The following is a 72,089-nucleotide window of genomic DNA, read 5'->3' as shown; positions in this document are numbered from 1 at the left end:
ACCTGCATCCCCTGCATTGGGATCATGGTGTCTTAGCCACTGGACCAGCAGGACAGTTCCCCGTTGTAGATTTGTAGTTGTTGTTGTTGTTGTTAATGATGTCGATTCAGAATGGTGTGAGGTGATATATAATTGTAGTTTTGATTTGTGTTCCTTTATTAGGTCGAGGTAGTTTCTGCTATGTTCAGTTTTTGGAGAGTTTCTATCACATACACTTGTTGAATTATGTCAAAGACCTTTCACCATCTTTCGAGGTGATCATATAGTTTTACTCCTTTAATATGCATTGATATATAGCTACTGAATAATGTTGCCATATCCGGGATAAACCTCCCACTTAATAATGCTATTCGATCATTTTAAATTGTTGGTGGAATTTTTTGCTCATATTTTTCTATGGATGTTTGCCTCTATTCATCTATGTGATTTTGGTCTGTAACTTTCCTTTTCTGTTATCTTGGTGTTGTTATCAGGGTGATGTTGACCTTGTAGAATGAGTTTGTGGATTTTCCTTCCACTCTAGAATTGTTGAAGTTTCAGAAGTGCTTGTGTTAGCAGTTCTCTGACTGGTTCATAAAACTTCCATTTGAAGCCATCTGGCTTTAATTTTGTCACCTGGAAATTTTTCATCACAATTTCAATATCAGTGCTTGTAATTACTCTGTTCATGTTTCCTGTTTCTTCTTAGTTGAATTTCTGAGCATTTGTCCATGGATTTCAGATTCTAAATTTTATTGACTTATAGTTGTTAGGTGTAGTCTCTTATGATTTTTTGTTATTTCTGTGGTATCATTTATAATGTCATTCTTTGGCATGTCAAATTTGATTAATTTGAGTGTTTGTCCTAATTTTCTTGATAAGTCCAGACCATGATTTATCTATTTTGTTTATCCTTTCCTAGAGATCCCTTTTATTGATACTCATTTTGGCTATTTTTCCCATCACTTATTTTCTTTAAATTCTGCTCTGGTTTTTTATCATACTTTCCTCTTCTATTCACTGTGGTATATGTTGTCTACTTTTTTCTTCTTTCTCTAAATGCTTTAGATTTAAGGTTACATTGATTACTTGAGATGTGTAGTAATTATCAACTTCGCTCTTTTACTGCTTTAGCATGTTCCATAACGTATGGATAATCATGTTTTTAATATTATTTGCTTCTAAATTTTTTCTTTTAGTTTCTCTCTGATTTCATTAGTGATCTGTTGGTCATGTGGAGTGTATTTGTTAACATGTATGGATTCGGATTTTCACAGTCCCAGCCCCCAAAGTCTGGTATGTAAATCACAGTGTTGTTGTTAAAAAAAAAAAAAAATGGATACAATAACAATTATCTTAAACTTATCAAGGCCTGATTTGAGATCCAGTTTGTGATTTAACCTGGAGACATTTCATTTTCACTGTAAGAAAGGAAAAATGTGTATTCTGCTGTTTGGGGTGAAATATACTATCAATTAACTTTATCAGGTCTCTTGTGCTATTGGACGTTTGTGTTTCTTTTTAAACTTCATTTTTAAATTGAAGTATAATTTCTTTCCAACGTTGTGTGGCTTCTGCAGTACAACAGTGTGCATTAGGCTATAGTAGACCAATGTCCGTTTTTTTGTTGCTAATTTTCGGTTATTACTTACTCAATTTTTCAGGTCCTTCAGAAATATTTCTTATCTTTTCTGTATTCCATTTCTCAAATGTTTTACCACCATTAAAACCATGACATCCAAGTTGTTGTTTTTTTTTTTTCAGTAATTCTGCTCCTTTTTTCCTTCATTATGTTTTGAGCTTTTACCATGTTCCTTTACCCACAACATATTTCTCTGTCTTTACATTTCCCTGCTTACTGTGTTAATGGTCTTTTCTTCCCAGACTGCTGGGTAATAGTTGTTACTCCTAGTCTTCACTCCAAGTCAATAAAGTTTGTTGAGTAGCTAGTGTGGGATTTGGAGTAGGAGAGGCTGACAAATAAGTTCTTGACTCTACAGCTGAGTCTTTCCTCTCTAATGGTGGGACCATGTCTGTTCGTGTCATTTGCTGGTATATATGGGTTCATGCAATATGTGAACCATGAACTTTCTGATGTTCAACGTTTTAGAAAAGGCAGAGAAACCAGAGATCAAATTGCCAATATCTTCTGGAACATGGAAAAAGCAAAAGAGTTCCAGAAAAACACCTATTTCTGCTTTATGGACTATGCCAAAATCTTTGACTGTGTGGATCACAATAAACTGTGGAAAATTCTGAAAAAGATGGGAATACCAGACCACGTGACCTTCCTCTTGAGAAATCTGCATGCAGGCCAGGAAGCAACAGTTAGAACTGGACATGGAACAACAGACTGGTTCCAAATAGGAAAAGGAGTACGTCAAGGCTGTATATTGTCACCCTGCTTATTTAACTTATATGCAGAGTACATCATGACAAACGCTGGACTGGAAAAAATACAAGCTGGAATCAAGATTGCCGGGAGAAATATCAATAACATCAGATATGCAGATGACACCACCCTTATGGCAGAAAGTGAAGAGGAACTAAAAAGTAACTTGATGAAAGCAAAAAGGAGAGTGAAAAAGCTGGCTTAAAGCTCAACATTCAGAAAACGAAGATCATGGCATCTGGTCCCATCACCTCATGGGAAATAGATGGGAAAACAATGGAAACAGTGTTAGACTTTATTTTGGGGGGCTCCAAAATCACTGCAGATGGTGACTGCAGCCATGAAATTAAAAGACATTTACTCCTTGGAAGAAAAGTTATGACCAACCTAGGAAGTATATTCAAAAACAGAGGCATTACTTTGCCGAATAAGGTCCGTCTAGTCAAGGCTATGGTTTTTCCAGTGGTCATGTATATATGTGAAGTTGGATTGTGAAGAAAGCTGAGTGCCGAAGAATTGATGTTTTTGAACTCTGGTGTTGGAGAAGACTCTTGACTGTTCTTGGACTGCAAGGAGATCCAACCAGTCCATTCTGAAGGAGAACAACCCTTGGATTTCTTTCAAAGGAATGATGCGAAAGCTGAAACTCCAGTACTTTGGCCACATCATGCGAAGAGTTGCCTCATTGGAAAAGACTTTGATGCTGGGAGGGATTGGGGGCATAAGAAGAAGGGGGCGACCGAGTATGAGGAGGCTGAAGGCATTTCTGACTCGATGGACGTGAGTCTGAGTGAACTCTGGGAGTTTGCGATGGACAGGGAAGCCTGGTGGGCTGTGATTCATGAAGTCGCAAAGAGTCAGACACAGCTGAGTGACTGAACTGAATTGAACTGAAGGGATCATGGAAAAAGCAAGAGCATTTCAGGAAAAACATCTAGTCCTCCTTTACTGACTATGCCAAACCATTGAATGTGTGGATCACAATAAACTGCGGAAAATTCTTCAAGAGATGGGAATAACAGATTATCTGCCCTGCCTCTTGAGAAACCTATAAGCAGGTCAGGAAACAACAGTCAGAACAGGACATGGAAAAACACACTGCCTCCAAATAGGGAAAGGAGTATATTAAGGCTGCATATTGTTACCCTGCTTATTTAACTTCTATGCAGATTGCACCATAAGAAAAACTCGGGTGGAAGAAGCACAAGATGGAATCAAGATTGCTGGGAGAAATATCAAGAACTTTAGATATGCAGATGATACCACCCTAATGGCAGAAAGTGAAGAGGAACTGAAAAGCCTCTTGATGAAAGTGAAAGTGGAGAGTGAAAACGTTGGCTTAAAGCTCAACATTCAGAAAACGAAGATCATGGCACCTGGTCCCATCACTTCATGGGAAATAGATGGGGAAACAGTGTCAGATTTTATTTTGGGGGGGCTCCAAAATCACTATGCATGATGATTGTAGCTATGAAATTAAAAGACGCTTACTCCTTGGAAGAAAAGTTATGACAAGCCTAGATAGCACATTAAAAAGCAGACACATTACTTTGCCAACAAAGATCTGTCTCGTGAAGGCTATGGTTTTTCCAGTGGTTATGTATGAATGTGATAGTTGGACTGTGAAGAAAGCTGAGTGCCGAAGAATTGATGCTTTTGAACTGTGGTGTTGGAGAAGGCTCTTGAGAGTTTCATGGACTGCGAGGAGATCCAACCAGTCCATGCTGAAGAAGATCAACCCTGGGAAATGATGGAGGGAATGATGCTAAAGCTGAAACTCCAGTACTTTGGCCACCTCATGTGAAGAGTTGCCTCATTGGAAAAGACTCTGATGCTGGGAGGGATTGGAGGCAGGAAAAGAAGTGGAAAACAGAGGATGAGGTGGCTGGATGGCATCACTGGCTTGATGGACGCGAGTCTGAGTGAACTCTGCGAGTTGGTGATGGACAGGGAGACCTGGTGTGCTGCGATTCATAGGGTCACAAAGAATTGGACACTACTGAGCGACTGAAATGAACTGAACTGAACTGAACTGATGGGATCAATCTGACATTAATCAGTCTCTCTGCTTAGGATTTGGTTAGTGTTTCTGTCTTGCTTGTTGTGTGGTGTTAAGCATCAGCCCTGGGTTGAGCAGGCACTTGGGTGGAATTGGGAAAAGGGGCATCATTCTCAGTCCGTAACTGCTTCCGAGCTGACAAGGGGCATTGTCTTCCAACTGGTGAAGCAATGTATTCTCCTAATTCTCATATTGAGGATATCTGATCCTGGGGCTCCAAATAGTAGCTGGAAAATGCTGTAGCAGGAGTAGGAGTTTAAGCATCCATTTGTAACTTGAAAGCTCTTGTGTGACTAGAAACAAATCCAGTTACACAGTCACAGATGCAGGGCAAAATAGTCATTAAAACAAGTTAAAATCAAAATCAAAATCAGTTTATGTCCATAGTTAAAGTGCAATATGTTGCACCAGTCCGTTTTAGGGTTGTTAGATGCCATCAGATAAAGCAGAGGCATCCCATATGATTGCTGTCGAAGGTATTCACAGATGTGGAGTAAGTCTTTTCCTTAAAGTGAAGATGTCCTCCAAGGTAAGTCTTCCATGATGAAAAGAGGAGTGCTTTGCAGACTCTGTACTCAGACCAACTGTGGAATGCAGAGTAGGAGTGAGCCCACGACAGGAAGGCATTGTCTTGTGAATCAAATGACAGACTCAGGACTTTTGGAGTCAGCAGAAGTAGGCTCACATAGATTATCAGGCCCATCTGAAAAATACAACGTAAGAGCATAGAAGTAAAACAGAAATAATTTTATGTTAATTCACTTTGTTTTGGTCATGGTGCCACCTACTATCTCGAGTGTGATGTACATCACGAATCAGTTCCTGGCACTTTGACAGCTATAGGAGAATAAACCTGGTAAAGGCCTTCTCAGAGGGGCTCGAGAGATGGACGCACAGATCCCAATGTTTTTATGAGGGCCTCAGTTCCTGGCTCAAATAGAGGTTTTCTTGACTCAGAAGTTGGGCCAGGAGTCATCTCCCGGAGTTCTTTTAATGCCTGTTGAAAAGCTGAGAGCTGAGTTACATAATTCCAAGGCTTCAGGGTCTATAACAATGTCTGTGCATAAAAAAAGTATTTCCATAAATACATTCAAAGGCGGACAGTCCCTCCTTTTGGGGGGCAGTTTGAGCCCTCATTAAGTCTATTGGTAGGATTTAAATCCAATTGTCCTGCATCTCTTGAATTAATTTGTGCAGATATCTTTTGATAAAGTCATTAGCTTTTTCAACCTTTCCTGAGTATTGGGGTCTCCAGGACACCAGTGTAAGTAATAATCCATTCTTAGAACTTTTGATCCTCCCTGATATGCATGTGGTCCCATTACTTCATGAGAAATAGATAGGGAAACAGTGGAAACACTGACATATTTTATTTTGGGGGGCTCCAAAATTACTGCTTATGTTGACTGCAGCCATGAATTTAAAAGACACTTACTCCTTGGAAGGAAAGTTATGACCAACCTAGAAAGCATATTACAATCCAAGAAGAAGATATAACAATTATAAATATATATGCACCCAATATAGGAGCACCACAATATGTAAGACAAATGCTAACAAGTATGAAAGGGGAAATCAACAATAACACAATAATAGTGGGAGACTTTAATACCCCACTCACACCTATGGACAGATCAACTAAACAGAAAATTAACAAAGAAACACAAACTTTAAATGATACATTAGATCAGTTAGACCTAATAGTTATCTATAGGACATTTCACCCCAAAACAATGAATTTCACCTTTTTTTCAAGTGCTCATGGAACCTTCTCCAGGATAGATCACATCCTGGCCCATAAATCTAAACTTGATAAATTCAAAAAAATCAAAATCATTCCAAGCATCTTTTCTGACCATAATGCATTAAGATTAGATCTCAATTACAGGAGAAAAACTATTAAAAATTCCAACATATGGAGGTTGAACAACACACTTCTGAATAACCAACAAATCATAGAAGAAATCAAAAAAGAAATCAAAATATGCATAGAAACTAATGAAAATGAAAACACAACAACCCAAAACCTGTGGGACACTATAAAAGCAGTGCTAAGAGGAAAGTTCATAGCAATACAGGCATACCTCAAGAAACAAGAAAAAAGTCAAATAAATAACCTAACTCTACAACTAAAGCAACCAGAAAAGGAAGAATTGGAGAACCCCAGAGTTAGTAGACAGAAAGAAATCTTAAAAATTAGAGCAGAAATAAATGCAAAAGAAACAAAAGAGACCATAGCAAAAATCAACAAAGCCAAAAGCTGGTTCTTTGAAAGGATAAATAAAATTGACAAACCATTAGCCAGACTCATCAAGAAGCAAAGAGAGAAAAATCAAATCAATAAAATTAGAAATGAAAATGGAGAGATCACAACAGACAACACAGAAACAAAGGATCATAAGAGACTACTATCAGCAGTTGTATGCCAATAAAATGGACAACGTGGAAGAAATGGACAGATTCTTAGAAAAGTACAATTTTCCAAAACTGAACCAGGAAGAAATAGAAAATCTTAACAGACCCATCACAAGCACGGAAATTGAAACTGTAATCAGAAATCTTCCAGCAAACAAAAGCCCAGGTCCGGACGGCTTCACAGCTGAATTCTACCAAAAATTTCGAGAAGAGCTAACACCTATCCTCCTCAAACTCTTCCAGAAAACTGCAAAGGAAGGTAAACATCCAAACTCATTCTATGAGGCCACCATCACCCTAATACCAAAACCTGACAAAGATGTCACAAAAAAAGAAAACTACAGGCCAATATCACTGATGAACATAGATGCAAAAATCCTCAACAAAATTCTAGCAATCAGAATTCAACAACACATTGAAAAGATCATATACCATGACCAAGTGGGCTTTATCCCAGGGATTCAAGGATTCTTCAATATCCGCAAATCAATCAACGTAATTCACCACATTAACAAATTGAAAAATAAAAACCATATGATTATCTCAATAGATGCAGAGAAGACCTTTGACAAAATTCAACATCCATTTATGATAAAAACTCTCCAGAAAGCAGGAATGGAAGGAACATACCTCAACATAATAAAAGCTATATATGACAAACCAACAGCAAACATTATCCTCAATGGTGAAAAATTGAAAGCATTTCCCCTAAAGTCAGGAACAAGACAAGGGTGTCCACTTTCACTGCTACTATTCAACATAGTTCTGGAAGTTTTGGCCACAGCAATCAGAGCAGAAAAAGAAATAAAAGGAATCCAAATTGGAAACGAAGAAGTAAAACTCTCACTGTTTGCAGATGACATGATCCTCTACATAGAAAACCCTAAAGACTCCACCAGAAAATTACTAGAGCTAATCAATGAATATAGTAAAGTTGCAGGATATAAAATCAACACACAGAAATCCCTTGCATTCCTATACACGAATAATGAGAAAGTAGAAGAAGAAATTAAGGAAACAATTCCATTCACCATTGCAACGAAAAGAATAAAATACTTAGGAATATATCTGCCTAAAGAAACTAAAGACCTATATATAGAAAACTATAAAACACTGATGAAAGAAATCAAAGAGGACACTAATAGATGGAGAAATATACCATGTTCATGGATCGGAAGAATCAATATAGTGAAAATGAGTATACTACCCAAAGCAATTTACAAATTCAATGCAATCCCTATCAAGCTACCAGCCACATTTTTCACAGAACTAGAACAAATAATTTCAAGATTTGTATGGAAATACAAAAAAACCTCGAATAGCCGAAGCAATCTTGAGAAAGAAGAATGGAACTGGAGGGATCAACTTTCCTGACTTCAGGCTCTACTACAAAGCCACAGTCATCAAGACAGTATGGTACTGGCACAAAGACAGACATATAGATCAATGGAACAGAATAGAAAGCCCAGAGATAAATCCACACACATATGGACACCTTATCTTTGACAAAGGAGGCAAGAATATAAAATGGAGTAAAGACAATCTCTTTAACAAGTGGTGCTGGGAAAACTGGTCAACCACTTGTAAAATAATGAAACTAGATCACTTTCTAACACCACACACATAAATAAACTCAAAATGGATTAAAGATCTAAATGTAAGATCAGAAGCTATAAAACTCCCAGAGGAGAACATAGGCAAAACACTCTCCGACATAAATCACAGCAGGATCCTCTATGATCCGCCTCCCAGAATTCTGGAAATAAAAGCAAAAATTAACAAATGGGATCTAATTAAAATTAAAAGCTTCTGCACAACAAAGGAAAATATAAGCAAGGTGAAAAGACAGCCTTCTGAATGGGAGAACATAATACCAAATGAAGCAACTGACAAACAACTAATCTCAAAAATATACAAACAACTTCTGCAGCTCAATTCCAGAAAAATAAACGACCCAATCAAAAAATGGGCCAAAGAACTAAATAGACATTTCTCCAAATAATACACACGGATGGCTAACAAACACATGAAAAGATGCTCAACATCACTCATTATCAGAGAAATGCAAATCAAAACCACAATGATGTACCACTACACACCAGTCAGAATGGCTGCGATCCAAAAATCTGCAAGCAATAAACGCTGAAGAGGGTGTGGAGAAAAGGGAACCCTCCTACACTGTTGGTGGGAATGCAAACTAGTACAGCCACTATGGAGAACAGTGTGGAGATTCCTTAAACAATTGCAAATAGAACTACCTTATGACCCAGCAATCCCACTGCTGGGCATACACACCGAGGAAACCAGAATTGAAAGAGACACATGTACCCCAATGTTCATCGCAGCACTGTTTATAATAGCCAGGACATGGAAACAACCCAGATGTCCATCAGCAGATGAATGGATAAGAAAGCTGTGGTACATACACACAATGGAGTATTACTCAGCCGTTAAAAAGAAGTCATTTGAATCAGTTCTGATGAGATCGATGAAACTGGAGCCGATTATACAGATTGAAGTAAGCCAGAAACAAAAATATCAATACAGTATACTAACAAATATATATGGAATTTAGGAAGATGGCAATGACGACCCTGTATGTAAGACAGGAAAAAAAACACAGATGTGTATAACGGACTTTTGGACTCAGAGGGAGAGGGAGAGGGTGGGATGATTTGGGAGAATGGCAATCTAACATGTATACTATCATGTAAGAATTGAATCGCCAGTCTATGTCTGACGCAGGGTGCAGCATGCTTGGGGCTGGTGCATGGGGATGACCCAGAGAGATGTTGTGGGGAGGGAGGTGGGAGGGGGGGTTCATGTTTGGGAACGCATGCAAGAATTAAAGATTTTAAAATTTTAAAAATTAAAAAAAAAAAAAACAGAAAATGTAAAAAAAAAATAAAAAAAAAAAAAAAAGAAAGAAAAGCAGAGACATTTGCCAACTAAGGTCCATCTAGTCAGGCTATGTTTTTTCCAGTGGTCATGTATGGATGTGAGAGTTGGGCTGTGAAGAAAGCTGAGAGCCAAAGAATTGATGCTTTTGAACTCCAACTGTGTTGGAGAAGACTCTTGAGAGTCCTTTGGACTGCAAAGAGATCCAACCAGTCCACTCTAAAGGAGATCAGCCCTAGGTGTTCTTTGGAAGGAATGATGCTAAAGCTGAAACTCTGGTACTTTGGCCACCTAATGCGAAGTGTTGACTCACTGGAAAATACTCTGATGCTGGGAGGGATTGGGGACAGGAGAAAAAGAGGATGAAAGAGGATGAGATAGTTGGATGGATCACAGACTCGATGGACGTGAGTTTGAGTGAAATACGGGAGATGGTGACGGATAGGGAGGCCTGGCATGCTGCAATTCATGGGGTCGCAAAGAGAGGGACATGACTGAGCTACTGGACTGAGCTGAACTGAACTGAGTTACAGAAGCTTTAAAGGCGAAGGCATTGTCACCCTACAGGCTCCATGGCAGCCCAAAACTGGGTTTAATTTCATGGATTAAAATCTTTATATCCTCCTTAGCCTGTTCACTACGACAGGGAAAAGGCTCAAACCATCCAGTAAAAGTGTCTACCCAAACATGAAAGCAAGAATATCCATTAGCTTTTGCTTTACGAGTAAAATAACGTTCCCAGTCCTATCCAGAATATTTCCCACTTCGTTGCTATTCAGATTTTGCTAGCTTTGCAGTCTTTGGGTATTTTTCTGACAAACCTCACACCTTTTGATAATATTCTTTGAAATTTTCATTACATTTTTTCCTTCAAACAAACAGCAAGCCATTTGATAAGTACTCTGCACCCAAATGAAAACTTTGATGTAAACCCTTAAGAATTTTCCACTGAGCATTTTCACGAATTATTAATCATTCATCCTTGGACTGTAACCATCCCTTATCAGTAATCTTTGCTCCTCTTTTGTCATATCTTTACAATTCTTCCGCAAAATATTGTGGTTTTTCCTGTTCAACAGGACCTGTCCAGGTCAAAGGCATCTGTAGTGAAGAGGTTTTATAAAGCACTGCTTTTCTGGCTTGACAGTCAGCCAACTGATTACCTTGGGTTACTTTATTCCCATCCCTGCTGTGACCTTTGCAATGCATACCAGATACTTCTTTAGGACAATATATAGCAGTTAAAAGTGTCTCAATCTCTCTGAAATACTTAATACATTCTCCTGTTGCTGTTTTAAACTGTCTTTCTTTCCATATTGCAGCATGAGCATGTAAAGTCAAATAAGCATACGTAGAATCAGTGCAAATATTCACTCGCTGTCCCTTACTTAACTCAAGAGATCAGGTCAGAGCCACAAGATCTGCAAACTGAGCACTGGTTCCCTGGGGAAGAGATTTTGCTTCCAAAACCTGATCAGCAGTTACCACGCTATAGCTTGCTTTATGCTTTCCATCCTGAACAAAACAACTGCCATCTGTAAATATTTCCATGTCAGGATTATCTAATGGGCTATCCATCAGATCCACCTGAGGTGCATAATTTAAAGTTAGGAATTGGGAGCAATCATGATCAGGTGTTTCATTTTCCTTCCTAGGTAGGAAAGTGGCAGGATTTAAATTTCCATAAACTTTATGCTTAGTTACTGGTCCTTCTAACAACAATGACTGATATGTAAGAAGCCTCCCATCTATAATCCAAATATTAACCTTAGAATTTAAGATTCCACTCACATCATGAAAAGTCAGTACAGTAAGGTTTCATCCATTAATTATTTTTAAAGTTTCATGTGCTAATAAAGCTGCTGCCCCAATTACTTTTAGGCAGTGGGGCCACCATGCAAAATTGCACCTAATTATCTGGTTAGATAAGCGATAGTTTGCTGGTGAGTCCCTCTGGGTTGTGTCAAAACTCCCAAGGCCACAGCATTTATTTCAGTGACAAAAAATTAAATTCTGACCCTGTAGATAAGCTCAGAGCTGGAGCTTGCAGGAGAGCAGTCTGGAGAACCTTGAAAGCCTTTTGAGTATCTGGAGACCAAACCAGTTTGTTTGTTCGGCCCTGCTGAGTTTCAGATATAAGTTTATGTAAGGGTCAGGCAAGTTACACATAATCTGGAATCCAAATGTGACAGCAACCTGTGATTTGCAAAATCCTCTCAATTGTCTAAAAGTCATAGTAGAGGATGACTTCAGAGAAGGCAATGGCAACCCACTCCAGTACTCTTGCCTGGAAAATCCCATGGACAGAGGAACCTGGTAGGCTGAAGTCCATAGTGTCGCTAAGAGTCAGACACGACTGAGCGACTTCACTTTCACTTTTCAATTTCATGCATTTGAGAAGGAAACAGCAACCCACTCCAGTGTTCTTGCCTGGAGAATCCCAGGGATGGGATGGGGACCTCATCTATGGGGTCACACAGAGTCGGACACGACTGAAGTGACTTAGCAGCAACAGCAGCAGCAGAGGATGATTTAGTATAGGTTTAATTCTCTCAGGGCCCATGGCCCTAGTCCCTTCTGATATTATTAGGCCCAGATATCTAACTGATTGTTGACAAAGCTGAGCCTTTTCTCTTGATGCCTTGTAACCATAGACTGCCAGAAATGATAAGAAATCTTCTGAGCCTTGTGAACAAGCTTTCTCTGTCTCAGCACAATGCAAAATGTCATCTACATATAGTAACACCACTACTTCAGAGCTATTAAAGTTTTATAGATCCTGTGACAAACTGTGTCCAAATAAGTGAGGACTGTCACAAAATCCCCAGGGCAAAACTCTTCAGGTTACCTGAGAAACCGGCAGCGTAGGATCCTCAAAGGCAAATAGAAATTGACTTTCCTCCACCAAAGGCACAGAATAGAAGTCATGTTTCAAATCAATGACAGAGAAATATTGGGCTCGTTCAGGAATTTCAGACAATAGAGTATAAGGATTAGGAACCATGGGCTGTAAAAGAACTACAGCCTCATTTATTATTCATAAATCTTAAACTAGTCGCAATTTACTATTTGATTTCTTTTACTCAAAATAGGAGTGTTGCATGTATTGTTACAGAAACGTAATAGTCCCTGCTCCTTTAAATTTTTGATGATGGGCTTTAACCCTTCCTTAACCTCAGGTTTCAGTTAATACTGCTACTTATGGGAAAATAAGTGTGGGTCTTTGAGTTTGATAACTACAGGAACAGCATTTTGTGCTCAACCTACAGATTTTCCATCAGCCCATACTCTAATACTTACATTTTGTTCAAATAAAGGGAGAGAAAGGGAGGGCAACATATTCATGAAAACAGAGGGATGGACCTTGCTCAGTATATCCATCCCCAAAAGGGATGAGGGAGATTCTGGCCTGATCAGAAACTCATGTGAAAATAGTACAGAATCCAAGTTACAAGATAAAGAATAACTGAAATAATATATTTTGGCTCATCTGGAAAGTCTCATTATAGAAGGGATCAGGAAGAAAGTGGGCCAGGGACTTCAGTAAGCACAGAGTAAGTTGCCCCAGTATCCAAATGGATATTGATTGATTGCCCCCCACCCACCCCCACACACACACAATTATTAATAACCAGCGTTTCTCAGGTGTAATTAGGATGGGAGCTTGTGTGGGGATGCCTGGGCACATTCAGTCCTGATTGCCTGAGAGTTTTGACCCCAGACACCTACGCCTCTTGGGGCAGTCTCTCTTCCAGTTTGATCCTTGCAGACTGGACATGGAGCCGTGGGCGGCTTAGATGCCTGAGGGCACTTCTGCTTGAGATGCCCCTCCTTTGCACAGTAATAGCCAGCCCATCCCTTTTCACATGGGTCTCTCTGGGCGTTTTTCTCAGGCTGTTTAAGAATGGCTTTCATAGCCGTTGTGAAGGCTTCTGCCTCTTCCTGTGTCTTTTTTTTCTTTTGTTTCCTCATATTCCCTACAATAACAGACTGTCTGAACCAGTTGTAACAGAGTATCAAAAACACTGATTTGGCCCATATATCCATTTTAATAGCTTACAGAGGATATCTGGAGCTGACTGAGTAAGAAATCCATCCTTTAATATCATTTTTCGCTTGTTCCTTACAGAACAAGTCTAATTATAAAACATATTATACTTAAGAAACCTTCCACCTGGTCACGCTCACCATCCTCCAATGGATACCATGGTCATGCAATATCACATAGGAAGACTAGGTGTGTCTTCTTTAAGTCCCAGGGATCAAATCTATCCCACATTTTCAAGATACAGTTCAAAGAAGTGAGTCTGAAATTGTTAGCTCCCACCTGGAAGGGAGAAAAAAAGCAACCAGTGCCATGTTCCTTCTGAAGGCATCCCTCCCTGCACTAGATATGGGTGTATACGGATCTTACACCAAAGTTTTTCTTTCCTGACAGGACTTAATCTGTCCCAAACTGACGCTGGTGCTATACACATCCTTCCCAGTTCTACTATCAAGACGGGGCAGGGACGTACCAGAAGTAGACCTGATGGCATCCCTACTTGATATCCACCTTCTCATCATTAGAACCTTGCTTGCCTCTGATGCCACCTGGGGTGCAATCAGAGTAACCTTCTGGAATGCCTCCCTAGCTAAGACAGCTGGGGGAAACATTCATCACCTGAGTGCCTGTGCACAACCCTAAGTATAATCCTGACCACAATAAGACTGTTAAGAATATAAAACTGAGATATTCCTTCCAAGCATCACCACACCAGTATAAGAGGCTTTTTTGGTCCACTAAGAGCCAGTGTTACCCAAGGGGGAAATGAAAAAATTTGCAATTCCAATCTGAGTAACCTTTAAACTCAGAAATGCTCTGGAAGCTAGAGCTCCATCTACTTTCTGAACTTTCGATTCATAGCGAGGCTAGGTGCTTCCCTGACTACCAAGTTTGGAACTTAAGCCACAGAACACAGTAACAGTATAGATCACAAGCCCCTTGAAAGTCTGTGATGTGACACATTAGGTTAGTACTTCTAATTCCAAAGGAATTATGAAAGGGTCAAACAGACTGAAAAGTTTGACCGAGAAAGGAGAGTTCGGTCCACACACTATGCCCATTTCTGGTTAGTTCCCAAAGGAGACATTGGGTACCTCTTGGAATTGGCAGGCCATTATAAACCCCCAGTAGGTTTCTGCCATATGCCATATGAGATCACTCAGGAATGGCAGACCAGGGCTCTTCACTTGTTTCAAGTAGGGCATTTCATTCATTCACACAAGCACATTGTAGAATTAGTAAAGTACAGCAGAAAATGTGTTCACTAGGAGAACAAAGAACTAGAGCTTCAGGCCTCCTTACGTTGTCCTGAAGGATACCTGACGAGTCACCAAGATGAAAGGTTGTTAATGAATGAAAAGTTTCCAGGCTTCCTGGCATCCTGAGGAGAAGAATTTAGTCTGGGGCCAGAGAAAAATTTTGATCACTCAGAGCTTTGTGTAAGAAAGTTTTATTAAGAAAGTTGTATAAAAGAGACAGAGAAAGCTTCTGACATCAGCATCAGAAGGGAACAGAAGCGTACCCACGTGTTAGTCTCCAGCGGGATGTTATATATTCACTAACAGTCTGTAAATGAAAGAAAGGAATGCCTTACAACACAGAAGGGCTTGGATAATCTTGGCATCAGAAGTTTCATCCCAGGCCATAAAATGATTAATTTGAATCTTGTAGAAGGACAGATTACCATACAAATAATTTCATTTACATAGATTAGGGAAATAATATCTGAGTATAACATACTGGTTTGTCAGGTAGGTTCTGAGCCATTAGATGGAACCGACTTAAGGACAGAGTTTGGGGTAAATGCAGAGTACATTGGCATAGCTTAAGAGAAACCTTTCCATTCAAAAAATATATTGGTTTCCTCAAGGTTTGAGAATAGTTAACTTCAGGTGAAACCAGGTGTTATTATGGCAACACTATATTTTAAGAGAAAACTCCTTTTGTATTTTTATAGATAAATACAAACTCGTTTTAAGTTTGAATAAAGAAGGGAAAAAAAAAGTCTCTTGTGTGTTTCCACCTGCCACTTAAGAGAGATAAATATGTCTGACAGTTGCAGGATATTTCTTCCTTTTGGAGACCCCTGGCCTTCTGGCCTGTTATCCTCTAAATTGCTAACACCCAGGAAGATCAAGCCAAACTTATGCTCAGAGAACAATGATACCATAGTGAAAGACTGATGAGATTAAAAAAGTAACAAAGATAAATTGGAGAAAAAATATACCACAAGCAATAAACACTACAGAGAAGACAATAGTTTCACAAAGAGAAACAGTCAAGTAAATCTCAGGGCAAAAAACAGCACCAAAGCAGAGTGTTCACTGAGTAAGAAAGAAAGCAAATCTGACAAGAAGATCTGATAGAGCCCTCAGAGGAAAACAGAAAATCTCAGTTAATATAGAAATATATACCTGTTTAAAAAAAAAAATATGATGAGATGCAACAGCAAGAAAAGCACAGAAAATGGGAAATCAAAGTAAAATTAAAAATAACCATCAATTCAGTTCATTTCAGTTTAGCTACTCAGTGGTGCCTGATCCCATGAATTGCAGCTAGCCAGGCCTCCCTGTCCATCACGAACTCCCAGAGTTCACTTGGACCAACTCCCAGAGTTCATTTGGACTAACATCCATTGAGTCAGTGATGCCATCCAGCCATTTCATCCTCTATCGCCCCCTTCTCCTCCTGCTCCCAATCCCTCCCAGCATCAGTCTTTTCCAGTGAGTCAACTCTTTGCATGAGGTGGCCAAAGTACAGGTACCAAAAAAAAAAAAAAAAAAAAAAAAAAGTTAAAATAATCTTTAAAGACCAAATCAATATTTAGTAACAAAAAAGCCTACAACTTGAAAAATAGTGCACGAACAATACAACAAGTCAATGCATCAAAAGAATAATGCCTATTTCCTAGTGTCTCATCTGTCAGTGTCCTACTCCAAATATGAGCCAAAGGACAACTACACCTCTTTGAGTAGCTCATCAAAGATGGATAGAACTGGACTCTGAATCTCTCTAAGGACAGCTCATACACAAAATTGTTATAATTCCTTTGGGTTCTTACAGCTGCCTGAGCCCGGACATTTTCTTTCGTTTGACCTCTACTCATTTTATGATGTATTCCACAGATACAGGGGCTGTGTCATTGATCGTGTGTATTTAATCTTCAGCATGCACAGCTGGTTGGAATGTTCCCAATCTTCTTGCTTAATGGCTCTGTCCATGGGTCTTAGGTGTAACTTTCATCCTTCCTCACATTGGTCACCAAAGGAGTCTGCCCAGAGACACTTGTGGAGCACTGGGGTTTGCCTTTGTGAGCACAGGAGGTGGTACAGCGAATTGGAGTGTTGGAACCCTGGTGATGCCAATTATGAATAGGAGCCAGCAGCCAAGGGCAGAAGAGATTTGGCCTTAATGGGATCCTTTCCTAGCCTGTGTTTGTGGGGGCATGAGTGGTATTTCTTGGTGGTCTTTATTGCATTGTAGTAGGTTTTAACAGGTGAGATGAGGAGGGGTTACAAAGGCATCTCTATGTCCTGAGTGTGACAGAGCAGTAAGGCCCTGCCTCCTTGGCAGTTTGGGAATTTTCAAAAGGAATCCCCTGTTACACAACTACTCATACCTGCTCCATCAGGACATCTCCTCTTAGTCAAGAGTAGTCCTCTCCCAGGATGTCTTTGTAAATCTCACGTTCCAGAGTCCAGATCTCATGCATACTGATTGAGCTGCGTTGTAGTTTGGTCCATACATAGCCATGACAGACATTGTGTAACTCTCGCTCTATACGAATTATACCCCATCAGATATTTTATCTTGCTTCATTTCAGTCCAAAGTAATTTACCCTTAGTGAAGGGTCTTGTCTCATTCTGGAAACCTCTACCCTACTTCTCCATCTCCCTCTCCAAGGCACAAGTTTTGTCTTGCTTCCTCTTATCTTCCTTCTTCCATATTAATTCACTTTCACCCAGGTATGTCTGAAACCCACATGAGACACTCTGGTGACCAGGGTCTTCTGCCAGTATTTATACGATGCTCTGCGAGAATTTTGTGCATGTAGAAGTATTTTTTGTAGTCCATTCATTGAGAGAGTTGCATTTCACATCCTCCTACATTTCTGCCTTCTAGGAGCTTCTCAGTTTTTCCTGGCAAGCTCTATTATTCCTTTTCCTGACAGCAAAACATGAAACATTAGTGGACCTGGATTAATCTGTTTGATGGGTGGTGGCATACATACACACGTAATTGGTACTACTCTGATTTCCAACATGCAATCAAGTACATTGGTTGTTGTTTTTCTTTCCCCCTTGAATATTTCTCTTAATGAGGAATTGTCATCAGCATGAAGAAATGCAAAACTTTCCACATAAAATATAACATAATTAGGCTCAAAAAGTCAGCACTTAAATATATCTAGCTTCCCCCCCCCCCAACATTCCTGACATTTTCCCAGAGTATAGGTGTCTGATTGTAGATCTTGAATCTTAACTTCATTCAGCGGTATAAAAGGTCAGAGACTGCCATGGGCAAAATTCAGTTCTTGTAGAGCAAGATGGCAAGTTCAGAGAAAATTACCAGTTGGTACTTGACTACCTGAAAAAGAGAGAAAATGATAATAGCAACAAAGACCAAAAAATAAAATAATAAACAAACAAAGAAACAAACGCAGCTGTGTGTAGTTAATGATTTAATCATAAGACATACGCATGCGTTGATGTTGGGTCATAGAAAAAGCAAGGGGATACCATACAATCATCTATATTTGCTTAATTGTCTCTGCTAATGAATTGGATACACACAAAGCAAAATAATAATAATAATATTAAAAAAAAAATTCTTAGAGATAAGAATACCAGAATTTCTTAGCTGTATCCAAGAAAACATGTGCACTAGAAAAGGTGCAACGGTTAGAATTGGACACGGGAAAATGAACTCATTCAAAATCGGGAAACTAAGCAGTCAAAGCTATATATTGTTGCCCTGCTTATTTAACTTCTGAGTAGAGAACATGAAGAAAAAATAAAATCCCAGATGAAGCTCAAGGTAGAAAAAAAAAAATTATGTGAGAGATATGAATAACAATTATCCCGAAGACAGCACACAAATGACAGAAGAACACTAGGAACTAATGCACCTCTTGATGAAGGTATTATCTGTTTCAAGTATAAACATCTGAAATGATATAGTCCTATATAAAAGATGAATTCTCAGTTTCACATATTAAAATCTAGAAGCAGATTTCAGGATGTGAAAAATAAAATTCTCTATTATTCACATATACAAATCTGGGGACAGTTTTTCCAATTTGAAATACAGAATTCTCTGTACATCCTACATGAAAGTATGGACCCAAAATTTTCTCCATAAAATGTAGAATTTCTCATGTTAGATTTATGAAAATCTAGATGCAGATTCTTTGACAGGAAATACAAAAGTGCATTTTTCACATATCAAACCATGGTCACAGGTTTTCTCACATGAAATGTGGACTTTTTTTCATATTTCTCATATGAAAATCTTTGTGGTATCTTTCCTTCTTGAAATACTGTATATTATTCAACATTTGAAAACCTTTCATTAATTTTCCTACAGGAAATATTGAATTTGCCCACAGATTTTCATTCTTGAGCTATGAAATTCTCTATATTTCCATCAAGAAAGTTTGAATGAAGGTCTTCTGATATGAGACTTGAAATTCTGTGTATTTCACATTTGAAATCTTGGGAGAAATGTTCTCATATGAAATATGAAATCTCAATTATCCATATTTAATTTTTTTTCCAGATTTGTTCACATGAAATAGAGAATTTTCAACGATTCAAATATTAAGATCTCAGCTAAACAGTCAAACATCAAACAGCTATATTTCATATATTTCCTGAATAACATATAGAGTTCTCTGCATTTCTTTGATGAATGTCTGGGTGAAGATTTCCCTACATGAGATAGTGAATTAATATATTTTAACATGTAAAATCAAAACATTCATGATTATAGAGTGGAAGTGATAAATAGATTCAGGGGATTCTATTTGTTAGACAGAATACCTGAAGAGCTATGTGTGGAGGTTTGTGACAGGAAGCAGTGATCAAAACCATTCCCATGGAAAAAGAAATGCAAAATTTCAGAGTGACAAGGCCTTACAAAGAGCTGAGAAAAGGAAGGAAGCTAAATGAAAAGGGGAAAAAACAATCTATACACATTTAAATGCAGAGACCCAAAGAATAACAAGAAGAAATAAAACCTTCCTCAGTTATCACTGTCAAAGAATAAAGGAAATAAATAGAATGGGAAAGCCTACTGATCTCTTCAAGAAAATCAGGGATACCAAGGAAAATTTTCATGTTAAGAAGGGCACAATAAAGGAGAAAAATGGTACAGACCTAACAGAAGCCAAAGCTATTAAGAAGAGTTAGCAAGAATACACAGATAAATTATACACAAAAGATCTTCATGACCCAGTGAAGCATGATGGTGTGATCACTCACCTAGGGCCGAACGTTCTGGAATGAGTAGTCAAGTGGGACTTAGGAAGCATACCTATAAACAAAGCTTATGGAGGTTATGGAATTCAGTTGAACTATTTCAAATTGTAAAAGATGATGCTATGAATGGGCTGCCCTCCATATGCCAGCAGATTTGGAACTCAGCTATGGCCAGATGACTGGAAATGATTAGTTTTCATTGCAAATGATTTTTTAAAAAAGTCAATCAAAGAATGTTCAAACTACTGCTTAACTGCACAAATCTCACACACTCGCAAAGTACTGCTCAAAATTCCCAAACCAAGCCTCAACAGTGTGAACCATGAGTTTCCAGGTGTTGAAGTTGGATTTAGAAAGGGCAGAAGAACACTAGATCAAATTGCCAATACCCATTGGGCCATCAAAAAGTAAGAGAATAGCAGGAAATCATGTACTTTTATTTGACTATGTCAAAGACTTTGATTGCATAGATCACAAAAAAACATGGAAAATTCTTCAAAACCTGGGACTACTAGAGCATGTTACATGCCTCCCAAGAAATCTGTATGCGGGTCAAGAATCAACAGTCAGAAAAGGACATGGAATGACAGACTGGTTCAGAGTTGGGAAAGGAATATATTAGGGTTGTATATTATCACCCTTTTTATTAAACTTATATATGGAGTTCAGTATACAAAATTCCACAAGGGATGAAACAGCGTTTGCAATCAACGTTCCTGGCAGAAATATCACTAATCTCACATAGTCAGATGACATGATTCATACGGCAGAACATGAAAAGAACTACAGAGCCTCTTGAGGAAAGTGAAAGAGGAGAGTGAAAAAGGTGACTGAAAGCTGAACATTCAAATGAAAATCATGGCATCTGGTCCCCACATCACTTCATGGGGTAAATATGGGTAAACAATGTAAACAATGAAAACCTATTGCAGGGGGTGGGGTGGGGGGTCAAAATCACTGCAGATGATGACTCTGGTCATGAAATTAAAATATGCTTTCTCCTTAAAAGGAAAATTATGACCAGGTTAGACAGCATATTATAAAGCATACCAAGGTCAGTCTAGTCAAAGCTATGTACAGAGGTGAGAATTGCATTATAAAGAAAATTGACCTCCAAAGAATCGATGCTATTGAAATGTGGTGTTGGAGAAAACTGTTGAGATTCCGTTGGACTGCAAGGAAATGAAAGGAATCAATTCTAAAATAAATCGGACCTGTATATTGATTGGAAAGGCTGATGCTGAAACTGGAACTTGAATATTTTGGCCACCTAATGTGAAGAACTGACTCACTGGTATAGAGCCTAATGCTGAGAAAGATTGAAATTTGGAGGAGAAGGCGAAGACAGAAGATGAAATGCTTGAATGGCATCACTGACTCAATGAGCACAGGTTTGAGCAGCCTCTATGAGTTGGTGAATGAAAGGGAAGCCTGGCATCCTGCAATCCATGGGGTCAGAAAGAATCGGGCAGGACAGAGTGATTTAACAGAACTCACCTGAAGTACTTAGGTTCTCAGTGAAAGGAAAGTGGTAAAAAATTATCTCACCCATCAGCTGATAATGCTCACATTTCCTAATTCTCCCTAAGAATTTTCACTGTTTCCTCGGAGATTCAGCCTGGATAAGCATTTTTTCTGTTATATGGGTAAATATCCCGTAGGAAATAATGGAAGGGGCATAATTTACAGAAAGTGGTAGAATAAAGTAAGCACATCAGGAAGGCAGCATGACCTTGTCAGAAACATAAAGTACTCTCCTTTAATCATTCCCACTGATTTTCTTCTAAGCCTTCAGGATAAGACCTGACCAATCCTGAGGACTGGTCTTTGCAAAGGGCAGTGACCAAGGCTTTGCTAACTATTGCTTTAGTGATGACACAATGCAAGCACATCATGGTAATCTAGCCTCCGTTAACCTCTCCTAACCAAGACAATAGTCTGCAGGATGGAAGAAATACAAGCTGGAATCAAGATTGCCGGGATAAATATCAATTACATCAGATATGCAGATGACACCACCCTTATGGCAGAAAGTGAAGAGGAGCTAAAAAGCCTCTTGATGAAAGTGAAAGAGGAGAGTGAAAAAGTTGGCTTAAAGCTCAACATTCAGAAAATGAAGATCATGGCATCTGGTTGCATCACTTCATGGGAAATAGGGAAACAGTGGAAACAGTGTCAGACTTATTTATTTATTTATTGGCTCCAAATACCACAGATGATGACTGCAGCTATGAAATTAAAAGAAGCTTACTCCTTGGAAGAAAAGTTATGACCAACCTAGATAGCATATTCAAAAGCAGAGACATTACTTTGCTGACTAAGGTCCGTCTACTCAAGGCTATGGTTTTCCCTGTGGTCATGTATGGATGTGAGAGTTGGACTGTGAAGAAGGTTGAGCACCAAAGTATTGATGCTTTTGAACTGTGGTGTTGGAGAAACTCTTGAGAGTCCCTTGGATTGCAAGTTGATCCAACCAGTCCATTCTGAAGGAGATCAACCCTGGGATTTCTTTGTAGGGAATGATGCTGAAGTTGAAACTCCAGTACTTTGGCCACCTAATGAGAAGAGTTGACTCATTGGAAAAGACTCTGATGCTGAGAGGGATTGGGGGCAGGAGGAGAAGGGGACGACCAAGGATGAGATGGCTGGATGGCATCATGGACTCGGTGGACATGAGTCTGAGTGAACTCTGGGAGTTGGTGATGAACAGGGAGGCCTGGCGTGCTGTGATTCATGGGGTCGCAAAGAATTGGATATGACTGAGCGACTGAATGGAACTGAACTGAACTGAAGCCATTGGGGAGCTTAGAGGATTACAAGGTCCCCCACAAATGGGTGGAGCCACCTTTCCCACAGAGGGCCTTTTGGTGCTTACTTTAGGTTCTCAGCGAAAAGAAAGTGGTAAAGAACTATCTTACCCATCAGCTGATAATGCTCACAGTGCCTAATTCTCCCTAAGAATTTTCATTGTTTCCTCAGAGATTCAGCCTGGATGAACACTTTTTCTACTATATGGGTAAATATCCCTTACGAAATAATGGAAGGGGCATAATTTACACAGAGAGTGTGTAAATTATGGGCCTTTCACACAGAGTTAGCCAGGTGTGATGAGGTCATCTTTTCCATAACAAAAGTTCTCATGATTGGACACCAGTCTTATTGCCAGTTCTTTGGATTTGTAAGAACCCCAAAAGACCAACATTCTTGCTTGCAAAGTATACATCTGATTAGGAAAAAAGAAAAAAAAAAAAGATGAAGAAGAAGAAAATCCTGTCCAAACAGCCATAAGAAGGGCCATTAGGGCAGCAAAAGCACAGCTCAGACAAGTTCATTGTTAACACCTGCAACCCTTCAAAGGACATGTCCCAGTTAAAGATAAAATGTGTGGGTTGTAAGTCTTCTATCAACTTGAGAAATTCTGTCAAAAACTCTGAATTATCCGTGTTGCTGCTACTGCTAAGTTGCTTCAGTCGTGTCTGAATCTTTGCGACCCCATAGATGGCAGCCCACCACGCTCCACCACCCCTGGGATTCTCCAGGCAAGAACACTGTAGTGGGTTGCCATTTCCTTCTCCCATGCATCAAAGTTAAAAGTGAAAGTGAATTCACTCAGTCGTGCCCGACTCTTAACGACCCCATGGACTGCAGCCTACCAGGCTCCTTCATCCATGGGATTTTCCAGCCAAAAGTACTGGAGTGGGGTGCCACAGGTGTGAGTAGGGTAGTAAAGTCTCCACTATTATTGCATTATTGCTAATTTCCCTTTTCACAATTGTTTGCATTTGTCTTACATATTGCATTGCTCCTATGTTGGGTGCATACATATTTACAATTATTATATCTTCTTCCTGGATTGATCCTTTGATCATTATGTAGTGTCCTTCTTTGTCTCTTTACAGCCTTTGTTTTAAAGTTTATTTTATTTGATATGAGTATTGCCACTAATGCTTTCTTTTGGTCTCTATATGCGTGGAATACATTTTTTCCAGCCCTTCACTTTCAGTCAGTATGTGTCTCCTGTTTTGAGGTGGTCTCTTGTAGACAAGTTATATAGGGGTCTTATTTTTTTATCCATTCGGCCAGTCTTTGTCTTTTGCTTGGGGCATTCAACCCATTTATGTTTAAGGTAATTATTGATAAGTACTGATGATTTTGAACTGTGGTGTTGGAGAAGACTTTTGAAAGTCCATTGGACTGTAAGGAGATCCAACCAGTCCATTCTGAAGGACATCAACCCTGGGATTTCTTTGGAAGGAATGATGCTAATGCTGAAACTCCAGTACTTTGGCAACCTCATGCAAAGAGTTGACTCATTGGAAAAGACTCTGATGCTGGGAGGGATTGGGGGCAGGAGGAGAAGGGGACGACAGAGGATGAGATGGCTGGATGGCATCACTGACTCGATGGTCCTGTGTCTGAGTGAACTCCGGGAGTTGGTGATGGACAGGGAGGCCTGGCGTGCTGTGATTTATGGGGTCGCAAAAAGTTGGACATGACTGAGCAACTGAACTGAACTGAAGTAAATTGAACTGATGAGCCCGTTGCCATTTACTTGATTGTTTTGTGTTCGAGTTTATACACGCTTTTTGTGTTTCCTGTCTAGAGAAGATTCTTTAGCATTTGCTGGAGAACTGGTTTGGTGATGCTAAATTCTCTCAGCTTTTGCTTGTTTGTAAAGCTTTTGATTTCTCCTTCATATTTGAATGAGATCCTTGCTGGGTACAGTAATCTTGTCTGTAGCATATTTTCTTTCACTACTTTAAATATGTCTTGCCATTCCCTCCTGGCCTGAAGAGTTTCTATTGAAAGGTGAGCTGTTATCCTTGTGGGAATCCCCTTCTGTGTTATTTGTTGTCTTCCCTTGCTGTTTTTAACATTAGCTCTTTCTGTTTGATATTTTTAATTTGATTAATATGTGTCTTGAGGTGTTCTGCCTTGGGCTTATCCTCTTTGAGACTGTCTGGGTTTCTTGAATTTGGGTGATTATTTCCTTCCCCCTTTTAGGGAAGTTTTTGACTATTATCTCCTCAAGTATTTTCTCATGTTCTTTCTTTTTGTCTTCTTCTTCTGGACTCATATGATTTGAATTTTGGGGCATTTACTACTTGCCTGGAGGTCTCTGATATTATCCTCATTTCTTTTACTTTGTTTTTTCTTTTTTTCTCTCTGATTCATTTATTTCTACAAGTCTACCTTCTACTTCACTACTCCTATCTTCTGCCTCCATTATTCTACTATTTGTTGCCTCCCAAGTGCTTTTGATCTCATTTATTGCATTATTCATTATGTGTTGACTCTTTTTTAAAATTTCTTCTAGGTCCTTCTTAAACCTTTCTTGCATCTTCTCAATCCTTGTCTCCAGGCTATTTATCTGTGATTCCATTTTGATTTGATTTCAAGATTTTGGATCATTTTTATTATCATTATTCAGAATTTTTTAACAGGTAGATTCCCTATCTTCCTATTTTGTCTGGTTTGTTGGGCATTTATCTTGTTCCTTTACCTGCTGGATATTTCTTTGTCTCTCCATCTTGCTTATATTGCTGCGTTTGGGGTGGCCTTTCTGTATTCTGGCAGTTTGTGGAGTTCTCTTTATTTTGGATTTTTCTTGCTGTGGGTGGGATTGTATGGGTGGCTTGTCAAGGTTTCCTGGTTAGGGAAGCTTGTATCGATGTTCTGGTGGGTGGAACTGGATTTCTTCTCTCTGGAGTGCAATGAAGTGTCCATTAATGAGTTATGAGGTGTCACTGGGTTTGGAGTAACTTTGGGCAACCTGTATCTTGAATCTCAAGTCTGTGTTCCTGTGTTGCTGGAGAATTTGTGTGGTATTTCTCACTCTGGAACTTGTTGGCCCTTGGGTGGTACTTGGCTTCAGTATAGGTATGGAGGTGTTTGGTGAGCTCCTGTAAATTAATGTTCCCTGGAGTCAGGAGTACTCTGGTGTTGTCAGGATTTTGACTTAAGCCTCCTGCTTCTGGTTTTCAGTCTTATTTTTACAGTAGTCTCAAGACTTCTACATCTATAAAGCAACATTAATAAAACATCTAGGTTAAAGATGAAAAGTTTCTTCACAGTGGGGAACACCCAGAGAGGTTCACAGAGCTACATGGAGAAGAGAAGAGGAAGAAGGGAGTTAGAGGTAATGCAAGTGAGATGAGGTGGAATCAAAAGAGGAGATAGCAAGCTAGCCAGTAATCATTTCCTTATGTGCTTTTCCCAGTCTGAACAACTCAGAGATGTTCACAGAGTTATACAGAGAAGAGAAAAGGGAGGAAGAAGACAGACGTGGCCAGGAGGATAAAGGGGGGAATCAAAAGGAGAGACAGATCTACCCAGTAATCAGTTCCCTAAGTATTTTTCACTGTCTGGAACAGACAAAGAGATTCACAGAGTTGGGTAGAGAAGGAAAGGGGGAGGGAGGAAATAAAGGCGGCCTGGTGTAGAAAAAGGAGAGTCCAAAGGAGGAGAGAGTTGTCAAGTCAGTAATCTCACTCCCAAGTAAAAATGGGTACTGAAGATTGGATTCTTAAAGATACAAAGTTGATATCTAATATCCAAAAGCAAAGATTAAATATCTAGAGTAGAGGTTGGATTTTCAAAAATACAATATTAAAGAAAAGAAAAAAAAAGTCACAAAAATTATCATATATATATATATATATGGACTTATCTGGTGGCTCAGACAGTAAAGCATCTGTCTATAATACGGGAGACCCAGATTCGACCCTTGGGTTGGGAAAATACCCTGGAGAAGGAAATGGCAATCTACTCCAGGACAATTGCCTGGAAAATCCCATGGACAGAGGAACCTGGTAGGCTACAGTCCATGGGGTGGCAAAGAGTCAGACATGACTGAGCAACATCACTATATATATATATGTATATATATATATATATACACACACATGAAGTTTGCTTTAAAAAACAGGGTCTTTTTTGGCAAAGTAATAGGTTTTAAAAATGAAAATTAAAGGAATAATAGAGGATTTATTATTATTTTTTTTTTAATTTAAAGAAGAATGATCGTAAAAATAGTAAAAATATATCTCCGAGTTTCTCTGTTGTTGTCGTGGGCACTGTGGAGTCACTTCATTTTTGGATAGTTCCTTGGTCTTGCTTATATTTCTCATGACCTATAAGCCCCTTCCTATGTAGTTGGTACTAATTACAGTGTTTTACTCTATTGCACCTATCACTTCCAAGGTGGTTCTCTCTGTTTTAGCTTCTGTTTGCTGGTCTCTTCAGTGTCTGATTTCCACCCTGACTCAAGAGGGGCGATGGTGGACGCTTTTTTATGCTCATTTCCTCAGGTGCGCTGTGGGAAGGGAGGGACGCTGCAAACACATAATACACACGTGTGCTCACAGTGTCTCAGCCACACTGGGCCTGCCCCTGCTCATGGCACATGTGCCCTCCTTGCCCACACTGCTCAGGCTCTAGGTTGCTCCACCAGGAACTGTCTGAGGCCTACCCTAGGCTGTATGCAACTCCCAGTTCTAAGCCATCAAGTTCAGGCACTCAGGAAGTCCTCAGAGGCTCAGAATCATTTGGGCCTGCATTGTGTGGCCATCCCAGGTCCAAGCAGCTCAGGTGATGAGATGTTTAGTGAGCTCAGTCACTGCAACTTATCACCTTCCCATTCCAGTTCCAAAGAAAGGCAATGCCAAAGAATGCTCAAACTACTACACAGTCCACTCATCTCACATGATAGTAATGTAATGCTCAAAATTATCCAAGCCCAGCTTCAGCAATACGTGAACTGTAAGCTTCCTGATGTTCAAGCTGATTTTAGAAGAGGCAGTGGAACCAGAGATCAAATAGCCAACATCCACTGGATCATGGAAAAAGTAACCAAGTTCCAGAAAAAAAAAAAATCTATTTCTGCTTTACTGACTATGCGAAAGCCTTTGATTGCGTGGATCACAATAAACTGTGAAAAATTCTGAAAGAGATGGGAATACCAGAACACTTGACCTGCCTCTTGAGGAATCTGTATGCAGGCCAAGAAGCAACAGTTAGAACTGAACATGGAACAACAGACTGGTTCCAAATAGGAAAAGGAGTACGTCAAGGCTGTATATTGTCACCCTGCTTATTTAACTTCTATGCAGAGTACATCATGAGAAATGCTGGACTGGAAGAAACACACGCTGGAATCAAGATTGCCGGGAGAAATATCAATCACCTCAGATATGCAAATAACACCACCCTGATGGCAGAAAGTGAAGAGGAACTAAAAAGTCTCTTGATGAAAGTAAAAAAGGAGAGTGAAAAAGTTGGCTTAAAGCTCAACATTCAGAAAACGAAGATCATGGCATCTGGTCCCATCACTACCTGGGAAATAGATGGGGAAACAGTGGAAACAGTGTCAGATTTTATTTTGGGGGCCTCCAAAATCACTGCAGATGGTGATTGCAGACATGAAATTAAAAGACACTTACTCCTTGGAAGAAAAGTTTTGACCTACCTAGATAGTATATTCAAAAGCAGAGACATTGCTTTGCTGACTAAGGTCCATCTAGTCAAGGCCTTGGTTTTTCCAGTAGTCACATATGGATGCAAGAGTTGGACTGTGAAGAAGGCTGAGAGATGAAGAATTGCTGCTTTTGAAATGTTGTGTTGGAGAAGACTCTTGAGAGTCCCTTGGACTGCAAGGAGATCCAACCAGTCCATTCTGAAGGAGATCAGCCCTTGGATTTCTTTGGAGGGAATGATGCTAAAGCTGAAACTCCAGTACTTTGGCCACCTCATGTGAAGAGCTGACTCATTGGAAAAGACTTTCATGCTGGGACAGATTGGGGGCAGGAGAAGCAGGGGACGACAGAGGATGAGATGGCTGGATGGCATCACTGACACGATGGATGTGAGTCTGAGTGAACCCCAAAATTTTGTGATGGACAGTGAGGCCTGGTGTGCTGAGACTCATGGGGTCACAAAGAGTTGGACATGACTGAGCGACTGAACTGAACTGAACTGAACTGAACTGATACCTGCCACTCAGTTTTCTGGGTGTACAACCGGTACATCTCTCAGGTGGATGTTGACTGTCCGGAACCCCAAGAAGTCTTACTTAGCAAAGAAGCCTGCTTGCAGTTTGGTAGGTAATGTCTCTCTGGGTCTGTGATTGCCCCCTTCTGACTCTGGATGCCTGTCACCAGAGGGGGATGATCTGCAGCGGACTAGCACTGTACAGTCCTTTGTTCTGTGAGTGGGCCTGGCAGTGTCTTAAGTAATGGCTTTTTGCTTGGTAGCTATCCCACAGTCTGTTTTTCTAGTCCAAGTTAGTTTGCTCAGACTGCCCTTGGGGCATTCAGGCCTTTCCTTAGTCAAAACAATGCAGCCTTTGCCTCCCTAATCAGCCCACACTTGCTAGTGGCAGATGCAGGCATCTGTGCTGCTTCTCCACTGAGGGAGTTATCGTTGCACAGGTAATCTGTGGATTTTAATTATTTATTTGTTTTCCTCCCAGTTATGTTGCCCTCAGTGGTTCCAAGGCTCATCACAGACTCTGCTGTGAGAATGTTTCCTGGTGTTTGTAAACTTCTCTCTTTTTTAGACTTTATTCCCAGGATGGAGCTCTGACCCTACCTCTTTTGACTATCATTTTTGTCTTTTATATTTTTTCCTACTTTCTTTCAAAGACAATGGGCTGCTTTTCTGAGTGCCTGATGTCCTCTGCTGGCTTACATAGCATTTAAATATTCTTTTAATGAATTTGTGGGGGAGAAAGTGGTTTCCCCATCCTATTCCTTTGCCATCTTAGGACCTGCTCCCAACTTTGTTTTTGTTTTTGTTTTTTTGCATTTAGTCTTCTTAGTGGTTCTCTTGATTCTTCTTGGAAGTATCTTGAGAGTGTTTGCATCTATGTTCAGCTATATGTCATTGGTCTATAATTTTCCATGTAATTCATGTAAATAATAATATTATTGTAAAAATGTTTGATGCCTGTAAATAATAATATTGTGGTTTAAAAAAAATGCTTGATAAAATTTTGATAATTTTAAAATTACTTAGGCCTGATTTGTCATCCAGATGGTGATTTATCCAGAAATATTTAATTTGTACTTGAGTATACACTGCATTCTGTTGTGTTTTGGATGAAATCTACTTAAGTATAAACTAAATTTTCAGATCTGCTATGTTATTTAAAGTTTATATTTCTTTTAATACTTCATTTTAAAATTGGTGGATAATTATTTTCTTTATTTTATCTTATTTTATTTTATTTTTTAGTTTTTATTTTTTAAATTTTAAAATCTTTAATTCTTACATGCATTCCCAAACATGAACTCCCCTCCCACCTCCCTCCCCATAACATCTCTCTGGGTCATCCCCATGCACCAGCCCCACGCATGCTATATCCTGAGCCAGGCATAGACTGGCGATTCAATTCTTACATGACGGTATACATGTAGGAATGCCATTTTCCCAAATCATCCCACCCTCTCCCTCTCCCTCTGAGTCCAAAAGTCTGCTCTACACATCTGTGTCTTTTTTGCTGTCTTGCATACAGGGTCGTCATTGCCATCTTCCTAAATTCCATATATATGTGTTAGTATACTGTATTGGTGTTTTTTCTTTCTGGCTTACTTCACTCTGTATAATTGGCTCCAGTTTCATCCATCTCATCAGAACTGATTCAAATGAATTCCTTTTAGTGGCTGAGTAATACTCCATTGTGTATATGTACCACAGCTTTCTTATCCATTCACCTGCTGATGGACATCTCGGTTGTTTCCATGTCCTGGCTATTATTTTCTAATGTTATTCTGGATTATGTTGTACAAAGGCATCAAGCAGCCTGCAATATACAAATAGCAGTTACTGTATTATCATTCATTTGTAAATGTTCCTTGCATGATTTCCATTTATATTCTGAGATGTTTGATCATCTTTATTATCATTACTCTCAATTCATTTTCAGTGACCATTTCAATTTCCTCTTTAATTATCTCTTAAAAGTGTTTTTACCCTCTTTCTTTGCCTTTAGCATACTTTACTGTCTTCACATATGTTTAGCTTACTATGTTACTGGTCTTTTTTTTATCCCAGGGTGCAGGGTTGTAGTACTTGTTTCCAGTCTGTGCCATGAGTGGATAAATTGGTCCAGTGTTTTGTGTGTCCTTGGAAGGGAAGGCACTGGCAACTATATTCTTGTGGCCACAGCTGACACATCTCTCTCTCATGATGGGACTGTGTCAGTGGGGTCTCTTGCAAGTATGTATGGGTTTAGTCTGACTTTAGACAGTCTATCTGTGGATGATTTGTCTTGTGTTTCTTTCTTCCTGTCTGTGTGCTGTGAGGCAGTAGCTCTGGATAGTATGGTGTTTTGCAGAGTTGGCTCTCTGTAATTTTGAGAATAACATATTTCATGGAAGAAAACATGTGCCTGATTTTTATATATGAAATAATGTCCATTCTATAATTCATGTGAGATTTTCTAGAACCCCCCCTTTTTCTGTATGACTTTCACAGATTCTGGCTATCAAGCTGGAAAATTTAAACCCAGATTTTCAAAAGGGAAATAAAAACAGTTATATATTTCATGTAACCAAAACTGTGCTCAGCTTTAGGTCTTGGATATATGAGAATTTCATATTTGATGTAGGAAAATGGACACCCAGATATTCCAATGACATATTTGCAGAATTTCATTGAGTAAAACATGCATGCAGAAATTCATATATAAACTTACATATTTCATGCAGGTAAAAATGGCATCCAGATTTCCATATGTGAAATATGTAGATCTTATATTTCATGAGGGATCATCACAACCTAGAAATACAAATGTTACTATAGTGTTTTACACATCTCATGTAGAAATATTGGTACCCAGATTTTCAAATGTCAATATAGAGTTTTCATATATCATGTAAGGATATCTTCACCCAGCCTTTCAAATTTTAATATAGAGAATATTAAAATTAAGTAGGGAACTCTGTGACCACATGTTCTGACAATAAACATAGATGAATGTATATTTACCTGTTGGGCCTAGATCTCAATTTCTGAATCATGGAAAGTTCCATAATCTCTACGAAAATTCGACACAAATTTTCTTCTGTGAATAACTGAGATTTCATATTCTATATGAGAAACTTGTCCCCAGTGTTTCATATGCAAACTATACAGTATTCCGTATTTTATGGCAGAAGATCTTTCTTCAAAATGTCTTTGCTGAAATAAAGAGAATTTCATAGCTCAAGCTATTTTCCTCTATTCATTCAGAAAAATCTTCGTATGTGATATATCAAGCATTTTGTATTTCATGTTGGAAAATCTGTTCCCAGATTTTCAAATGTGAATTATATATAACTTCATATTTCATGTCCTAAAATCTGCACCTAGAATTTTATATGTGAAACTGAGATTTCCTCTTTGCTGAAGCAGTATCTGGTGTAAGACTTCAAAACAAGGAACAGAAAATTCGACAGTGAGTTCATAATCATATGTGAAATAATTCCCATGAGGACATGTATAACCTGACTTTCAATTTGAAATGTACTAAACTCCATATTATGCATAAATATATGATTATTAAAATTTGGTGTCTGAGTAATTGATCTCTCAGTTTGAGAAGTAAAATATCCACCCAGACCTCCATAAAGGAAATAGAGAAATGTCCATAATTCATAAAGCAGCATCTAATTTTCCTCCGGGGATATAGAGAATTCCATATTTCAGACTTGAAAATATCCTGATTGACATATGTGAAACAGATTTGTTGCTGTTTTTCAGTTGTCTGGTCAGTTCCAACTCTGTCACACCATGGACAGTAGCACTCCAGGCTTCCCTGTCCTTCTTTTTCTCCAACACTTTGCTCAGTCTTATCTTTGTTGAGTCAAGAGATTCCAGCATTTCCAAACAACTCAACCTCTGTTGTCTTCTTCTTCTCCTGCACTCAGTCTTTCCCAAAACAGAGCCAATAATGTTTCATGACAAGGCAAGGTGTCAGTCTTTTCTCATGAGTCCTTTCCCAAAATATTGGAGATTGAGCTTCAGCATTAGTCCTTCCAATGAATATTTATGGTTAATTTCTTTTAGGATTGACTGGGTTGATCTCCTTGCTGTCCAAAGGACTCTCAAGAGTCACCTTCAGTAAGACAGGTTCAAAGCCACAGTTATTTGGCACTCAGCATTTTTTATAGTCCAACTCTCACATTCAGACATAGGCTTATGTCAGTTCCGATCATTATCTCAGTCTGTGCGACTCTTTGTGACCACATGAACCACAGAACTCCAGGCCTTCCTGTCCATCACCAACTCCCAAAGTCTACCCAAAGTCTTGCCCACTGTGTGTGTGATGCCATCCATCTCATCCTCTGCCTTCCCCTTGTCCTCCTTCCCTCAATCTTTACCAGCATCAGGATCTTTTCCAATGAGCCAGCTCTTCTCATCAGGTGGCCAAAGTACTGGACTTTCAGCTTCAACAATATTCTTTCAAATGTACACCCAGGACTGATCGCCTTACGATGGGCTTGTTGGATCTCCTGCAGTCAAAAGGATTCTCAAGAGTCTTCTCCAGCATCACAGTTCAAAACCATCAATACTTCTGTGCTCAGCTTTCTGCATAGTCCAACTCTCACACCCATATATGACTACTAGAAAAATCATAGTTTTGACTAGACAGACCTTTGTTGACAAAGTAATGTCTCTACTTTTTAATATTTTAATATCACTATTTAAATAATATTATTATATAAATATAATAATAATATTAAAACTTAATAAAGTAGGTTGGTCATAAATTTTCTTCTAAAGAGAAGGATCTTTTAATTTCATGGCTACAGTCAACTTCTGTAGTGATTTTAGCCACCCTCCACCAACTAAATAAATAAAGTCTAACACTATTTCCCTATTTATTTGCCATAAAGTGATGGGACCAGATACCATGAACTTAGATTTCTGAATGTTGAATTTTAAGCCATTTTTTTTTTCACTCTCTTGTTTCACTTTTATAAAGAGGCTTTTAGATCTTCCTCATTTTTTTGTCATAAGGGTGGTGTCATTTGCATATTTGCAGTTATTGATATTTCTCCATGTAATCTTGATTTCAGCTTCTACTTCATACAACCCAGTGTTTCTCATGACATATTCGACATATAAGTTAAATAAGCAGGTGACAATACAGCCTTGACCAACTCCATTTCCTCTTTGGAACCAGTGTTTTCTTCCATCCCTTGTTCTAATTGTTGCTTTCTGACCTGCATCCACATTTCTTGAGACAGGTCACATGGTCTGATATTCCCATCTCCTGTAGAATTTTCCACAGAGTTTATTGTGATCTGTAGAGTCAAAGTCTTTGACATCATCAATAAGGTGAGAGTAGATATCTTTCTGGAAATCTCTTGCTTTTTCAGTGATCCAGTCTATGGTTGCAATTTGATATATGGTTCCTATGCCTTTTCCAAAACCAGTTTGAACATGTAAAAGTCCACAGCTCACATATTGTTGAAGCCTGCCTTTGAGAATTCTGAGTATTACTTTACTAGTGCATGAGTTGAAGGCAATCGTGTAGCAGTTTGAGTATTCTCTCCAAAATTTGGAAAACTCACCAGTGACCACAGGTCTGGGAAATGTGTTTTCCTTCCAATCCCAAAGAAAGGCAGTACCAAAATATGTTTAAAATAAAGCACAATTGCAATCATCTCACGCGCTGGTACAATAATGCTTAAAATTATCCAAGCCAGGTTTCAGCAATACGTGAACCATGAAATCCCAGAAGTTCAAGCTGATTTTAGAAAACGCAGTAGAACCAGAGATCAAATTGCCAACATCCACTGGATCATGGAAAAAGCAACCGAGTTCCCAAAAAAACCAAATATTTCTGCTTTCTAGACTATTCCAGAGCCTTTGACTGTGTGGATCACAATAAACTGTGGAAAACTCTGAAAGAAATGGGAATACCAGACTACCTGACATGCCTTTTGAGAAACCTATATGCAGATCAGGAAGCAAGAGTAAGAACTGGACATCGAACAACAGACTGGTTCCAAATAGGAAACAGAATACGTCAAGGCTGTATATTGTCACCTTGCTTATTTAACCTATATGCTGAGTACATAATGAGAAATGCTGGGCAGGAAGAAGCACAAGCTGGAATCAAGATTGCCGGGAGAAATATCAATAACCTTATATATTCAGATGACACAATCCCTATGGCAGAAAGTAAAGAGGAACTAAAAAGCCTCTTGATAAAAGTGAAAGAGGAGTGTGAAAAAACTGGCTTAAAGCTCAACATTCAGAAATTTAAGATCATGGCATCTAGTCCCATCCCTTCTCAGGAAACAGAAGGGAAAACAGGGGAAACAGTGTCAGACTTTATTGTTTTGGGCTCCAAAATCACAGCAAATGATGATTGCAGCCATGAAATTAAAAAAAAAAAAAAAAAACCTCTTACTTCTTGGAAAGGAAGTTATGACCAACCTAGATAGCATATTGAAAAGCAGAGATATTACTTTGCCAACAAAGGTCCATCTAGTCACTGCTATGGTTTTTTCTGTGGTCACGTATGGAAGAGAAAGTTGGACTGTGAAGAAAGCTGAGAGCCAAAGAATTGATGCTTTTGAACTGTGGTGTTGGAGAAGACTCTTGAGAGTCCCATGGAGTGCAAGGAGATCCAACCAGTCCATTCTGAAGGAGATCAGTCCTACGTGTTCACTGGAAGGACTGATGCTGAAACTGAAACTCCAATACTTTGGCCACCTCATGCAAAGGGTTCACTCATGGGGAAAGACCTTGATTCTGGGAGGGATTGAGGTCAGTAGGAGAAGGAGATGACAGAGGATGATGGCCTGGCACATCACAGACTCAATGGACGTGAATTTAAGTGCATTCCTGGAGTTGGTGATGGACAGGGAGGCCTGGAGTGCTGCAATTCATGGGGTCACAAAACGTCATATGACTGAGCCACTGAACTGAACTGAACTAAACTTGAGTATTCTTTGGCAATGCCTTTATTTGGAAGTGAAATAAAAACTGATATTTTCCACTCCTGTGGCCACTGTTGAGTTTTCCAAATTCGTTGGAGAAGCGAGCTCTGGCTCTCTGGCTCTGTAGCAGCCAGCAGTCAAGAGAAGATATACCACGTGTAAGGTAAGGAGCAGCAGCTGTAGCAGCAGTGAAGAGATACTCAACTTCCAAAGTAAGAGAAATCCCAGTAAGATGGTAGGCGCTGAGAGAGGGCACTAGAGAGCAGAAACACTGAAATCACATTCACAGAAAACTAACCAATCCATCACATGGAACAAAGCCATATCTAACTCAGTGAAACTAAGCCATGCTGTGTAGGGTCAAACAAGATGGACATCCATACATATCCCCTGGGAGGGAGGGGGAAAGTAGTTTGGCTACATGGATCTTTGTAGACAAAGTGACGTCTCTGCTTCTCAGTACATTGTTTAGGTTTGTCACAGCTTTTTTCCTGGGAGCAAGAGTCTTCTATTTTCATGACTGTGCTCACATTCCCCAGTGATTTTGGACCCCAAGAAAACTCACTGTTTCCATTTTTAACCTTTGTATTTGCAAAGCCTGCTTCTAGCCTTTGTTCTGCATCATTTTGTACCCCAGGTACAAAATTGCCTGTTTCTCCATGTATCTCTTGATTTCCTGTTTTTGCATCACAGTCTTTTGGGTGTTAATTGTATAAAATATTTGAGGTCATGGTGTAGGATCTTTTTAATATGATGTTGGATTCTCTTTGCAGGATTTTGTTAAGGACTTGTGCATCTATGTCCATCAGTGTTAAATGCCTGTAGTTTTCTTTTGGGGGGATCCTTATCTGATTTTTGTGTTAGGGAGATGGTGGCCTCATAGAATGAGTTTGAAAGTTTCCCTTCCTCTTCAATATTCTGGAAGAGTTTGAGTAGAATGGGTGTTGCCTCTTCTCCAAATTTTTGGTAGAATTCAGCTGTGAAGTTGTCTGGTCCTGGGCTTTTGTTTCCTGCAAGATTTCTGATTACAGTTTCGATGTCCATGGTTGTGACATGTCTGTTAAGATGTTCTATTTCCTCCTGCTTCAGTTCTGGAAAATTATACCATTCTAAGAATTTGTGCATTTCTTCCAAATTGTCCATTATATTGGCATATAGTTGCTGATAATGGTCCTTTATGAACCTTTGTTGTCTGTTAGGATTTATACGCTTTCATTATATTGTTGATTTGATACTTCACCCTTTGTTTCATGATAACTTTGGCTAATGGCTTTTAAATCTTATTTATCTACACAAAAAAGCAGCTTTTACCTTTGTTGATTTTTGCTTTTGTCTCTTTTGTTTCTTTTTAATTTATGCCTGTCCTAATTTTTATGATTTCTTTTCTTCTACTTGCTTCGGCATTCTTCAATTTTTTTTTTTTCTTTTCTAGTTGCATTAGGTGTAAATTTAGGAGATTTATTTGACTTATTTCTTGTTTCTTTCTTTTTCTTTTTTTTTTTCTTTTCTAGTTGCATTAGGTGTAAATTTAGGAGACTTATTTGACTTTTTCTTGTTTCTTGAGATAAGCCTGTATTGCTATGAACCTTCCACTTAGCAGTGCTTTTTCAGTGTACCATATGTTTGGGTTATTTTGTTTTCATTTTCGTTCATTTCTATGGATATGTTGAATTCTTTTTTTTTTTCCCTTTTCCTCTCTCTCTGATTTGCTGGTTATACAGAAGTATGTTGTTTAGTTTACAAATAGAATCTTTACAGTTTTTTTTTTTCCCTGTAAGTATATCTAATTATGCAACATTATGATCGGAAAAAATAATGATTGGAATGACTTCATTTTTTTTAATTTACCAATGCCAGATTTATGGCCCAGGATGTGATTTATCCTAGAGCACCTAGAGTTTAAAAAGCCAAAGGTAAAGAAATCCATAATGCAGGTAGAAAAATCTGGGCTGAGATTTTTTACTACTCAGTGAAATATAGACAAGTGAATATTTCATTTAGGAAAATGATGGCCCACATATTCCAGAATAATTTATAGAAAAATCGTTATTTGATGAGATAAAACTAAATCTAGATTTTCATATGTGAAATATAGAGTATTTCATATTTACAAGAGGAAAATCAGTGACAAAATTTACATGTGTGGATGATCCACCAGAGGAATCCTTGCCAGTCTCGCCTGTCTTTTAACAGGGTATAGGGAACGTCTTTCCACTCCAGTCCACTGGTTCTGTGACTTCGAACAGGGAGTACCCAGGTTGGGGACTCAGTGTGTCTGTGAGTGAAGCAAGTCTCTGTCAAGTCAGCTGTGGTTTTGGGGCGCAAGAGTCCTAGGTGATACTACTAGAGGCAGGGGGAATTACGTGTCCATGTCAGAATCATCTTTCTGTGGGTCCTGCCATCCCCCAACCTCCTGAGGCTAACTGAGTTTGAGATTGCCTGGGCCCCTCACTCCCACCCCTTAGCCTGGGAAGGTCTATCCTTGAAAGGGCATCCTCTCCGGGGTCCCAGTGCACCTGTGTGCTTGACTTTGGGATCTTCTGTGAATTTCCACGTGTACCACTCACATTTCACCACCGCCACACAAGCTGTGCTTGAAATGGCTTCAGGCTGCCTTGGGAAAATATGGACAAGCTCGGGGAGGAGGTGGACAGAGAGCCCCAAGGGCAAGACATGGTGCCGACTGATGCCATTTCTGACCTTGCTGGACCCGGGCATCTTCAGCTCCTGAATCACCTGTGTGCCCTGTTTGCATTTGTGTCCCAGTGCCAAGCATGTATGTGTACTCACACGTGTGCTTGTGTCATCTGTGTTTATGTGGGGGAGTGTGTGTTCAGCCCAGGGCAGATGCAGAGATGAAGGCGACAGGAGAGGAGGTGCCGAGCAACCAGAAGAGGAGGCATGAGGCATCCCCAGTCTGAGGGTCGTTGGTTGCCGTGTCTCTGCAGTGACCCTAACCAGGATGGTAACAAGGAAAGGATGGCCAGTGATAACTCTGGACCGTGGCTCCAGAAATCTGCAATTAGACCAAATACAAAACATGCTCACCACTTCTACCGTGTTGTTGTGTGTGTTTGGACTGGGAAGAGGGGGTACAAGGACTGTGGATTCAGCCAGGGCAAATCAGGAGGAGTGGGGCTTCGAAACCACTGCCTGTGGAGCCCTCAATCTGTGGGGATGTGGGCCAGCCTGTGGAAATGGTGGACGTGGCTACGGCAGAAGCCGGGATGGTGAGGAAGTTAAGGTCCTGCAGAGACCCGAAGGAGAAAGAGGCACAGATTGCCTGCTGCACTGGAGACTGGTTCCACACACGTAAGAAGGAGACCCGGGAAGGTCCTGGGCCAGTGCTGCCCAGGATCAGCCCATCAGCCTGGGCTGTCCACGAATGGTGGCACACACTTGCTCAACATGATACACAACACACAATGTGCTAAGGTAGGCTGTCCATGCAAAGCCACAGGCATGCTAGGAGAGACAGGGTGTGAGGGTCGCATGCCTCCAGGCACTTCCAGCCTCCCTGGCAGTGCAGAAAGGTGAGGAAAGGGCAGGTGTGGGGTGTCCATGTATGTCCCTCTGCCAGGGTGTGCCTGTGAGGAATGGAAGAGGGAGGACGCAAGGACTGTGTGCTAATTGCATGTGCCAAGGGACCTTGGGAGACTGGGAGACTGGGAGATGAGGAAGCCCCTGGTGGCAGTTCAGAGCCTGCTGGTTTTCAGGGTCCAGGGGCTAGGCAATCGCAGTCCTGCCACAGATACCCCATGGGTCGTTCTGAAAGTCCTGTGTGAATTCCTACCTTCCTCTGGGGTTTTGCCTCTGGCTGTGGGGGCCAGAGGGGCAAAGGTGTGCATCTGCACGTGAGGAAGGACTCTGCACGTCTCGCTGGAGCAGACTCTGATTTTGTCATAGGGAACCAACACCCGATGACACTCAAGGGAGACCCTGCCTTCCTGGTGACCATCTTGGATGTCCCTGGGCCCAACCAGGGACTGGCTTCCTTGGCACATGGGCTGTGTGGCAAGCAGAGATGCCTGACTGTAGGGAATTCTAGCTGGGCCTAATGAGAGCAACTGAACGACAGAGTCTTGGCATTTAGAAAATCAGTGAAGCCTGAGTGGTCCAAGGCCTCTTGGTACATATGGAACAGAAAAGCTGCTTTCTGCCCAGAGAGGCATGAGCTGTGTGCCCAGAAAGGGCAGGTCATCCAGGGCATCATCTGTTCAGGGACTGAGTGTGTTTGGGTAGTGTTGGATGGATGGGATGACGTGTAGAGTTGCCACCTTACCTTTATGGCCTCAGGTTCCATGCCTTGTATCAGAAGAGTGCCTGTGTCCATATGCATTTCTTCACAAGACTGAATCAGACCCAGGCCTATCACAGTCCCTGGGGGCTCTTGAACATTCGGGCATCTCTTTGGCCTTTTCCTGCTACAGGGAGATAGCCCTTGGGTGCACAGGTAGACAGATGCACACAGAAAGCTACACAGATGGGAAGAACAGAGGCTTCACTCAGAGCTGCAGGCCCTAATGGGTGGTGGGATAGCAACAGAGCCACAACATTGACAAGGAATGACCTAGATAGTGACACACCAAGAAAGCAGTTCTCTGAGTCAGCTGAGCCCAGTGGTCCTTGTTTTTTGGTTCCCTGGAGTAAGGCACAGGCAATGGATCAGGCCAACATGACTGGTCCTGTGAAGCTGTTCAAAGTGTTGGGAGAAGGCAGAACCTACAGTCTCAAGTCACTCAGTGGTCCACAGCGAGTGCTTCCAATCCTGCCCTCTGCTCTGCAGGTCGGGCCCTGTCACGAGCAAATGCCAAGATTTTGAAACCTTTGAGGATGAGCTGCAGAGTTAGAAGGGCAACCTGACATGACTGATGAGCAAGTAAAAGAAAATAACCAGGACAAAGAAAGTTGGGTGCTTACCAAAATTCATGCTCCTGAAGAAGAAAGCTTGTACATCTGCATGTGTTCAAGTTTTCTCTCAGGGATGTTAGTGTGTACACGCGCCTGTGTGTACACATGTACGAGCAGAAGCACCTGCCAGTAGGCTTGTGAGTATGAGCTGTCGGAACCGACCTAGCCAGGTGATGGGAGTTGAATAGTGAAAACATGAAGGTCATAGGGAGAGGTTTGTAGAATCTGGCCAGCAGAAGCACTAAAGCCAAGGAATCGATCCCCATTAACTCACTGAGAAGGCAAGTTCTGAGTGGAATCACAGTGGTGTTCCCAGGATGTCTGGCAGAAGGGAGAGGCAGGAATAAAGTGCCTGGGGGTGACCAGTGAGTGCAGAGGAGCCGAGACACAGAACAGGCTGCAATCCCAGACACAGGAGCCATGGTGGTTTGACCCCACAGACCCTTGCACACCTGGATACAAGGGCCTTTCCGTCCTTGAGTGCTGGACATTCTTTCCCTGACCTTGCCATGAGTATGAGCACCCCTTGCCTTTTTTCTGAGGTTTCAGAGATGGACCTGCACTGCAGCATAAGCACCTGCTACCTGCAGTGTCTTCCCGTTTGAAGCCTCACTTTTTGTACTCTTTATACTCTTTGCAGAATGCATAGATTAGGTATCAGGTCTATAGGATGGATGGCTTAGCTTATTCCTCTTGCTGCTCCCGGCCCCACAGGTTGGATGACCCGGGTGGCTGGATTGTGTTCTCACATGGAGAACAGAACCACTTTGAAAGGGCCCTGATAGGGTAAATGGCAGACGTGAATGTCTCCGATACCAGTGAGTTGTGGAACGTAACGGGGAGCTGTCCTTAGCGTCTCCCTGGCAGGCATTAGAACAAGGTTCAGGAGTTCCCTCATACCAGCAGAGCATGCTCCATTTCTCCATCTGTGCAAAGTGTGGCCAAGCCGCCTCTGGCCTGTGCAGCATTCACGTCTGTCCAGCGAGGGAGGGAGGGTCGCCCGTCCCCTTCTGCGGTTCAGCAGTGACCGCCCACTGTTGGCTTTCAACTTTGAGAAAGCACTCTCCGAAGGCATGGACTAAAACTGTCCAATCTCCCATTGGTGCAGCTCACTCAGGAGGACGAAGACTTGCCTTCACGCCAAGGATAAGCATCTCTTCTGAGCATGGGTGTCCAGAGAGTGGCAGACGGCAACAGTACCATTTAGAGAGATGGAGACAAACAGACACCAGCGCCTGTTACACGCAGAGAAGGATTGCCCAAAACAGTGCTATACCAGAAGTAGTGATAAAGAGACACAGAGTGAGCTCTGTACCCTAAGGCTCTGGTGTCCCTGAACAGTGGAGATCAACCGTAGCAAACAGTGGGAGTTTTCTTTACTTCCCTAGCATCCAGAAAGTAACAGGCTCTCTGTCCCATGAAGAAAAGTATCCAGCCCCTTGGCATCCCTGTGTATCCTTTGGAAACTCAGCGAGAGCTCCCAGTTATTCACGGTCCCGGGGGACACAGGAGTGTGCTGTTGGGTTCGCAGAGCAGGAACCCGTGGTTGGAATTTCCAGAGCCAGGTCAAAGACAGCGCCTGGGGCTACCCCAGGCAGATGCAAAACCCTCTACCTCCCTGGACTAGAATCTGACCACGTGGGGGCGCTGGAGCACGGGAAAGGCTGAAGATGCCGTCCACTCCAGGGGCGTATCCATAAGGGTACCGCCCACTATCTTCTCACCTATTGGTCTAGATTTGGGCCAGCAGCCTGTGCGTGGCTCACAGCCTAGGGACCCTCCTGTTCGGCTGATCTCACTCGGCCCGTTCACCCTGTCCTAGGCTTTCCGGCACCCCTTTCTTTGGCCTCAGGCCACCCGCAACACACCAGCTCTCGCCTCCCCATCATCCCCCTCACACCCTGCCCCCAAAGAGCTAGTGGGTCCCACAGGTTTACTGCAGCCTGGGCCGCCATCACGCACGACTTGCTGTGCTCCTAAATCGCGTCCCTTTGCATCTGCCCCAGCTCGGGGTCACGGGCAAGGCCAAGGGGAGCGTGAGAGGGGGTCAGAGGAAGGCGGGAGCGTCCCCGGACCCCCGACCTTCTTAGTTGTGAGCCCGGGTACTCAGGGGGCGGGGGCCCCGGGCCCGGCCGTCGTGATGCTATGCGCCGCTGGGACCTTGCAGCCAGCAGTTGTCACACCAGGCGCAGAGGCCACCCTCTTCAGGGTGGAGGCGGTGAAGGGCCACGAGGCGCTGGTGGACGGAGAGGTGGCGGGGATCGGGCGGGAGCTCCAGCTACGGGCGGGAGCTCCAGCTACTTGCGGAAGACGTCGTGGAGGAGGTGGAGATTGTGGTGGAGGAGGAGCAGCAACAGCGGTCCTCCCAGGAGCTGGAGGAGAAGACGGTGGAGGAGCAGGGCCAGGAAAGACCCAGAGGCCCGAGTGAGCGCCAGGTGCTAGAGGTCCTTCAGGCACTGGCTGCCCTACAGGTGGAACTGAGCTCTAAGCATGAGAAGAACCGCAGGGCCTATGTTCAGTTCATGCACAAGAACCATCAGAGGAGGAAGTGTCACTTGGCTCCGAGGAGCGCCATCATCCAGGGCATCTGTGGCTTCTGGGCCAAAGCTGTATCCTTTCCACTGTTCCTTGGGGTCCGCTGCTGAGGAGGAGGAGGAAGAGAAGGAGGAGAAGGGGCAGGGAGCAGTAGGAGGGCGTTGCAGGGTGAGGGCACAGGAAGGGCCCCACAGGACCCTGAGGGAATTAGGGTCCTGGGCAATTGGCAGGCTCCAAAGGAGCAGCCAAGTAGGGTCTGGGCGGGGCCCCGCATGTACGTGTCACAGCCATGCCTTTGAATGTCTGTTTCAGGCCTGCATCTGAGGAGCAGCAGCACCTGAGGCCTGTAAGTCAGGAATGACCAGAGACAGTACACTAGAGCACCATCGGCAGACAGTTGGTGTTGTAAATGTGGATGATCCCAGGATATAGCTGAGATGTGGGAGTCATTCACACACACACACGCACACACACACCACAACCCCTTTCCTTTCAGACACAGTTTGTCACAAAGACTGCAAGTCTGACTATGTAGGCAGTGGCATGCCACTACCCAGCATACACAGGTCTGGAGGAGACCAGTAGCTGTCAGAAACAGCCACTGCTTGTGGTATGCAGACCACTTCAGATGCACACCACCACAAGGGACCCAGAGTCATGAGCGTGTCTGATGTATGGCAGGACCTGAAGACATCAGTGGTGGCCAGGCAAAGCGGCAGTGCCAGCACCTTGAAGATGCCTGTTCCAGTACCCTTCTTCCACCTCAGACTACGGCTGATGCTCCTGGATCTTCTTGGCCCGGCATGTGGCCTGAATGGCTCCTTGACCTAAAGCAGATTATAAACCACCCTCAAGTTTCCTTCATGATCAGCGACCAAGATAAAGACTTTCTTGGCTACATGATCGACTTGAAGGTCAGTGAGGGAGACTGAGGAAGGGTGGGTATGGTACCTGGTGGAGAGTGGGAGGATCGTGTTGTCCATGTTCCTGCACTATGAGACTTTGGAGAAGCATCATGGAAGATGGTAATGCCTGCCTGGGAGGCAAGCTGAGGGCCCTAGAAGCTTGAACCTTTTCCCTCCTGCCTATCCTGACAGGTGCAGGTGCGGAGCCATGTGCGGTCCCACTGCAAGCTGATCTTTTCATTTGGGCACAACCCCTACTTCTTGAACACTGTGATCATTAAGGAATATTACCTTGACATCACTGGTAAAACGTAGTTCCCGGGGTGATGAGTGTGGGTGTGCAAGGGTGTGGATGCTCCACCGGCGGAGTCCGCCCCAGTCTCCCCTGTCTTTCTGCAGGGTATAGGGCACATCGTTCCACTCCAGTCCACTGGTTCTGGGACTTTGAATGGGGAGCACCCAGCCACAGGCTGGACACCAGGAGCCTTAACTTTCTCAAGTGGGTGTCAGGCCACAACTGCCCAGAATCGAACAGGATTGCTGAGGTGGGGTTGCTTTGGGCCTGCACAGAGTTGGCGACTGATGTTGGAGTTCTTGGCTGCTCTTGGGCAGGTCAGGATTCCTGGTAATTCCCGGGCTGATCTTGCCCGTGTTACCAGTGATCATCAGCGAAGATGTGTGGGATGGTCCCCTGAAGTACTACCCCAGGGAGGAAGGTTCGTCCATGAGAGGTAACTGACAGAAACACATGTGGTGTGGGGGTCTGGAGGTAGGCCCTGAAGGGACAGTGGAGTGGCGAGGACACTCTCCTTTCCCAACTGGGGATGCTCAGGCTCATGTAGGCTTGCTGCAGAGCTTAAATTTGGGTCATGCATGTAGCAGGTGACTTGCTGAGACTGGGGGCTTGGGGACTCGCCGTGTCTGTGAGTGAAGCAAGTCTCCCTGAAGTCAGCTGTGGTTTGGGGGCATGAGAATCCTAGGTGATACTATTAGAGGCTGGGGAATTAAGTGTTTATGTCAGAATTGTCCTTCTATGGATCCTGCCATCCCCCGGCCTCCTGCGGCTCACTGAGTTTAAAATTGCCTGGGCACTTCCCTCTTTTCCTTTATCCTGGTAGGAATATGAAAGGTAGCCAGAAGTAGGCATGAGTACCTCTGGACCATATTGATTGTGAACCTGGGTTCTTAGGAGACGTTCTTAAAGCTTGATATCATGATTCTGTGTGCTGCTGCAGCATTGAAGTAAGAGTTGACACTGCAGGTTAAGTGGTCCTCTGCTTCATGGTGGAGGCCATGGATGATTGTGGGTTCTTAGTGAAAAATAAAGTGTTGGGGATTGCCGGGGGGATTCCAGCTCCTTTTGGAGGACATCGTGGAGGTGGTGGAAGTTCTGGTAGAACAGAAGTGGGAAATGGAATCCTTCAATGAGCTGGAGGAGAATAGTGTGGAGGAGCAGGGAGAGGAAAGTCCCAGAGTCCTGAGTGAGCAGCCGACCCTAGATGTGCTGCAAGCACTGGCCACCCTGCAGGTGGAACTGAGCTCTGAGTATGAGATAAACCACAGGGTCTATGTTTGTTTCATGTGCAAGAGCCATGAGAAGAGGAAGTGTTATGTGGCTCAGAAGCGCCATCATCCAAGGCATCCATGGCTTCTGTGCCAAAGCTGTTGCTCCTTGGGGTCTGCTGCTCAGGAGTAGGAGTAGGGGCAGGAGCAGGAGGAGGGCTTGGGGCCAGGGCACATGAAGGATGCCAGAGGCCCCTGAAGGAAATGTGGTCGTGGGCAATTGGCAGGCTCCAAAGACACAACCAAGTAGTGTCTGGGAGGACCACGCCTGTCTGTGTCACAGTCATGAGTTTGGATGTCTCTTCCAAGCCTTTATCTGAGGAGGAACAGCACTCGAGCCCTCTAGGTCAGGAATGACCAGAGACAGTACAGCAGAGCAGCTCCCCAGACAGTTATTGTTGAAAATGTGGATGAACCTGTGATAGAGTGGAGCCATGGGAGTCACACACACACACACACACACACACACACACACGCGCGCGCACAAACACAGAGACACCACCCCCTTGCTTTCAGACACGGTTTTTCACAAGGACTGCAATTTTTGACCATTTAAGCATTAACATCCCACTACCCAGATCATGGGTCAGAAGGAGGACAGCAGTGTTCAGAAACATTCCCTGCTTGGGGAATGCAGACAACCTCAGATGAACAACACCACAAGGAACCCAGAGGCATGAGCATGTTTGAAGGTATGGCAGGGCCCGAGGACATCAGTGGCGGCCCAGCAAGCAGGAATGCCCAGCATCCTTGCAGATGTCTGTTCCAGTGTCCTTCTTCCACACCAGACTACGGCTGATGCTCCTGGCTCTTCTTTGCCTGGCATGTAACCTGAATGGCTCCTTGACCTAAAGCAGATTATGAACCATCCTCTAGTGTCCATCATGTTCACCTACAAAGATAAAGACTTTCTTAGTTAACTGATTGAAAAGGTCAGTGAGGGAGACAAATGTTGGATGGGTAGGGGACCTGGCAGGGAGTTGTGGGATCATTTTATTCATGATACTGTTCTGTGACACTGTGGAAGCATCTTAAAAGCTGTTAATGCTTGCCTGGGAGGCAAGCTGAGGCCGCTATGTGCTTGCACCTTTTCCTTCCTCCCTATGCTGGTAGGTAGATTTGTGGAGCCATCCACGGTGCCACTGCAAGCTGATCTTTCCTTTTGGGACAACCCCTACTTCATGAACATGGTGATCATTAAGGAGTATTGCCTTGACATCACTGGTAAAATGTGGCTCCTTGTGTTGTAAGTGTGGGTGTGCAAGGGGGTGGTTGATCCACCTGTGGGATCTGCCCCAGTCTCCCCTGTCTTTCTGCAGGGTATAGGGAATATCATTCCACTCCAGTCCAATGGTTCTGATAATTTAAATGGGGAGCACCCAGCCACAGGCTGGATACCAGGAGACTTAACTTTCTCAACTGGTTATCAGGCCAAAACTTCCCAGAATCAAATAAGATTGCTGAGGTGAGGTTGCTTTGGACCTGTGCACAGTTGACGATTGATATTGGAGTTCTTGGCTACACACACACACACACACACACACACACACACACACTCACACACACACACACAAACAGTGTGTCTGTGAATGAAGCAAGTCTCTCTCAAATCAGCTGAGTTTGCAGCACAAGAGTCCTAGGTTATACTAGTAAAGGCAGAGTGAATTAAGTATCTTTGTCAGAATCATCCTTCTGTGTGGCCTACCATAGTGGGGGTGCTTTGGGCCTGCACACAGTTGGTGATTGATGTTGCAATTGTTGACTGTGCCAACTGATGTTGGAGTTTTGACTTCGTGCACACACAGACACAGACACAGACACACACACACACACACACACACACACACACAGTGTGTCCATGTGTAAAGCAAGTCTCCCTCAAGTCAGCTGTGGTTGCAACACAAGAGTCCTAGGTGATAGTACTAGAGACAGGGTGAATTAAATAGCTTTATGAGAATCGTCCTTATATGGGTCCTGCCATCCCCAGGCCTCCTGCTGCTCACTGAGTTGGAGATTGCCTGGGCCCTTCACTCCCGCCCTTTACCCTGGGAAGGGCTATCATTGAAAGGGCATCGACTCTGGGGACCCAGTTCACCTGTGTGCTTACTTTGGGATCTTCTGTGAATTTCCACATTTACCACTTGGCCTCTCACCACCACCACACATGCTGCCCTGGAAGTGGCTGAAGGCTGCCTTGGGAAAATACGGGTGAGTGCAGGGAAGAGGTGGACAGGGTGCCCCAAGAGCAAGACTTGGTGCCTACTGATTCCATCTCTGACATTGCTGGACACGGGTGTCTTCAGCTACTGAAACACCTGTATACTCTGTTTATGTTTGTGTCCCCGTGCCAAGCATGTGCTTTTATCTTCTGTGTTTATGTGTGTCTCTGCATGTCTGTGTCCAGCCCAGGGCAGATGCAGAGATGAAGGCGACAGGAGAGGAGGTGCCAAGCAACCAGAAGAGGAGACATGAGGCGTCCCCAGTCTGAGGGTCGTTGGTTGCCAAATCTCCACTGTGACCCTATTCAGGATGGAAAAGAGGAAAGCATAACCAGTGATAACTCCAGACAATGGCTCCAGAAATCTACAATTAGACCAAATACGAAACACACTCACCATTTCTACCATGTTGTTTTATGTGTTTGGATGGGGAAGAGGGAGTGCATGGTCTGAGGATTCAGCCAGGGCAAATCAGGTGGGGTGGGTCTTCAAAACCACTTCCTGTGGAGCCCTCAGTCTGTGGGGACATGAGCTGGCCTGTGGAAATGGTGGACGTGGCTACGGCAGGAGCCGGGATGGTGAGGAGGCTAAGGTCCTGCAGAGACCAGCAGGAGAAAGAGATACAGAGAGCCTGCTGCACTGGAGACTTGTTTCATACACATGATTAGCAGACCTGGGAAGGTCCTGGGCCAGTGCTGCCCAGGATCAGCCCATCAGCCAGCATGTCTCTCCCCAAGGGTGGCACACACCTGCATGATGCAACATGAAAGTGCTAAGTTAGTCTCTCCGTGCCAAACCCCAGGCATCCAGAACAGGTTGTGAGCGTGCCATGCTTCCAGGCACTTCCCGCCTACCTGGCAGTGCAGAAAGGTGATGAAAGCATTAGTGTTGTGTTTATGTTTTGCCTCTCTTCTGAGTGTGTTTCCTAGGGAGCTAATAGAGGAAGCAAGAATGTGGGCTGTTTACATGCAGAGACTGAGACTTGAGACATGTAGTATGGGAGTAGTGCCCCTAGGGGTCAGTTCAGAGCCTGCTGGTATTCATTTCATGGACTTGGTAATAGTGTCCTTCTGAAGATGCCCTATTGCTCAGCTTTATAGTCCTGATGGGAATTCTTTGCTTTCTCTGGAGTCTCGTCCTTGGCAGTGTGTATGACTCTTCAGTGATTCACAAGTTGATCGACGTGAAGGCCAAGAATCAGGGATGTTTTTCTGTTCAGTGCATAGCCCCTTTTTATATTTATACATTTAAATGTACAAAAAATGAAGCATTAAATAAATCAGTAGCAGTAGCCTCAGTTCAAGTGCTAAACAGCCATATGTGATTTAAAGGCTACAGTGCGGAGCAACAAAATTATTTGTGCAGACAGACTCACAATGATGTGCTAGAGGATATGGTCCTATGAGAGTGGAGAAAATAGAAGAAGTTTCTAGGCAACCTTCAAACATTTGGATGATTAAAACAGTGGATAAATGTTAGCATCTTCAGTGATGTAGAGCAACAATGATGTAAAAGTAACTCTCCTGGAGAAACTTCTCCAATTAAACTCGACAACAAGCATTGCCATTCAGGAAGATACCAGAGGTAAAGAAAATCTGCTCCTTATGTCCAAGGCTTTGCTGGGAATAAAAAGAATGTATGGAAGAACTGAGGTCACCTAGAAGATTAATAGTATGGCCACAAAGAGTCAAGGGCATACATGGTGTCTGGCCTGCAGCTGGCCCAGACAGTACCTTTGATTTTGACAGGCCTGCCTGGTTCATGGGCTGGCTGAGGTGTTCCAAATACCCATGTTGAGAGGAGGAATAAGGGATGTTTCCAAGTGGTCTGTAGAAACAAGGGTTTTACATATCTGGGTGAAATGCAGAGGGTATGAGTAGCTACCTTTAACTACCCAAGTTGGTACCAGAGAGTAAGGAAGAGATATTGTGGCAGCTGCAAACACTCAATTCTTCAGCTATCTGGACAGTGTACCTGGTGTGCTCAACAATGTTTATCTCACTGTTCATCTATGAAATAAAACCCTTTAAGTCTTCCCAGTCTGCTTTTGCCAGAAAGTGAGTTGACTGAAAACATGGAATAGGAACATAAAGGAATTACCAAAGGCTGTATCATACATAGGGAACCTCCACAACTTCACCATCCTCATCATTGCAGGACAGCTCAAGCACCAATGGTTGCACGTGGTGTCCAGCTTTTGCTTTGATACGTGACTCACAGTTTCTGTCATCCTAGTATAAGGAATAACAGGGTCAGGTAAGTAGAAAAAGAGGAAAAGAGGGGAAAATAAGTAGACATGAGTTGCATACATACCTGATGCTTCCTAGCTGAGACAGAACCTCTTTCTCCCTGCCCAGTGAGCCCATGATTGATCCATCTGTTCCTTCAGCTTTCTGGGGGAAATGAAAAAGGAATAGAGCATGGATATACCTTGGGATAACACGGTGATCTCCAATTTGCGCTCTGTCTGAAGATATTAGAAAGGAGGAGCAACAGTGTCACTAGGATGGACATTACCAGGGACCTGAGGAAGCACTACACTATGTGTAGTAAGTGAAGAAGGCGCCTTACCTTAAAGTGGTCAAGGAACTTCTTGAGGGTCATCTCTTTATCATTAGGCTGCAGCCCCTGGACCTCAAAGTGATCCAAAAGTGCCCACTCTTGGTTATAAACTGTAGGATAAAGCACAGTAGAGTAAATCAGGGGACAAGCCCAGGATAGACTCTCCTCTTTAAATCACAAATATGACAGTTTCATTTCCACCAGTCCACAGGTTCAAACGATAAACACAGACTGCACAAAATTAAACTTAGAATGATGAAAACCAGAGCCAGTTCTCCAAGTATAAGATACATATACTGCCTACTCATATACATACATAGTATCACTTAGTGATGAGTAATACCAAAGGTTTCCATAAAACAAGACTTTACCTGGTGACGGGGTGGGGCAAGGGGCCCAGAGAAGCAGAAAAAGGGCAGAGCCAAGTTGATGAAGCTATTCTCATAGGACTCAAGGTGTTGGTGTCCCTATACCTCTTTGTACAGCTCCAGACATACAAGGTCAACTATAGCTGCTGTGGTTGTAGCAATGGCTGGGATGATCTTCCCTGCAATCAGCTTGCTCTATGACACAGAATGTGACAAACAGAGGTGGTTGTTAAGAGAGGTTGAGGGCCCACTGAAAAAGTCATATGTGACAGATTCAAATTTGGAAAGGGTTCAAGGTTAGATCTAATTCTTTTTTTACCTTATGCCAGTCTGCAGGGGGAATGTTATAGTGCTCTGCCCGGAGGTTGGATGCAGCCACAGTGAAATCCATGTGAAAGTTGGTGCCATCATCCTATTGTTGAGTGGAGACAGATCAGAATAGAGGAAGTAGATTAGGAACCAAAGGTTTTCTAGATAGTATAGACTCATCTATTCTCCTCAAATACCTGCTAGTCCAGCCAAAGATGTCCCAACCACAAAATAACTGGGCCATATGGTGGGTGTGTAAACCCCATGGAAGCTAAAGATGGCTCAGCCCATCCTCCTATCCTGCTAAGCACCCCCAGGGACCTGAGGAAGCACTAGGCTATGTGTAGTAAGTGAAGAAGGTGCCTTACCTTAAAGTGGTCAAGGAACTGCTTGAGGGTCATCTCTTTACCATTAGGCTGCAGCCCTTGGACCTCAAAGTGATATGAAAGTGTCCACTCTTGGTTATAAAACTGTAGGATAAAGCATGGTAGAGTAAATCAGGGAAAAAGCCCAGGATAGACTCTCCTCTTTAAATCACAAATATGACAGTTTCATTTCCACAGTCCACAGGTTCAAACGATAAACACAGGGTACTCAAAATTAAACTTGAACCCTTAAAATTAAACCCTAACCCTAACCCTAACTCTTTAGGACTGCTATCCTCCTAAGTACCCTCTCAAAGTTGATGGGGTACGTCTTGAACCCAGAAAGCCTCTGTGTGATGGGCAGCATAGCCATAAGCTCCTATAGGCGGTTATCATCTTCAGAGAGGAGGTAGTACATGTCAGTCCCCAGATACACATTAGATTCCAGGCCAGGGTCTGAGGTGAAAGCAGCAGTCCATAGGAAGGCAGAGAAATTCATGCAGATAAAGGATTTAAAATGGAGAGACATTATGGGAAAGAGTAAAATGAAGTGGGAAAGGTAAGGCAGAAACACCCCAAAGAAAAAAGAAGTAGACTAGTGTGTGGGACTTGAAAAGGAGTATATCTAGAGACACTGAGGGAAAAGACTGAGAGACTAAAAAAGGTTTAGACAGTGATACTATTTGTATAAAAGATGGTAACAACCCAATTTGTTCACTGCTGGATGAATAGATACAAAAACATGGTCTATCCAATCAGTGAAATATTGCTGCTGCTAAGTCACTTCAGTCGTGTCCGACTCTGTGCGACCTCATAGATGGCAGCCCACTAGGCTCCCTCGTCCCTGGGATTCTCCAAGCAAGAACACTGGAGTGGGTTGCCATTTCCTTCTCAGTGAAACATTCAGCCTCCCTTTAAAGGAATATTTGAAATCCTGGCAGTTTAAAAGCATAAATGGACTCATAACTACATGCTTAGACAGAGATAGACAAATATTCTATAAGGTACCTACAAATCAAAATCATAGAAATTGAATATATATTATTGTCTGCCAGAGGCAGAGGGGAAGGGGACTGATGTGTTACTGTTTGAGTGGTATAGGGTTTAAGATTTGCAAGTTAAGTTCTAGAAATTTACTTTACAATGAACTGTATTTAATACTAAAAAGTTATGACCAACCTAAATAGTATTTTGAAAAGCAGAGGCATTACTTGGCCAACAAAGGTCCATCTAGTCAAGGCTATGGTTTTTCCAGTGGTCATGTATGGATGTGAGAGTTGCACTGTGAAGAAAGCTGATTGCTGAAGAATTGATGCCCTTTGGAACTGTGGTGTTGGAGAAGACTCTTGAGAGTCCCTGGACTGCAAGGAGATCCACACAATCCATTCTAAAGGAGATCAGTTCTGGATGTTCTTTGGAAGGAATGATCCTAAAGCTGGAACTCCAGTATTTTGGCCATCTCATGTGAAGAGTTGGCTCATTGGAAAAGACTCTGATGCTGGGAGGGATTGGGGGCAGAACGAAAAGGGGACAGCAGACTGTGAGATGGCTAGATGGGATCACTGACTTGATTGATGTGAGTGTGAGTGAAGTCTGGGAGTTGGTGATGGACAGAGAGGCCTGGCATGCTGCGATTCTTGTGGTTGCAAAATGTCAGACACAACTGTACGCCTGAACTGAACTAAACTGAAGCATATATTTTTTTAAATGATTAAGATGGCAAATCTCTCGTGTTTTACATCAAAATATGAAACAAACAAACACAGGTCTCAATGAGAACACAAATATAAGACATCTTAAAAAAGACAGATAGAGACAAGAGGAGATAAGAAGAAAGACACAAGGGCAAACAAGAGACCAGGGGATAAAAGATACAGAAAGGGATGTTGCAGGGAATTGCACCAATAGGAAATAAGAGAGTAGTGAAATGGAATAAACAAGACATATCTGAGAAGAAAGGAGGGGGAAAATAGTTCATATAAAAACAATGTATAGGAATGAAGACACTAGAAAGTACCTAAAGGGGATACAGGTAGGGAAATGCCTAAAGAGAAATATATAAAGAGGCATCTGAGAAAGTAGCTATTTCAGACAGAAAATACAAGAGATATAAGAGGAGAGGACAGATACACAAAGGAATAAATTGAGGGATGCATACAAAGAAGGTAAAATGTAGATAGGGATTTATAGAACACAAGAAGGGTAGGGGAGATCTGGAATTTTGAGTTGTGGGAGAGTTACAGATGGAGAGATGAGGAATATCTTGAGAGAGATGAGGAAATATATACACACAGAACAATTATAGGTTAAAAAGTTGGACTGTGAAGAAAGCTAAGTGCCAAAGAATTGATACTTCTAAACTGTGGTGTTAGAGAAGACTCTTGAGAGACCCTTGAACTGCAAGGATATCCAACCAGTCCATTCTAAAGGAGATTATTCCTGGGTATTCTTTGGAAGGACTGATGCTAAAGCTTACTTTGGCCACCTCATGTGAAGAGCTGGCTCATTGGAAAAGACTCTGATGCTGGGAGGGATTGGGGGCAGGAGGAGAAGGGGATGACAGAGGATAAGATGGCTGAATGGTATCACAGACTTGATGGACATGAGTCTGGGTGAACTTCAGGAGTTGGTGATGGACAGGGAGGCCTGGTGTGCTGCAGTTCATGGGGTTGCAAGGAGTCAGACATGACTGACTAACTGAACTGAACTGAGATGAGGAGATCTGTCAAGATGAACCAGTGAAGAAATCAGGCAGAGAGACTACTGGTAGAAATCATATCCAATTCTACCTCAGAAGAACACAAAAAGAAGTATAGGGAAATAGAACAAAAGAAAGAGAAAACACACAGAGAAAAGAAGAAAGAAGTAGTGCGAGAGAGAATTAGTCTCAATCAAATGCTACTGGAAACTGAAGAAGCATGGAAAAAGGGCAGTGGATAAATCTGAGACAGGAGGTCTCAGAGCAGAGCCAGGGGAAAACACGAGTACACAGGAGGCTTGCCTGGACATGGGCTACAGTAGTTTGGTGGCTCCAGGCCAACTAAAGTGCTGTCACCAATGGAGGAACTGGTTTGCAGCTCCTCGTCAGAAACTTGGATCCTGATGCCACACTTTGGAATGAACTCAGGGCCCTGCATAGACTGAATGATTATGGTGACAGCATTCTGGTCCTGAGAACCTATCAACACATAGGTCTGGGCAAAGAGGTTGGCAGCAATTATCACACAGTTCAGATTCAGGGGCTAAGAGAAGGCAAGTAAGGAGGGATAAGAACATCCGTATTCCCCTATTGAGGCTTGGCCTCCTTACCATCCTTCAGTGACTTTCTACCCAACTGCAGGAGATCCAGGAGAGTAGACTTACATTGTTGACATCAAAGATGAGTGGGTGTGGGCAGCATTTAGGGCCAGACCAGAAAGGGGCTCCTGAACCTGTAAGTTAGAAAACAGAAAGATTTAGGGGAGCAGAATCTGCCACAAGAAGTCTCTCTGATAAACATGACTCCTCATTTTTAGTCCTGGAAGGCCCAACTCACTATACTTTGACACTCGCTTTCTGCCAGATACAGAGATATTGATGAAACTTTTACAGACTACCAGCCACTGTGTTCTTGTTTTTCAGATGCTAAGTCATGTCTAACTCTTTGTAACACTGTGGACTGCAGAATGCCAGTCTCCTCTGTCCTTGGGAGACTCCAGACAAGAATACTGGCGCGAGTAGCCATTCCCTTCTCCAGGGGATCTCCCTGTCACAGGGGTCAAACCCAGGTATCCTGCACTTCAAACAGATTCTTTACCACTGAGCCACTAGGGAGGCCAACCAGGCAGTGTACTAACAAATGAACATACTAACTTAATAAAGATCAATTAACCTTCACAAAACACTGATGAAATTAGGTCATCACTATTCCTAATTCCATGATGAATATACTGAAGTGAAGAGAGGAATTGCATAACTAGTTCCAAGAGAAAACAGCTAGATTCTATGCTATTAACTCTCAATTTGTTCTTCTACAGTTTCCACAGTCTTTACTAGGAATCTGGAATGACACATCCTACGTCTAAAGGAAACTGATACCAAGCATCTTAGAGCTAGAGGAAGCAGTAACTGGGGATTACAGGAGAACAGTGGCAGTCTTTTACCTCAGAAATCATTTTATTATTTGTTTTAAGAGCTCTCAAAGCCTTGCTGAGCTTGCCACAACTGGCTTAACTGTGATGAATCATGTCAAAAGCATGGTAGAAGCCAACACAACCGTGTAAAGCAACTACATCCATTTAAAAATAAATAAAAAATAAACAATGCTGGGGCAGACTGTTCCTGGCAGACCTATTCTGACAAATGGTCCCTGCAACTGAGTTACTACATGTTTAGGAGGAAAGTTATGCAGCAGCTGTCTGATGTTGCTGGAGTACTGGGTATGCCAGTGGTAGTATTCCCAGGTCACACAGTCATCCCATGATTGTGGCTGCTGAAGCACTAAGCTGCTCTGCACAGCCTCCAGCACCTCCAGAGGTTGCATGCCTGCTGGGCACAGCATTCGTTCCACAAACTTGGGGTCTCTGTCAAGAATCAAAGGGAAAACCAAAGCAGAATTACAAAGTGATCTTAGGAGTAAGCTTATGTCTGTGGAAATTCATTCCTGTCTTCCAAAATTATAAGGCCCAAGCAACCATTAATTTATTCAGAAAGTAGACCGTATGGTTTCAATCTCTGACTGTGGAACTAAGTGTCCATATAGCAGTGTTGCAATTCTTGGTGTGTCCCCCAAATCCTGAAAAAAAAAAAAAAAGTACGGTAGGTCCTAATTGTTAAATGGTTACAGAGTACTTTGACTGACAGGCCAGATGCAGCATAAGCAGGCATTTGCACGAAAGTACTCACATAAGGTATTGGTTCACGTTTTCTTCTGGCTTCTTGAAAAGACCTTCAAACTCATCCAGAGCCCACTGCAGACAGAGCAGAAAACATTACATGAGATACAGGGAACAAAGTTAAGATTTCTGCAGGCATTTGAGAGACCATCAGGAAAATACTGGAAACAGGAAGAGCATGTCTGCTATGGGAAAACAGAGGAATGAATCTGATTGTGAATATCACAAGGACATACCAATTGTAAATGCTTTTCAAAAGTTCTGTGAGAGTTACAACTTTCATTTCCATTTTACAGATAAGGGATCTGAAGCATGAAGAGCCTAAGTCAAAGTGTCAAACAGGTATTTTTTCAAAATTCCTTTTATTGGCCTCTCTGTATGTCAGTAGAAAGAAACAAACTAAAGGAACCATAACCTTGCAAAGGTTTTACATACTGAGAGAAACAGACACACACACACCAACACATCTTACTATCTCTCCCTCTAACTATAAATATGTACATACACACACAAACCTGGGGGCATGGACAGGCAGAGAGACACACCGTGTACTGAATCCTTAAGTATAAACTCATCCTGAAAGGAAAAGTGACAGATTCAACTGTTTTTTTTTTTTTTCTCATTTTCTTACTATTCCCATACTTCTAGCTACTGCTAAGTCTCTTCAGTCATGTCCGACTCTATGCGACCCCATACACTGCAGCCCACCAGGCTCCCCCATCCCTCGGATTCTCCAGGCAAGAACACTGGAGTGGGTTGCCATTTCCTTCTCCCATGCATCAAAGTGAAAAGTGAAAGTGAAGTCATTCAGTCGTGTCTGACTCTTAGTGACCCCATGAACTGCAGCCTACCAGGCTCCCCCATCCATGGGATTTTCCAGGCAAGAGTAGTGGAGTGGGTTGCCATTGCCTCTTTTCTTAAAATTCCCAAACTTCCTAAACATACTCAAAAACTGCATTAAGAAATATTTTGATAAAATGATGGTTATTTGGGGACCAAAAAGGAGACAGGAATTAGGGTTAGGTTCTGAATGCCAGCTAACAGGAGGCTTTTATGTTGTTAATCTACATGAAAAATATGTGCTTCTATATATATGTGCATTATATGAACAGATTATTCTGACAAGCTGCTAAATGCATTTTGGACAAAAATCAGAAACTTTTCAAAACTATGTACTCAGTGTTAGAGAGGGCTTTAAATAATGAGTAGAGCTGATATTAAGATGATTTTGTTTAACAAGAAAACAATATCCTGTATATTAAAAAATACACTTTCACTTGTTAGATATACATTTCTCATGTAAAATATTTTGCACAGTATACATGATACTTCCCTGTATGTTTGCAAAATAAAATTCACAATTTAAGAAAAAGCATTCCAAAAAGTTTAGGTTACTATGTTTAAGCAAATGAAGGAGATTTGAAGGCAGGGCACGATTTATATACACATATACACATTTACATACACATTTTATATATGAGGATTGCATCACTGGAATAAAAAGAGCTTGGCACTCTCCAGATGCCTATCTGTTCCACCTCTTTCTACCCTCACAGCTGATCACCTGTAAAGTGTGCTCGATGGCATTCGGGAAGTGCTTAAGCATGCAAATGGGGATGGACTTCTCAGGAGGTTCCTGGCTGGAGCTGTATGCCTCTGTCAGGAAGGGGATAACCACTTGTACATTACCCTTGGTTCCCAGTGTGCCTGACTCCAGAAGTGACTTATAGTAGTAAACACAGCGGTGGTTCATGTACATGCCTGTGGAAAAGAGTCAGCAGATGAAAGGGAGGTAAACATCAGTACCTGAGATGATGACACTGCTTTCTGAAAACACAAACATGACTCTGGCTTTGCTCTCACCCATCCACAACACTTACAGGCATCCACACTGTCCAGGGCATTGGCCACACTATCCAGGTTTTGGAAGAAGTTATCATCATACACATGCTGTTTCTCAGGGCCCACATGGTTCTGATGGCTTATAACCCAGATGTGTGGATTTATTTGGCTCACAGCTGCAGCAGCTGTGTCAGACTTCTATTTCTGCCTAGGGGCAAAGGAAACAGAACTGTCATTCATATAATCACTCAACTAACCTGTGCACACCTACTCTAAAAACTGATTAAGTAATGATGCTCAAGACCAACACTGTGAGTTCAGAGGATCTGTGGCACATGACAAATGCCACACAGCTGAGGCTGAAACATATTGGGAATGGGGCTGAAAAATAAAACAGTGATACAATAGGAGACAATGGGTTGAGCACCTGTTTCTTCTGTCTACACAATATGCATTGTTAGTTTTACTTACCAGCACCCAGAATGCACAATGGGTGCATTTGCTGGGAGAAAACCAAGATCCTCTGGCTTACAAAACCAAGATCCTCTGAAACCCTGTATCAGCTCAACTTCCTTGTCTGATAAAAACCCTTTATCAGTTCCTACTTTCAACTAAGGATAAGATGAGATGATGGCCCTATTATTTTTACAAGTTTCTCTATCCCCATGATTTCCCACTGGCTCTGTCTCTTAACCACAGGGGGGAAAAAAAAAATCAGTCTTGAGATTTTCCTCATGCTGCTACCTTTATATTGTATGCTCTTTCCTGAGAGTTCTTCCACTTCACCCTTCTCATCTTTAATTCTCTGTGGAAATGTCACCTCTCCAATAAAACCTTTTTTAACACATTGCAAACTACCCTCTCATGGCTCTATGTTCTTTATCTTGCCTTTCATTCTTAGCCCAAAACATTATTTTTTACCCCATGTTCAAACTATACATTTTTTAATTGGTATTTATCCACTCTAACTGTTGACAAAAGTAGAGTTCTTTAAAAGTAATTTTTTAATGTGATGCAAAGCCATCAATATTTCCTACATTAGACATCTAAACAGGGAAAGGTTTAAATATTATTAGTCTGTTTAAGACCAGAATAATCCCATTATATAGCACAATCATTAAGAAAAACATTGCAACACAAAAAAACTAATATTAGACAGGAATCGACTGTATTTATGGTTTTGCAATTTTCTCTTAAGCTATTTTAGAAGACAGATGAATTTTCACAACTACTCCAGTCAATGCATTATATATTTTGTTTAAAAAAAACACAAAGGATAATCAGCCTTACCAAAAAAAAAAAAAAAAATCTCAGTAACAGTTTTTAGGTGATATTTTTAAAAAATACATAACACTTGACAAGTGTTTACAAATGTAGTTGCAAGGTGAAATGTGGAATTCATATCATCATCTACTTGTTTTCAATGCATTTTTAATGGATTTTTCCTTAGTGCAAAATTCTATACTATCATACATTGATCTAGTCTTTTGGAAAACACCGTGTCCCTTTCAGACAGCTTTCAAAAGTAGAGAGGAAGATTCCCCATTCTGGTGGTGAAATGAGAAAAGAAAATAATATTGTAGTAAGTCTTGAAACATCTGTGGACTTGAGGAAAGAGTGCTGTCTACCTCCACTGAATGTTGAGAATCTCTCCATCTTATATCATTGCATCAGAGAAGAGCAGAAACTTCTCTATTTTCTTATATATCTCAGCTATCAAAGTAGTGCCTAGTTACCTGCATGGTAAAATGAAAGTCAGACACTGAGCAGGCAAAAAATAACCCTGACTTTCACCTAGCTTCTGTAATCTCACATAAGCAGTAACTAAAACTCAAAGGATAAAAACAGTAGGAAGAGATGTAAAATGATAAATGCAAGATATGAGTATTCAGTGAATATCTGCTAAAAGACTGAACTGTAGAAAAAAATTAAGGAAGGAACTGAAGGAAAGGGGGAAACAAAAAAGACCTAGGTCAGTATGACAGATAAGATGAAAAAAGCAAAAAACACAACTTAACCCTGTCCATCTCACTCACCATGACATCCCAAGGATGGAACAGAAACTGTTGGTTCAGATTTGACTTTTCAATGATGTCCATGTCTGTAACTGTTATTGACCCACCATCCCCACAGCCTAGCCCAATCATGGTGGAGTTCTTCAGCAGTTCACAGCCAATGGCCCCTATACCCACCTGAGAGGCAATCAAGAAGAGAGAGAGGTAATGGTTAGGGGCACTCAGGTAACAACGCCACCACTCAGTCCTTATTTATCCCAGAGACTGTATGAGAGGGTTGGTCAAGAGTATTTAGTATTGAATATTTAAGTCCCAGGAGCATAAAAATGCATGGTCATCAGGAAAGAGGCAGAAGGCCAGAAACAAAGGACCTGGTATGAAAAATAAATAAATAAGATACACAGAAGAGATGAAGCTACAACAATCAAACACCCTCCCTTCTAAGGCAACAGGAGACTCCAGAAGAGGTAGCCAGAGCTAGAATAAATAAAAGTAGCTTTTGCCCAATAGGAGTTCTCACCAAGAAGCATCTCTGCTTGCCCAGCTTCTCTTGGAGGCCAGAGCCAAATACAGCCACTTGCCCATCTTAACGGTTCTGGCACTGCATCATGTGAAAGGAGGAAAGGATTAGATAAAAGGTACAGCAAAGAAGACCAAAGAGATACCTTCTTTCTGGGCATCTATCCTCTGTAAGAGCCTCTTGGTCCTCAGGGAAACACTCAAGGGCATCAAAGTACAGCCACTGCATAATAGGCATAAACTTTCCAGACCAGCCCTGAAGAGGAGATAAGAAAGGGGAATTGATTCCTGGTTAATAAGAGCCTGACAGTAAGTAGCAGAGTCAAGAAAGAAACCTAGCCCACTCCACCACTGTCCTTCCACCCAAACCTAACTTCATAACCTCCTGATCAGCCAGGCCCCCAATGAAGGCATTCATGGGTGCTAGATCCACAGCAGCCATGTAAGCCAGCTTCCAGATGAAGTCTTCATCTAATGTGTCTTGCTGCACTCCTGGCAGGGCTTGAGCCTTCACAGCCTCTGCTAGGGTCACCAGTTCTGCAGCATCCTTCTGGTATGACACAAGAAGCAAAGACTCAGTCATGACATTGTGGGGAGAGAGGGAGGTAGAAAAAGTACAGAGAAGAATAAGTAATGGTGGAGCTTTGGTACAAGGACGCAGGCTGGCTTTCTCACCCACCTACCTGATTGTGAGGCTGAGGGGGCCAGCCTTGCTGAGCACAGAACTGGTGCAAGGTCTGGAAACCAATGTGCAGCTGAACAGAGAGAGAATACATGGCAAGATCTGTTATCACAGAGTCTAGCTCTGCCAGTGAGTTGAGCAAGGATTTCTGGCAGAAAGCAGAGAATAGCACATCAGAACCAGAAAAGCAAAACAAAATAAGAAATACTTGGACCCCTACAGTATACCCTCCTGCACATACTCACAAGGCTTATCTTCTTAATTATTCTGAACTGACTGACAATGACTCCACAGATATAATCAGAAAATTTGAGGCATCACTGATACTAAAGATGTAGGGACCTGGAGGATACCAAGCATAAAGTGTTATCCGTCAATTCACACCCTCCCAGGATCAACAATACTATCAAACCCAGAATGGAAAAACCTCCCACTCTCCCTCTCCACCACCCACCTCTCCCTTGGATTGCAAGTATGGGATTAGCAGATGCAAACTATTATACTTACGATGGATAAACAACAAGGTCCTGCTATGTAGCATGAAGAACCATTTCCGATACCCTGTGATAACTATAATGGAAAGAATACATAAAATGATGTATATACAATGAAATCACTTTATTATAAACTAGAAACTAACACAAGATTCTAAGTGAACTACACTTCAGTTAAAAATACTTTCATTAAAAACAAACAAACAAAAAAACCCACAATGCTGATATCTTCAATAGCATAGGTGCTTTATGTCTAATATGTCACGCTGGAGCAAAAAGAAGCAAGATCTGAAAGGATCCAACATCAACAAGATAAGTTAAAAACTCATGAAAGAAAAAAAATATAGCTTAAAACTCTAAAATTCACAATTATCTTCCATCTATCAAAAATTTCCAGATTATGTACATCTGGCTTTAATTTTCATCAAATTTTTAGACTTTGAAACATTATTTCTTAAAAAAAAAATTGGCTCACACCTTTGTTAGGAGATTCCACATATTTCCTTCACTTGAAGCAGCCATATGTCTTTTTTATATTTTACAAATCATTCTTTACTATATTTATGATTACTGAGATCTCCGTTGATGCATGAAATATATTTATGACTTTACAGGTCGTACTAGTTGTAAAGAACTTGCCTGCCAATGCAGGATACATTAAAAGAGACATGGGTGTGTTCCCTGGGTGGGAAGATTCCCTGGAGGAAGAAATCATACTCTACTACAGTGTTCTTTGTGGAGAATCCCATGGACAGAGGAGCCTGGCAGACTATGGTCTGTAGGGTCGCAAAGACTTGGACACAACTTTGGTGAATTAGCATGTATATATATGTGCACTGACTTTATAAACTTGATATGTTTAACAAATTAACACACAATAAAAAAGTAGTAGATTTAACAAAGTAGAAGAAATTATCCACAATACAACAAAGAGGGGGGAGAAAACCCAAAAAGTAAATTGGCTTAAAATACATGTAATCGGATATCTGCAAAGAGATGATCGAGTGAGGAGTGGGCTGAGAAAGTAGTACTGAGACCAAAGAAAGGTGGGAGGGCAGAAATACTCCAAATTTGATAAAGCTATGATCTCAGAGGTAAAATATTTTGAAATGAAGCACTGAGAAAATTACACAAAGATCTGTCAGAATCGCAAAATATACTAAGGTATATAATCATCAATCCATTTATTAAGATCAGTGACAGAAAATAAAAGAACATTAAATACAAAGGAACAAGGATAAGAATAGGAGACTTTGTGGGGAAAACAGGCAAGAAAGAACAGTACCACATCTCCAAGCAATGCTATCTAGAATGCTACACTCTGCAAAAACTTTTTTTTTTTTTTTCAAAATCAGGAAATCTGAAATAAAGGCAATTTCAAACATCAAAAAGCAAGAAGAGTCACTGCTAACATACAACAAAGGATAGAGTTTGGCTGGAAGCAAAATGGTACTGGATGCACATCTAAATGTAGAGAACATGGAACTGTGAAACCCAAACAAGTAACTTTAATTTGAGAATTATAAAATAAAAAAGCTCTTCCAGCTTTTTAATGCTTGAAGAAATTTATGACACAAATGAAATTGCAGATATTTTCCTGTGTGTGTGCAGTGATGAAGTATTACTTGGAAAAGCAAATGCAGTAAGTAAAAGAAAAAATAAAAGACAGGTGCAGCCAATAAGCCTGGTGGAATCAAATACTAGTGGTATTAATCTTTCTGCCTCTAGCTTCATTTCACAGTTCTCAACTAGGGGTACATGGAAACATGTCTTACAAATCTGAGTTGAGAGATTAGAGAGTTATCTCCTCTTGGCCTGTGGTGCAATTCAGTATGCATACATATGACCACAGGGACAATTCTCCCTTTGTTCTAGGTAATCATTTCTTGACCCCCAGCTTAGCATACTCAGGATTTTGATCTCTTGTGGACAGATGCCATTGAATTCATTCATGCCCTGAACTTCTGAAAAGGAGACAAATTCACCACTCTCAAATTCGTTTCAGGATTCATCCAGGCATGTGACAACACCAGGGTTGGAAAAGAAGTAAAGAAAGTCTCAAATGTAGAATCAGGGTGCCAGGAGAATAGGCAAGGACTAAGGCTACAAACATGCCTCCCTGGGGTAAGACTCCATACTTTTGGTAACCATAGAGACCATAGCAGTGAGAGGCTGTTCCCTATTGGAATCCATGAGGATCATTTCCTCTGGAAAGTCAGAACAACTGCCTGTAAAAGGAGCAAAGAAGACTGAGACCAGGAACTTGGGTACTCAGGCATCATGCTGGTAATAAGACAGTGCTTATGAAGTATGGGCAGAGGTGGACATGCAGACTTGTATTCAAACTTTTCCTAAGAGAATCACTAGGGCACTGAGAGCCAAAGGGTTTTGGCCTGGGCTAGGAAGGATTTAGGGATAAATGGAGAAGCTGGCACTTACCCAAAAAGACCTTGAGTGTCTGCTACTACCAGCTTGATTCAGTGTCTGTGACAGAAGTCACCCACCTGCAGCTGGTCCTCCAAAGGAGAGTTGGTAAGGACCACCACCTGTAACAAGAAAGAAGCTCACTAAAAAAAGGATTGGCACTGGGTTGAAGGGGAGTAAGAAAATAAAGAAGAAAGGCAAGTCAGGAACTGTCAGAAGGCCAGGGCTCAAGCTTCCTGGTTATATATTTTCTACAAATATTAAGTATGTAGATCATACTCAGTGATGGTAAAAATTCAAGATAAATATGAATTCCTAGACTATGACAAGAAAAGTAAAGATATATTAATGGGAGACAATGTGAAGACCAACTAATTCACTTATTTTAGAAATAAACACACACTCCTACCTGCATACAACCCTGTAAGCCCTTTAACATACTTTGTAAAACTTGGCATTTAACCTAAAATCCTATGCTTTCATTTCTTCCCATTTTCAAACTAATCAAAACAGGACAAAGCTAACCCTGCTCTGCAGTAATTTGGAAAGAATCTTTGTCCAGATGTTCTCTTTTCATCAGGGTAAGTGCCTACCAGAAAAGAAGGGTTCCAGTGCCCAAGTTCTCTAGTAAACTCCAGGCAGTGTTTCTGTTCCTGACAGGCCCAGTCCATTAAAAAAAATACTAAACAAACCAGAAAATGGATCTGAGAAAAGTAAGGCAAGTTGATGCTGCAATATACCTGGAAACTACTAAGGAAGTCATCCACAATGGCCCCAGTGTAGGTGCTGACTGGCACATGGTTGAGTTCAGCAAGGTGGGGCTGTGATGCCTCAGCCTTATTCTTACTAATGTCCTCCTCTCGCAGGTAGAACTACAAGGCAAAGAAAGGAAAAGTGACATGAATGCAGAGATCTGGCAGTTTTGTGCTTGGGCATGGAAAAAAAGCAGGAAGAGGTACCTGGAATGATAGGTCAGCCCACTGAGCAGTACTCTGATCATGCAGGGTGACAGCTTTGACAACACCAAGGATGATAATTCTTGGAAATCTCCAGCCTTACATTCCGAAGGCCTGATACCAGCACACTGGATATCTGGAGATGCTTCATGGACTCATGGCCAAGGACATATCTGCCAGATTTGAAGAAGAGTCTGGATCAGGGCCTGGACAATCTCCCTTTATATTCTATGTCCCTCTCTTGCTTCATATAACCAGGTTGAGTCACACTTACAACTGTCCAGAGTAAAGACCTTCATTTATGTCTGTTTCACTGCCTTTTTTGGCATTTCTTAGGAATGGAGGAAAGAAAGTTTCAACAAGATAGAATAAGAGCTACTAAATAACAGAGATACTTGCCCACCACCACCAATATCATCCCGCCTTCAAGATTTATGTCAGAGACATGCTGGGTGATCCTGATAGCTCTTTGAACATTACAGAACAAGCAGAGGAGAAATCAGGACTTGGTTTTGAATCAGGCGCAGACATCCATTGTTTTTTTGACAGTAGCAAGGTGGACATCTTCAGAAAAAGGGTCAGAGATGAGCCAGATGTAAGCAGAGTATTCCCTTTGTTAATGGAAGCTCTGAGGGAGAGAAGGGGTTTAGGACTAATAACACCATTTTAAGAAAAAAGGAATGAAGACATGCTAGGTACTAAAGCCACTGTGAAAGGAAAGAAACAGAAGGCTGAGCTCAGACATTTGGCATTCCCTAGGAATATAAGAGACAAAAGATTTTCAGGAAGATAATAGTCTAAAGACTCAGTGACCACACACTGGCTAGATCATGAAATCTGGCTGGGTTTCAGGCAGGCTGAACAGATGCTGAGAAGGGGAGGCAGACTGATGTAATGCTGTTGGAGTAGCGGCTATGATAATGACATATGGGCCACTGAGACTTAAGTGAAGGTTTCCAGCTTCTGAGTGAGGAGTTGGGGGCTCTCCAAAGGCACTTTACGTATGCTATAAGGCAATGTGGAGTAACAAGATCTTTTTAAAAGCTAAAAAACTAGCTATTTCGAATACACAGATAGAGCACCAGGAAAGACTGGGAAGATGAGCCTCTAACAGGTATGATTAGGACCAAAATCTGAAAGGGTGTTATCAGATGCTACCTCAGTAATGGGAGGAAAAGGGGAAGGATGTCTGAAGGATTATGTATCCAAAGAATTCCTGGCTGGTGTCTTACCCTTTAGGGATTTCTGACGAAAGATTCTTGTGATTATTTGAAAAGAACCGTGACACAATTAAACACACACACACACAAAAGAAAAACACTGAGTATTTTTCAACAGCAGGTACTGGCATAGCAGTAAAACATGTTAGTGAATGACAAAATTGGATTCAGAGCTGTTTCTTGATGGAAATGCTAAAGTGGAATTTGTGGAGCTGGGCCACTAAGCAAAAATCTTGGGTTATAGGAATATTTCTTAAAGGTGATGTGGCAATGAAAAGTCTTTAAACTGACATGCTAAAAAAAAAATGTATTTTACTGGAAATACTGGGTCCAGAGTGGTCTCTGGATTACAATGAAGGTGAGCTGTGTGGGCTGGGTTTCTTAGTATCGGTTAGGGGAAGTAGTATTCACTGATAGTGTACTTGTTTTTAATCTCTGAAATGTGACTAGGAGGAGAAAACAAGTGACAGACATGGTGTCTAAGCAAGATGTTAAAGACAAGTCTCTCTGAGGGAGCTGAAGGGTAAACAGATCTTGCCCAGCCTCTGGTTCCTCTTGGAAGCTGTGAAGGTAATAATTTGACTTAAAGTCTTCATAGGCATAGATGATTAGCGATTCTGAACCTGACGCTGTAACATACAAGGGAAAATTTTTTTTTTCTACTAGATATGCTGCGCCTCAGCCTCTAAAGGCAGAAACTGGGGCCTCTGGAGTCCTGAGGTCCGATTTTGGAACCCAAAAGAAGTAAGGGTAACATCCATGCTGCACTTCTATGTTATGCCCCTACGCTGGCACTTACACCCACACTTAAGCTCGGTTTAGGGTATCCCAAGACCTCCCAAAATCCTTACCGAAAGAGGCTGCAGAAAAATTCCTGCCTGAAAGTGCTGTCAGGTGAGAGCAGCGGAGAAAGGGCATTTGTTACCAATGCCTGTTCGCCAGGTGGCTCTGCTCGCAACTCCAAGTGGAACAGAAGCCAAACCTACACACCACACTCATTTTACCCTTCCTCTCTCCGACTAGCTAAGGATAGTTGCTGCAGCCTTAGTCTTCCCTGCTCTCCCTGCTGTCCGTTTCACAGATACACCCCTTTACCTCAAATGCCGAGGAAATTGGCGGCAGCTTCACAGGACCCCTAAGCTTGTTCCTGCTTTATGTCATGCCCAGCTGACGTCAGCAGCATTTGACACGTCATTACTTGTGCTGCAGAAGGGACAAGTCGGTTCAGTTCAGACGCTCAGTCATGTCCGACTCTCCGACCCCATGAATCATAGCACTCAAGGCCTCCCTGTCCATGACCCAGGTCACTGCTCAGTCTTGTTCTTGTTGACTATATAGAGCTTCTCCATCTTCGGCTGCAAAGAACATAATCAATCTGATTTCAGCATTGACCATCTCTAGAGTCATCTCTTATGTTGTTGGAAGAGGGTGTTTGCTGTGAATGGTGAGTTGTCTTAGCAAATCCCTGCTTCCTGTTTAATTCCAAGGTCAAACTGGCATGAGAGCCAGATATCTCTTGACTTCCTATATTTTCTGGATGCAATGGATGTTGGCAGTAGAAGCCCTCTTTCCTCTGCCTTTAATAAATAAAGTGTATATATTTGGAAATTCTTGGTTCACATACTTTGAAGCCTAGCTCAAAGAATTTTGAGCATTACCTTGCTTAGTATGTGAAATGAGCACTGTTGTGCAATACTTAAAATAATTTTTGGCATTGTTCTTTGATATGGAGATCAGTACTTTATCCTGTGTACACTAAAACTTGCTCAGTAGTGGCATAGTGTGTATTCCATAGTGCAAACACAGAAGTTGGATCAAGTATGCCATATAATATTGACTCAGTGGAGGTAGGATGATGCTTCCAGAATGCAAGCTCAGTAGCTGTGCTAAGCCTGCTGTAGAACACTGACTCAGCAATGGTAAGATGTGTGCTCTAGAATACAGGATCAATAGTGTTGTCACATTTCCTCCAGAGTTTAGTCACTGCAGAAGTGGCATGTGTGCTTAGAATGGGGTCTTAGTAGTGCTGACATGCTTGCTCTACAACTCAGTCTCAGTAGTGGAGAGATATGTTCTCTAGAGTGCAAGCTAATAGCTGCAAGATGCTTGGTGTGATGACCTGTGGTACACAAAGACACAGTGGAAGTTTTCACAGCACTGAAACACTGAATGGTGAAAAACTACTAGGTGTGTTTCACTCACAGTAGACAAAGAATTATTCCAAGAGTGTTTTACCTCTAATTTACAGGATGGTGGTAATTATTGAATGTGTTCCAACTAAAGTGGATGAAGATGTACTTGAATCATGTTATAAAATGGAAACAGTGATGGTCATAATATATTAACCATGCCTGAGCTATTTGGAGGCAGAAACACTTAAAAATTCACAGCACTGAAACATTGGATTTTGATAAATTATTGGCTGTATCTTCCAAGAAGGGGTGATAAAGCACATGAAATATGACAGACTGCATGTTGATCAATACTAAGTGTGTTTGACCTGGGTAAGATGGGGACTGATTTTATCATATGACAGCCCTAAAACACATTTCAGTTCATATCACTCACTCAGTCATGTCCGATTCTTTGTGACCCCATGAACTGCAGCACACCAGGCCTCCTTGTCCATCACCAACTCCTGGAGTTCACTCAGACTCACATCCATCAAGTTGGTGATACCATCCAGCCATCTCATCCTCTTTCATTCCTTTTTCCTCCTGTCCCCCCCAATCTCTCCCAGCTTCAGAGTCTTTTCCAACATGTCAAGTATTCTCATGAGGTGGCCAATGCACTAGAGTTTCACCTTTAGCATCATTCCTTCCAAAGAACATCCAGGGCTGATCTCCTTTAGTATGGACTGGTTGTATATCTTTGCAGTCCAAAGTACTCTCAGGAGTCTTCTCCACCAGCATAGTTCAAAAGCATCAATTCTTCAGTGCTCAGCTTTCTTCACAGGCCAACTCTCACATCCATACATGATCACTGGAACAAACATAGCCTTGACTAGATGGACTTTTGTTGGCAAAGTATTGTCTCTGTTTTTCAATATGCTATCTAGGTTGGTCATAACTTTTCTTCCAAGGAGTTAGCATCTTTTAGTTTGATGGTGATACATTTATGAGTATGTATGACCTAGTATGTACAGAAACAGTTGAAACATATCACAGAGCTAAATGCTTTATGGTGAACAACTGGCAGGTGTATTTGAACCTGAGTATATGCAAAAAGACTTGAAGAATGTTACAGAACTGTAACAATTGATGGTGATAAACTATTGCTTGTATTTAGCATGGAGTAAAAGAAGAAGCACTTGAAACATGTCACAGCACTGAAACACTGGATGGTCATAAGCTACTGGTTATGTTTCAGCTCAAATATATTGAAGAAACATTTGAAGCATGTCACAAAACTGTAACATTGGATGTTTATAAACGACTGAGTGTATTTGATATGGAGTGAATGAAGAAAGTACTTGAAGCATGTGACATCACTGAAGTATTGATTGAGAATACTGACTATGTTTTAGCTGGGATTCACACAGAGACTCCAGAATCATTTCATTGTACTGAACACTAACACTAGGTGGGGATAAACTACTGGATTGGTTTGACATAGGAATGGATCGAGAAGCAATTGACATTATGTCACAGCAGTGAATAAAGATGGTTATAAATGGTGAGTGTGTCGATGTCAGTGGGACCAAAACACATTTAATCTTATCAAAGCCATGAAACACTAGAGGATGGTGAACTACTGGGTGTGAATTCCCCAGTGTGGACAAACAAAATTTCAAATCATGTCACAGCAGTGAAACGCTGGTATGGTGATAATATACTGACTGTCTAGATCTAGGGTGGATGATGAAGCTCTTTAAGCATGTTGCAGTGTGTAAACACTGGATGGTGACAAACCATGGAGTCTGGTTTATTGCTGAGAATAAAGAAGCCATTGGGTCATGCTCCAAAATTAAAACACTGGCTGTTTATAACTACCAGAAATTTTGCACCAGGGTTGATGTAAAAGCATTTGAAGCATGTCAGTGTACGGAAACAATGGATGGTGATAAACTACTATGTTAACATGGAGTGAATGAAGAAGTATTGCATCCAGTGGCAGCCATGAAACACTGTATGTTGATAAACTCCTGTTTTTGTTTTTTCTTTTTTTTGTTTTTTGCTCATTTCATTGACGAAGAATTAAAATTGCTCATATGTCACAACATGGACACTGGCAGGTACAAAATATTGGCTATGACTGAACAGAGTGGGAAAAGAGGCATTTTAATTGTGCCACACCCATTAAATGTGCCACACCCATTAAATGAGGAAAACAATAGAATGGGAAAGACTAGAGTTTTCCTCAAAATTGGAAATACCAAGGGAATATTTTGTGCAAAAATGGGCTCAATAAAGGACAGAAGTGGTATGGGCCTAACAGAAGCAGAGGATATTAAGACGAGATGGCAAGAATAAACAGAAAAGCTATGAAAAACATATTCATGACCCAGATAACCATGACCCAGATATTCATGACACCAAATAGTGATGGTGTCATTATTCATTTAGAGCCAGACATTCCAGAATATGAAATCAAGTGGGACTTAGGAAGCATCACTACAAAGAAAGCTAGTGGAAGTGATAGAATTCGAGTTGAGTGATTTCAAATTCCAGAAGATGATGCTGTGAAAGTGCTGCACTCAACATGCCCCTAAATTTTGAAAACTCAGCACTGGCCACAGGACTAGAAAAGGTCAGCTTTCACTCCAATCCCAAAGAAAGGCAATGCCAAAAAATCCTCCAGCTACCACATAATTGCACTCATCTCAGAAGTTAGTAAAGTAATGCTCAAAATTCTCCAAGCCAGGCTTCAGCAATACATCAACCATGAACTTCCAGATGTTCAAGCTGGTTTTTGAAAAGGCAGAGGAACCAAAGATCAAATTTCCAATATCCACTGAATCATTGAAAAAGCAAGAGAGTTCCAGAAGAAGATCTACTTCTGTATTATTGAGACGTTGATGGTATGGATTACAGTAAACGTTGGGAAATTCTGAAAGACATGAGAATACCAGACCACTTGAAACACTTTATGCAGGTCAGGAAGCAACAGTTATAACTCGACAT

At 41.7% G+C, this 72,089-nt stretch overlaps 1 protein-coding gene and 1 pseudogene across 1 annotated transcript; one reads left to right on the top strand and one right to left on the bottom strand.

Annotated features, from left to right (window-relative positions):
- Window positions 1–39,400: 39,400 nt before the first annotated feature.
- On the top strand, window positions 39,401–45,300 carry LOC108634813 (testis-specific Y-encoded protein 1-like). Its single transcript, XM_018045087.1, is given in 9 exon segments — window positions 39,401–39,515; window positions 42,223–42,416; window positions 42,937–43,216; window positions 43,289–43,395; window positions 43,397–43,723; window positions 44,486–44,563; window positions 44,747–44,858; window positions 44,954–45,098; window positions 45,215–45,300. Coding segments are annotated over 9 exon segments (1,437 nt in total). The 3' UTR covers window positions 45,294–45,300.
- Window positions 45,301–48,793: 3,493 nt separating this feature from the next.
- Window positions 48,794–66,310, bottom strand: LOC108634812 (annotated as a pseudogene).
- Between the last annotated feature and the right edge of the window lie 5,779 nt (window positions 66,311–72,089).

Source organism: Capra hircus, unplaced genomic scaffold (assembly GCF_001704415.2).
Source record: "Capra hircus breed San Clemente unplaced genomic scaffold, ASM170441v1, whole genome shotgun sequence".
NCBI classification, from domain to species: Eukaryota; Metazoa; Chordata; class Mammalia; order Artiodactyla; family Bovidae; genus Capra; species Capra hircus.
Note: the sequence above shows the minus strand (reverse complement) of the source record. Positions and strands in the feature narration are given on the sequence as shown.